Source organism: Macrotis lagotis, chromosome 7 (assembly GCF_037893015.1).
Source record: "Macrotis lagotis isolate mMagLag1 chromosome 7, bilby.v1.9.chrom.fasta, whole genome shotgun sequence".
Taxonomy (NCBI): domain Eukaryota; kingdom Metazoa; phylum Chordata; class Mammalia; order Peramelemorphia; family Peramelidae; genus Macrotis; species Macrotis lagotis.
In genome coordinates this window covers 96860708-96932796 of record NC_133664.1, presented here as the reverse complement: position 1 = coordinate 96932796, position 72089 = coordinate 96860708, and the positions used below count along the sequence as shown (strand labels likewise).

At 37.6% G+C, this 72089-nt stretch overlaps 1 protein-coding gene across 1 annotated transcript; it reads right to left on the bottom strand.

Moving 5' to 3' along the window:
• Nucleotides 1-14839: 14839 nt before the first annotated feature.
• Nucleotides 14840-51324, bottom strand: PDIA4 (protein disulfide isomerase family A member 4). The gene is made up of 10 exons (XM_074193458.1): nucleotides 51046-51324; nucleotides 33809-33986; nucleotides 28367-28572; nucleotides 26801-26939; nucleotides 25073-25278; nucleotides 24401-24559; nucleotides 22857-23008; nucleotides 18497-18653; nucleotides 17266-17499; nucleotides 14840-15632 (listed from the first exon to the last, which is right to left on the bottom strand). The coding sequence occupies exons 1-10, from the start codon at nucleotides 51128-51130 to the stop codon at nucleotides 15217-15219; spliced, it is 1932 nt and encodes a 643-aa protein (XP_074049559.1). The 5' UTR covers nucleotides 51131-51324; the 3' UTR covers nucleotides 14840-15216.
• Nucleotides 51325-72089: the final 20765 nt, after the last annotated feature.

Genomic DNA, 72089 nt, shown 5'->3' with positions numbered 1-72089 from the left:
TGTACATGAATCAATCACTGGATTCTCTGGGAGGCCAGAGTCCCCCATCTACGAGCAGGACTTCTAGACTAATGTGAGTCTTAGCTGAGCTTTGCAAACCTTAAACCACTAGAGAAATCTATCTTTTAGCCTTCCTACTATTGACCTTAATTTCCTTTTGGCTAAAACAAAACAACAAAATTAGTTTTATAAATGAAGTTTAATTCTCTAGGATCTTACCGAAATCTATGGGTGGATGGCATCCTTACAAATGCCAACCTTGACCCAACATTTTGGGGAATTTTTATGCAATTTAGACAAAGAGCAGTAAAACTTTGCTTGACCAACCAATGAGATTTCACATAAATGACATGGTTTTACAAATACACTTCTCTCAAATCTTATAATGTTTTCTGAAAATTCCTATCAACAAGAATTCCATTTATGCTGAAGAGTAAATGTTTGCAAACAATGATAGAATTTTCTCTTTGCTCATCCAGGATGTCCCTTATCTGAAAGTTTGTTGATCAAGGTACTAATATTGTGATAACCAGATAGTATTGACATAGGTGTAGTCAACATGGAGGAGACAGACCTTATATAGGAGACAGCACTTTATAACCCTTAATTAAAGGTTAAGAGACAAACTTCCGACAAGAAGTATATTGCTCAAGAAATATTAATTCTATCTTAAAGAATAACAGGTTAGACACCATGGATGGGCTATCTTTGGACTATTGCCTTCTTCCAAAAGGAAATAGAGCCTGGAGATTGTTTCTATATTCTCTCAAAGGGCTATTCCTGACTAACTAGTCTGGTCCCACCTGCCTTAAGCGGTGGGGCTTCTTCTAAGATGTGACCGAAGAATGTTTTAAGAGAAATTAAAGGATAGGAAATTTGGTATTAAAGTCCTAAATGAATTTAAATCAATCAATCTATCATCCATCCTTCCATCATCTATCTATCTATCTATCTATCTATCTATCTATCTATCTATCTATCTATCTATCTAAACATTACAATGGGATTGGAATTTATTCATTTATTCAACAAGCATTTATTTAAGATCTTCTGTCCCAGATCAGTACTATGCTAAACAGTAGGGACACAAGATCAAAAAACCTAAAATTATTCCCTGCTCTTAGGAGTTATGTTCTTTTTGGGAGGAAAATACCACAAAGATAGATAAACTCAAAATAAATATAAAGCAAATAATAAGTAAGGGAGTAAGGAACTAGCAAGTTAGGGGAGAGGGGAAATTGATAAAAGTAGAAAAAGACAGCTCAGTGGTGCCATACAGCACAGAGTACTGTGACTTGGAGTCAGAGAGAACTGAGTTCAAATATCATTTCAGACACTAGTTGGGGGAACCTTGAGGAAAGTCACTTAACCTGTTTGACTCGGTTTCCCCATCTTTAAGACAGTGATAACAAAAGTGGCTACCTTTCAGGGTTGTTGTCAGGATCAAATGAGATAATTGTAAAGCAATTAGCAAGTGGCTGACAAAGAGTAAGTTCTGAGTAAATGTTAGTTGCTATTATTATTATTATTATTATTATTATTATTATTACACAATCACAGATATTATAGCCAATGAGATAAGAATTATAAAGCACTTTCTTAGTATAGTGCCTGGTATATACTATATAAATGTTATGATCATTAATATTATTACTACTACTCCTCCTCCCAGGTGCAGAATAAAAGCAACAGTTTTGGACCCAATGTAACCCACCCCCCAGCTCTGGTTCTGCATTTAAAATTTTTCACAATTTTGGTGCCAGCCTGTCTCCTGTGACTTGCTTTCAACACATTCTCCACTTCAGGAAAACTAGCCTCTTTGCCCTTTCCCATCCAGAGCATCCTGTCTCCTATCTCCACTCCTCAATTGCACAAGTTGTTTCTTCCATCTGAAACGTCTTGCCTTCTTTTAGACTCTCTGGTTTCCTTCTAAGCTTCAAGTCCCACTTTCTAGATTTGTTAATAATTAAATGGTGATGATGATGATGATGAAGAGGATGATATCTAGCATTTATTTCACACATCCACACAGACACCGTGCTCACACTTTACAATTATTATTTCAGTAGAGTTAATAATATATGGCATAATGATAAGTGAAGGAGGAAGATAGAAAGACTCCTGGCTTTCAGGTCGGAGGGTGTGGGTTCAAAAGCCCCAAGCTGCTCCGTTCTCTCTATCACTTTTGAACAAATCTCATCACCTTCCTGGGTCTCACTCAAACAGTTTCTTAGCAGTAAATAAGGGGCTGGGACTATATAGACGTAAATGCTCTCACTTGTTCACCTCTGAACCTTCCAAGTTTTCATTCACAATCCAGCAGGATTCAATATAAGGTCAGCTGGTCCCTCTGTAGTTAGTCTTTCTTGTTCCCTGTCCTCACCTACTAGTAGGCTTGTCTTCAGTCAATTATCAGCTGGTTTTCTTTGGCGCTTTTCCTTTCTTCATTCTTCTTTCTGTTACTCTATCCGTAAATCTATTATAAAGGTTATTCTTGGATTAGGGAGTTCCTGCTGACACTGTTATGTTTCGAAAGATTCTCTTCTATGCTGTCATCCAGCACAACAGGATCACTCCCCATTCACTTCCATAGTGCCCACTGCCCCACCCCACTCCCGCTCATTCAAATCCACTTCATGTGATGTCACCGCATCATCTGCCCTGATGTGTCAAGGTCTTTAAGAATGACATCATCACATCATCATCATCCATAAAGTGGAGGAAACCAGCCAGGCACTCAACTATCTGGTCTTAATCTGGTGTTTCTCAGTTCCCATATTGATTCTGCGTAGCTTTAAAATTGGTTTCTAATAATAATACTTAACATTTTCCTCAAACCCCTCCGTGAAGTTCATGCCATAAATATTATTCCCATGGCTCAGACAGTGGCTTACCCGGTCACACAGCCAGTGCTAGATTCCTAGACCTCCTTTTAGTATTGTTTCTATTATTTTACTAATAGACATTCTTGGTGCTGATCTATTATCTTTCCTGAGATCTGAGTTCTCTTTCCCATAGTTCATCTTTCCCTCTTTCCACAAATCATTCTATTTCTGAATAGTTACAAGCTATCTTCTTCACAATCATCTTCTCTGGATCCTAAATTTTCAAATCCTCCTTCAGATAATGCCTAATCTAAATGGTCTGGACCCAAGATTCAGGTTAGCTCCTCTCATATCTTTGTGTAAATGTAAGGAAAAATTGTTCCTGAAAACGTTGAATTGAAATCTCCATTGTTACCCCCATCTCCCAATCCTTGGCTCTCTCTCCTCTACAGAACTGCGGCCTGTACCCCTCATTTAAAACAGAGTACTGCCATGCTGACTGTTCTTTTACTGGGTGGCACTTTGTTGACTGGAAATCACAACAAAACCTCTTTAGACATTTTATTCAAAATGCTCAGTAAATGATGGTAGCGGTTATGAATTTGCAAACTTCTCAATCTGGAATTCTCAATGTTTTTTGCCCCTTTTAGCAGTCTATGGAACTCCCTTCTCAGAATCATGTCTTCAAATGCCACCCCCCCAACACACACACACACACCACAATCATAAAGGAACCCAGCTACAGCAAACTACAGACATCAAAATATTTCTTAAATTCAACCCTCCCCTGTTTAAAAGCTCTTGTTCTGAACTAACCTTAGAAAGCTGATTAATGAGAAAAATGCAAATGATGCTTAACAGCAAGAAAAGACTAGTCGAGTGCAGTAGTGAGAAGGGAGGGAAAGAGAGAACAAGGAGATCGATCTGTAACTGACTGTGAACAATCAATTGAGATAACTCACTACCTTCGGACCAGCCGAAAGGCTGTGCTGTTCCTAGAACTATTTAAAGCTTATAAAATAGAGACATTTTTAACTTAGGGTGCTTTCTTGTTTTTGAATAAACTTATCAGTAAATTGTTCATAATATAGATGTATACAGTTTCACTTACTAAAAGCATTTCCATAGCTTAAAAACACAATAGATTCCTTTAGAATCGGAGTCAGAAGTATCGCAGAGCATGCTGGGAAATTACAATGCAAAACGAGTGACTGGTCCCTAGGACCTGGAGGGCTTGCGTGGAAGCACTCTGCCTTAACCAGCCTTGTCAAGGTCATCCAATCACCGCCGTTGTTTCCTTTTATCCTTTTATATCCCCTGGAGAGGGGAAAACTGTTGAAACTAGAGCATTTGCTACATGTTGCTATTTGTCCATCTCACAGGATTGACACTTAGTCCCCAACCCACAATGGACTCCGGAGTCCCCAGAAGCCAAGTGCAAGGAAGGGGGACCAAGGTCTCCCTCTGTGTGAGACCATCTTCCTAGCTAATTCTTATTGCTATGCAATCACAAATAACTTTAATTTGGAAGAAAAGGGGGATACCACCAAAAAAAAAAAAAGCAAAGAACCTCAAACGGTGTGAAATCACAGGAAAGTGATTGGTGAGCTCAGATTTTTTTAAAAGATAATTACAAAAAAGTAAGCAAGGATGAATATAAAAGAATGCCATGTAAATGATTATAGAAAACTTGGAAGAAGAAGAAGAATATCAGAATGGCTAATAACAGTTTAAGATGACATCTCAGGGAAATGCTAAGGAAATAAAAAACTTTAAAAATTATTAAATATTATTACAAATTATGTTAAGATTAAGAAAAATAAAAAGGAAGAGATAGGCTTGCAGTTGGGGGAGATTACAACAAATGACAATAAAAAACTGGAACAACTAAACTTTCATTTTCTATCAAGGACAATGATCTAACTGGAAAGGGTAAAATAAATATTGTTTAACTGGTAGTAAGTACTACTTTGTTTCTTTAAAAATCAAAGTCCATAAAAAGAAAAAAGGGTGGAAGGATAATTACAGAGCGGCTCTGGATGAGTTTCTGAGTCTAAACTGTAACTGAGAAAACTAAATGAATTTGTAGATATGGGTGCAATAATTGTTGGCAAAATTCCGAAGAAGGAGTAAAGGGTAAGAAATCTGAATATTGAATATTCCCTTTCAATAGAGAGGGAAATTATGGATTGTGGAAACCCCTGGATGTTAGTTCTCAGGCAAATTCTAGAATAGATTAGATAAGATTGTGGTATTTTGAGGGGACAGCAGTAATCCCTGGGGACAAATTAACCTCGAATAGGTCATGCCAAACAAGCTTCATGTCCCTTTGTTGATAGGTTTGTTATATATTTTGATTTAACAAATCAATAAATAAGCATCTCTCTTAGTATTTCTTTTTTTACTTGATATTTTATTTTATTTTCCATTACATGCTATGGTAGTTTTTTCATCATTCATCCGTTTGCACATTTATAAATTACACATTTTTCTACCACTCACCCTTCCCTTCCCCTCCCCATGACATCTAACAGTATCTTTGTGATTAACATATTTACATGTTAGTCATTTTATGTAACAGGAATTGGGACTAAGGGGAAAAAAAGGAAAACCTTGAGATAAGAATATAAACATGAGAAATTTTTAAAAAGTAATCATAGTACACACACACACACACACACACACACATATTCAGATTCTGTGCTATGTTTTGTTTTTTTCCTCTGGATGTGAATTGTCTATAACGGGTCTCCCATCTCCTAATATTTCTATGGACAAGAGGAAGATCTGGGTTAGATTAAAGTGCAATATTTGAAGTTGATTGAACACCATACCTAAAAAATGGTGTTATGTTAAACATATTGGTTTCAACCTGGAAGGAGGTCTTCAATAGACTGCCATAGGACCCTGTGCTGGCCCTGTCCTGTTTAACATTTTTTTTTTTATCAACAACTTGGGTGAAGATATGAGGATGACAAATATAAATTAAATGATTAAGTTCACTTTTTTGGGGGGCAGGGGTTGTAGGCCTAAAAGGTCCCTTCCAAGTCTTTATTTTTTTAGGTTTTTTTGCAAGGCAAACAGGGTTAAGTGGCTTGCCCAAGGCCACACAGCTAGGTAATTATTAAGTGTCTGAGACCGGATTTGAACCCCAGGTACTCCTGACTCCAGGGCCAGTGCTTTATCCATTATGCCACCTAGCCACACCTTGCCTTCCAAGTCTTAAGAGCAAATGGCAATGCTTATGAGCAATCCAAGTTTATATGTATGTGTGTATATATATATATATACATATATACATATATGTATATATATATATAGAAGGACCTCTATACACACACACACACACACACACACACACCAAATGCCTTCAGATTTACAGAAAACATATAATAACAGCAACAATATTAATAACTGTCTGATTTTGAAGACCATGCCAACCAGGTTGATGATGATATGACTTACACATCATACTAATTATAGTGAGGGATATGTTGTGCAAAGAAAGACATTCTTCTCACTTGCCTTTTCCAGAACCATCTCACACCATGGTCTGATCTAAGAAGAAACAGGATTTCTGGGAATGGTCTGAATATTGCAGAAGTCTCTTTGCCTTCGAATATGATTTCCTCTCCCATATAGCAAGGTACTGGCATTCAAACATTGGCCTGCAAAGTGCCAGTGTGTGGTTTCTGGCTACAGAATGGCATTCCAAGGTATATCCAAAAGGCATGGCATATTGAGGCAGCTTGTGGTGGAATGGGAGAGTTAGAACTTGGACTTGAACCTGGCTAGGTCACTGTGAGAGTGTAAGGCTCTGAAAAGGGATGTAAGACCCTGAAAATGAAAAGTGGGCAAGGCACTATTAAAATTATGGGACTAGACTGAGGAGGGGAGGAAGAGAGCAAAATATCTATTAGGGGTCTCCTATGTGCTAGGTTACCATGCTAAATATTTTCCATACATTATATACTTTACTAACTACTCTGTTTTTATTTCTAAAATTCCTACTAGCTCCAAAACAATTTTATTTCCACCCTTTCCAAAAACATTCCATTTCCACAATTCCAAAAACCTATTTTTTTGGGGGGGGGGGAAGAGAGAGTAACAATAACAATAAGGATATATCTCTAAAAAATAACTCTTTTACAATGATTCTAAAATGCCTGGAGATCTTATGAATCTAAAATGGCTCCTATTTTTATTATTTGTTGTATGGCAGCAGTAATGAGAAGTAACAGTAACTACTTTTCACTCTCCTCTTGGTTCACTAGCCTATTTCCATTCATGCTTGGAAACCTGAACCTCCCCCTTCCTTCCCTTCATGTCCATGTATTAAGCCCTGCCCAGCTGCCCCGCAGGCTCGGGACCAACTAAATGGTCACCATAGAAACCAGAGAATCCTATCAACTTGTCCCACCTCATTTTACCAGCAGGGGACGCTTCTTGCTTGTTTTCTCGTAGCCTGAATTATAGGGAGAGCTCTGTCAGTGGCCAGGAAGAGATGTGACCACCTAGAAGAGTTTTAAATAAAATAGTGAACCGGCAAAAAACTGTCTTTTGCCATCTCTTCCTTGCTCCTTCCATTCTCATCCCTTTCCAATCAAAACAAGGGCTCCTTCCCCACCCTCCTAAATTTTGATGGTATGTTCTTCAAGAACCAAGGACAAATCACAACAATTTCCCAGCTAAGACAGGTAGAGGGAAAATGGTGTATGTGCATGTGTGTATGTGTGTTCACATGGGTGAAAGTTATGATCATGCTCCTGTTCACCTTGTATTCACCTCAGTGGGTGACTTTTCATGAGGTTTTAAAAAACCATTCTTTTTATTTAGAGTTCACTAGAGAACCCATCGATGTGATTATCTTGAATTTCTTTTCATTCCCTGCTTGAGAAATCTGAGGAAAAAGGAAGGTAGGTGTCAAGGTATCAGGAGAAGGGGTGGAGAGTGAAGAGAAAGTCAGTTTTGTCCCCTTGGCCATGATCCTCAACTATGTCTCATTGTTATTAATTTCCCAACCTTAGGTTTTGTTTTGTTTTGGTTTTTTTTGCAAGGCAAATGGAGTTAAGTGGCTTGCGCAAGGCCACACAGCTAGGTAATTATTAAGTGTCTAAGACCAGATTTGAACCCAGGTACTCCTGACTCCAAGGCCAGTGCTTTATCCACTTTGCCACCTAGCTGCCCCAACCTTAGGTTTTCTTCACTACACTATGTGAATGACCCTACCCTCAACCATCTAGATGTTCCCAATGAGGCAGGGACCCCCCAAAAAAGGCACCTGTGGAGAAGGAGTGTTACTGAGGACCTCTATCAAGTATTTCAATCTGAACCTTGGGAAGGGGACATTTAAAAATATTCTCATTGAGTTTATTAAAGGCTGAATGGATGATAAAAGGAGTCTGAAGGCTGTCCAAGCTTCCATGGTTACATATATATGAGGGGGCATGCTCTTCGGAGATGGTAAAGTTCCTGGTCCTCTGCCAGCCTTCTCTATGTCAATATAAGCACCAGTATCCATTGTCTTCGGTAGCAACACCTTCTGAAGTGCTTATAGAAAGAAAAGCTCCGATTCTGGTATCATTACTTGTCAGAAAGGTTCTCCTTTCCAAGTGTTCTCAAAGATTTTAATAATATCAATTGGTCACGATGCATATGCCTGAATTCATTGTTTCCATCCCCATTTTCCTCCCACCTCATTCCCCTTTGTTGGTCTTTTGGGGATTCCAAATTCCCCCCCCCCCCCCGCCCTTCACCAGCTCCATCCATTGAGAAAGTGAGTACAGTGGTGGTGTGGGGGGGGGGGGACTCCTAAAGAAAGGCAATGTGGAACAATGGAAAGTGATTGCTGCTGTTAAATGGAACTAGGTTCAAATTCCACCTGTGCTACTTATTCTTCTATGGCTTTAGGTAAATCACTTGACTATTCTGGGTCTCAGTTTTGCCATCTTTAAATTTGCTGATTGGGTCAGATGACCTCTAAATTTCTTTCCAATTTGATATTTATGACCTAGTATCGAAGGGCTGAAAACAAAAGTAGTAATGGTAGAATTGTTGATTAAACACTTAAGCTGTGAGCACTTGCAGATATGTGGCTCATTAGGGTTGCCTCTGGGGCCATATTGAAAACGGAGAGTCTTGAAAGGTATAATAACCCCCAGGAGGTAACCCGAACTCTATATAATTGGGTTTGTTTTTAATTGCAGGTTCCTAAAAATAATATTGCCCTTCCTCTTACAGCTTGTTTCCTACCCCAGAATCAAGACTCTAATAAGTGAACACCTGGGGCCAGGTAGGAACAGAAGGAGCCATTTTTGACTCCACATAGCTGGCTCCAGAATGTCTTGGCAATACTGGTCAGGTTTAGCTATGTATAATTAGAAGGCTTAAGAACCACCATCCTCAGAACCAAGAACTGTCAGCAAGGAAAGCATGAATCAACAGATAGGTAAAGGACAGAGAAACCCCTTCTCAGGGATGTACTCTTACTCTAACATAGGATGGAAAGCTCCTCTGGGCAGCAGCCTCACCTAGAGATCTATGCTTGAGATGTATAAGATGAAAACAAATAGATTAACACCACATAGTCCTCTTTGATTACAAAGGATGAACTCATCATTATCACATCGCTGTACTGAGAGAGACAGCAAGAGGAGAATGAATATCTTTAAATCATGGAAATCTTGGATAGTATCTGGTCCAATTCTTATTTATTTTTTAGATTTTTGCAAGGCAAATGGGGTTAAGTGGCTTGCCCAAGGCCACACAGCTAGGTAATTATTAAGTGTCTGAGACCGGATTTGAACCCAGGTACTCCTGACTCCAGGGCCAGTGCTCTATCCACCTAGCCACCCCTCCAATTCTTATTTTTAAGGGTCACAGAACCTGATAGGATGTAACCAGGACATTTGGGAATCTCTTGATTCCCAGTTTGGGCTCTTTGCACTGAGAGAGGTGTAGGAACTCCTTTTTATTAATAATCACAGAAATCTCTGAGGACCAAGGGACCTCAGAGACTATACAGTCTGATCCCTACTTGAACTGAAATGTCCTCCAGAACAGAGGTCTCAAACATTTTTGTGGTCCACAATATCCTTTAGTGCTCCCCATCATCAGAAAGGTTCTCCTTTATTGTTCTGTTAGAGTCTGTTAGACCTGGGGCCAAGCCTTGTCTCGACTAGCTGTGTCACCCTAAGTCAGTCCTTCAACCTACATTGGTGGAGGGTTTCTTCACAGGGGGTTCTCCACATCAATGGTTTTTAACTTTTTTTTGACTATATTCCTATAGGTTAAAATTTTTTTATTGGCATCCCCAAGTCTGTTTCCCAATGTGCTCTACCAGTTCTACAGGTATTCTGGTTGTTTATCCTAAAGAAGCTCAGACTAAGGAAGGCAGGCTGGGGGTTTGAACAATATAATACAAATATTTTTAAAAATACAATAAAACATAGATAACATTACATTTGAAAACTAAGTTAATATGCAATCCTCATGGATCTTTCTTTATAGCATAGTGGCCCCACTTCTATTCTATAATGCATCTGACTCGTGGTCATCTAGCCTCTATCCAAGAGATGTAGGATTTCCTAAGATAACTTATTCCATTTTTAGACAGCTATTTGGTGTTTATTTTTAAAGTTTTTCCTTAAAACTAAGCTGCAAACCACTACCTGGCAAATACTTTGGTTAACCAATGACAAAAGGGTTTTAGAGATAGGAGACAGAACCCTTTCAGCAGGTATTTTTGAATTGGAAAAACCAGTTAAATGTATTTTTGTCAGAGGACAGAGTGAGCTCTCATCATGGGCCCTGCTGTCTTTGGTACACATTTTGGCTGACCAGCTGCCTCAACTGTCCATTTCTCTGCCCATATAAGAAAAGGACCATTTGCTGCCTCCTCCCTTATTCTACTACCACCCTTGTATGAAGGTTATAGGAATCTGACAGGTGGCCCTATGTTTTTTCTCCCTTCTAATGGTGCCTGTATAACCTAGGTTTACAAAGTTACCTAGTCACCTGTGTATGTGAGGGAGCCAGATTTATTTTTACACTAAGAATGTAGCACCAATGTAGAATGATAAGTACCATGGCCAGCCCCCCACCCCCCAAAATGGGAGAAAAGCAGCTACTTAGGCTGACAAGCTATGGGAGGATGCCAAATGACTTTCACCACCTGGTCTTGCCTCATTTGGAGAACGGAGGGCACAAGAAAGAAATGACTTCTCAGTTCCCTAACAATATGGGGGTACCTTGTCACCTCCCCCACTTTTTAAAACAAATATTTAATTTATTAACCTGCAGATTGTTGTTAGTTGTGAAGTCACACAGTTTTTAGAAGACACCCTCAAGGGTGGCTAGGTGGCACAGTGGATAGAGCACTGGCCTTGGAGTCAGGAGTACCTGAGTTCAAATCTGGCCTCAGACACTTAATAATTACCTAGCTGTGTGGCCTTGGGCAAGCCACTTAACCCCATTTGCCTTGCAAAAAAAACCAAAAAAAAAAAAAAAGACCCTCAAGAAGCTCCCAATCTGTGTGTGTGGGGGGAGTGGAAAGGGCACAGGAGACAAACCCAGATGGCTGTAAAAGATTTTGGACTAAGTGAATTGGAGGTAATGCAAAATTAAATGCTACATAGCACCTGAGAATGCACTTTCCCACCTTCTCTCTTTCTTTAACTGAGAACCCTATTGGGTTGCCCGAATTTCCCCATTTCTGATTCTCCAAGTCCTCTGTTCAGGCTATTAGCCAACTCCCTGAAGTTGATGATGAAGAAACGGTAAAGAATGACAAGGTAACTAGACTGGTGACTCTTGCAGCTGCTGTACTGACCTCAGTATTCTCTACAATTCAAAGTCAGCTACTCTGGTGTTCCTTCCAAAGATTCTGTTTGAGTTCTTACCCTAGACCTCAGCTTCCATGGCTTCCTTTGAGGCTCAGCTCCAAGCCCATCTGCAGGAAGCCCATTGTCCCCAATCCACCCTCTTCCTTCCATTCATCCTGTAGCTGCATATAGTTGTTCCCTCTCCTAACCCCACTTATATATGACCTAGTATCACAACCCTAGTGGTCCTGGCAATTCTGAGAACCCACCCCCCACAAATACATTTGATATTAGTGATCTAGGCAATTCTCTAAAAATATAGGGTCCAGGGGCAGCTAGGTGGCGCAGTGGCACTGGCCCTGGAGTCAGGAGGCCCTAAGTTCAAATCCAGCTTCAGATGCTTAATAGTCAGCTGTGTGGCCTTGGCACTTAACCCCATTTGCCTTGCAAAAAAAAAAACTAAAAATATAGGGTCCAGATGCCTTGAAAGATGTTAGGGATGGGGTTAGAGGAAAGGCAGCCTGGCTCCAGAAATACATAAGGTCTTTGCTAGAGTCAGGTTGAGATTGTTATATACCTACAACCACCACCCATAAACAGGGAACCCTATTTTAAGAGGCTCTTCAAACAGAACAACCTACATTGACCAGTTCTGCTGGAGAGGCATGGCAGCCTCTTCACCCACCTCTGGGTCCAGCTCTGACCCCATCAGTGGGCTAGGTTCAGTGAACTACTAAAATCTGGAGTAATCCCAGAGAAAGTGATCTGGGTCTGGTCAAACCCAGTTTAGTAGCCCTGGAAAACTGATCGTGCCCCAGGAGAGGGGACCCTTACTTACTGCTGTTAAGGTGGACACTAGAACCCCAGGGATAGAACCACCCTTAAGGTGATAAAATGCACTCCCTAATATAAATTAAAACTCAAACCCTGGAACTTGCGCAGAGTTGAACCAGGATGTGTAAATATGTATTAGTTAAGGGAAGATGGGCTGGAGACTTCTAAATGGCTTACAGAATGGATTTTGTAATACTTCCTCAGACCCTGAGAAAATCTACAAATAAGCTCCAGTTGGCTCTGAGTTTTTAGGAAACTCAAATCAACAGCAAGTATGAATTGAAATCACATAAAGTGGTCTATGGGACTGAAAAAAATGATTGCAGCCAAACAATTAAAACTGTCTTCTGTTCAATGTGGATTCATGATAGCACTTTACTATTGTTATATGAAAACAAAGATTAAGCATTTTTTGCAACTATGAAAGGTCAAAAGGCCTAGGAAAGATGGTATGAAGTTACTGATGTTGGGCCTTCCTAAGCAAAACCAAGTGGAGAGTAAAAAGGACTAGGGCTGGAGTCATTAAGAACTTCATTTTGACCTGGTCTCTCTACTTATGGCTAATCTAGAAAATGATTGGCTATACTCTTGGTACAGTAAATAGCAAAGTCTGGCCTTGAGTCTGTTAGACCCGGGGCCAAGCTTTGTCTCGACTAGCTGTGTCACCCTGTCAGTCCTTCAACCTACATTGGTGGAGGGTTTCTTCACAGGGGGTTCTCCACATCAATGGTTTTTAACTTTTTTTTGACTATATTCCTATAGGTTAAAATTTTTTTATTGGCATCCCCAAGTCTGTTTCCCAATGTGCTCTTACCAGTTCTACAGGTATTCTGGTTGTTTATCCTAAAGAAGCTCAGACTAAGGAAGGCAGGCTGGGGGTTTGAACAGCAATGGAGAGGGAATGGGGGGAGGCATGCTTGGGTTGGGAAGACCATACTGGTTATCAGAGAAGGTGCAATTGGGACAACCTTTCCCATCCTTGGGAAACCACTAGCTCATAACTAGAAATCACTGAAGAGTTTGACCACAGGAATTCATCAACAAAATCTGTTAAGAAATAAGAGTGCATCTTCACCCACAGAGGGAGTATCCATAGGAGTGAAATCAGGAATCTTTTGACTTTCTAAGTTTAAAGGCTTTTTCAAAGCCATCCTGAGAGATTGGTGGGGTTCTCTTTCCTCTCCCCCCCAATCCCAAACTTACCCAGTCACACAACTCATTTCAAACTCAGGATCACTGATTGCTTGCTCTCCTTTACTGGGTCCACAGAATGATAGTAGTCCCCTTTACAAATGCTACTCCTGCCTGAAGAATTTGGGCTCCCTCTCATCTTCCAAGTTCAGTTAGAACCAGGGTGCCTGATTGTCTTCTACAAAGTCCAGTGAATGATACCCAGGGCCTACGAAAGCAGGTAAACCCCCCCCCTTCATATTTGTTATTGAATCATTGATGATGGCTCTGGAAGGGTGTTGTTTTAAAAAAAACAAACTATCATAAATCAAATAGTTATGTTTGGAAGCATTTCTGACATGTTAATTCAAGTAATGAATCAAGCAATATGCAGCTTGCTTTTTGATGCCAGGCTTCAAATAGAGACATTCTGCTTCCACTGGCTTAGTAAGCAATAAGATCAGTCTCAGACAAGGCTGCAGTTTGTTTCAGGGTCCCCTTTTGATGCCCTTTCCTTAGATAGAGTAGGCCCTCAGATGGCTGATATTCACATGAGGTGTCCAATAACTTTCTTTCCACTTTCTCTTTCCTTCCAAATTTGTTATTTACACTCGAGGGAAGGGCCCTTTGCTTCCTAGAGGACTCAGAATGTGAGAAACCTTCATTTCTGATTTGACAGGAAAGAGCATTAGAATCTCCTGGACTCAAGTTGGAAAGAACTGTCCTTCAAAACCTGGAGTTTTCTTAGCAGAAATCTACCATGAAGATTATTATGCCACCCCTACCCTCCTGCATTGAAATGTGAACTGGCAGGGACCTTAGGAAAACTCCCTTACTTAGGCTGAATGTCTTACTGAGAAGTCTCCCAGGTCTCCTAATTTAGTGTTTTTCCATTTCACCAGGGATTTTATCTGTTTTTCCAAACATAGCCAACAACTTTTAACACCTACATCTACTCATGATCCTTATTGTCTCAGGCAGAAAAGGAACTGGCAAATACTATCATCCTTGGGTGGGCTAGGAAGTCAGTTGTGTGATGACTCTGATCTGCAGCACATGCTCTTAACAGCCAATTTTTACATGATCAGTTTTTGAAATAAAAGAAAAATAAGAAATATAACAACTAAGTTCACTATAAAATATACACTTTCAGACGATGATTAAAAATAAAAAGTCAAAATATCAAAGTGATTTGGCAAAGATTTTTTTTCTTTTTTAAAATTTAAATTAAAAAAAAAAACCACATCCACACATAGAAACTTAACTGCTTGAGGGTTGGTGAAATATTAAAAGGAGTAGAAGGTTAAAAAAAAGAAAATAATCAAGCCCAAATAATGACAAAAATAGATGTATTTTCCTTAAATATCTGAACCATACTATTATGAGGCATTTATGTCAGTTCCATGTCTGTAACACAATGTGAAATAAAAAAAAAATCAGATACTGCAACTGCTTTAACACCCAAACCCCTTTTTGCCCATAAGGCTCATTTGGTTCCCCATTTAGCAACCTTTCATTGGAAAACTACAGTGTATCCATGGCCTTTCCTTTCCTCTTCTTGGCCTTTAAAGTTCTTCTTTGGTTCTGCTCAGTTTGGTGCTGTGATCTTCTATAAATGCACTCAAGTGCTCCAAATCTCTCTCCCCTTTTTCAAATTTAATGGGATTATTTTTGTCAGTGCGAGGAGCAAAGTAGATGGTAGGGAAACCTTCTACCTTGTAGTGGTCATTGGTCACATCATTGGCAGTGGCATCCATCTTTGCTATGACCAGGTTTTTCTGATGCTTGTACTTCTTCCCCAATTCAGTGTAAATAGGTTCTAGCTGCTTACAGTGTCCACACCACGGGGCGTAGAACTCAATGAGGACATCTGCTTTGGGGTCCATCACTATAGAGTCAAATGTCTTACCCACTACAACTGTTACAGGCCCTTTGTTGTTTTTGGGCACAGGCTGAGATTTGATGACTGCCTTTAGTTTTCCTACAGGGAAAAAGAGAGAAATGATCAGTATTCTGTAAATCCCACTGATTGCAGTGAAATGGAGGAGTTCCCAAATGGAGAAGCTTCTCAACTTGGCAAGCATGACTAAGTTTATTTATAGCTGACCAAGGCAATGCAGTATAGTATGTCTGCTTCTGATGTCTCTTCTAACCCTGAGTTCCCATAAGCCCACCTGAAACTACTATGCCAAGACTGTTAGGAGTCTGTCCTTGATAATCCATTCAAGAAGTTAAGGGAACAAGTCTAAAGACCCAACCCCTCCCCTTTAAAACATAAATATTCCTTAGAAAGGTATCTCATTAACTCCTTAAAGGATATCAAATTCATTCCAACATCTGAATTAGAGGACAGTAGGTCCACAGATTGACCAGGACTGGTAACTCTACTATTAGAAGGTAGGGTTAAATGAAGACAATGAAGAATATGTAAACTGTCTGCCTTAATACAGCTGTCTGGATAGACCTATTTGGTGAGAAGAATGTTTCTTGACCTGCTTCATTTACACAGTTCTACTGGGGACCAGGGTTCCATATTGAGTGAGTTTTCATGGCATATATAAACAACTAAATGTGTTTTATTTTAAAAATTTTGGATGGCTTCAAGGAACTCCAGTCTTTTAAAAAACACATCACACTGAATCTTCTTAGAGGCTTACTGCTATTTTCTGCTTCTTTTAATTTGTCACTGACAATCATTAGCTGACAGTAGAAAATAGAATTCCTGCCCTTATTCAATCTTGTCCCCATAGACAAAAGTAAATCACATACTGTTCTAACAAGCTTAAACAACAGTAAAAAAGACTAAGTGATGGAACTAAAGGGCTTTTCGATGCCTAATGTGCATGAAAGGAAATTGTATAAAAATATAACTTTCATATATAATCCTTTTCTTAATCTAATATTTGTATATTCATGCTTATTGGTGTGTTAGGTTCAGAGTAACAAAAAATAAAAATTACTTTAAAAAACAAAGCACAAAGATAGTTTTTTTGGTTTTGTTCCTAGTGTTGGCTTTTATTACATCTATTTGATGTGCTCAGAGGCCTTTTTGCTTATTTGTTTTTGGACTTTTTATTGGATTCTATGCATGAATAATTATAACTATAAAATGGATAATCAATCTTACATTTTAAAGTAAGATTAAGAAAAGACTAATGCATATGCATTACCAAAGGGAAAAATATAATGGAGACTCAATCAGTCCTTGATTATGGTAATCCTTGAGGGGAAGCTCAGGCTGCTGCCACATAATTCAATAAACATTTATTAAACCCTACTATATTATGTGTCATACATTTGCTGTGGGTTACACAGCAGCTTTTGTTCTAATTGCTGCTGCTTTCTTTGGCTTTAGTTTTGTTTTCCATGCTCAGGGGAACCTGAGGTCATGCTCATTTCTTCCCCTGCAAGAAAATGAAGGTGCTGCCTCAAGTCTCTGACCTCAGGAAGAAAAAAGGGAGTAAGATGGGACAGTAGTATACAATAACTAATCAGTATCAAAGACCTCCCAGATTTTACTTCACATAGAATAGATAAAAGAATTAAGGGGGGTCTGGTTTCTAAAAACTCCAATGACCTCTAAGATTTCACCCATGCCATCCCTGAGAATTCACCTTTTTTGAAGGCCAATACAAAGTCTCTTAGAGTATCGGAATCAAACTCCTCTGGTTCCATGGCGTATTTCTTGCCACCCTCAGCTAGGATAGCTACATTGATCTCTTCACCACTGTCGCTAAGTCCCAAGTCCTTCACTTCAGAAGAGTAGTCATCCTCATCAGCAATGGCAAAGGTATATTCAGGGAAATCCTTAGCAACTTCCAAGACCTTGTTCCTCCAGTACTGAGTGGCTAAAACCAATCAGAAAACATGGCAATTAATTTAGTTCAAGCTTTAAGAGATGCTTAAGATTTTGCTTAGAATATGCATATGCCAATGAAACAACAACTTTTGAATTTTCTATACAATGTTGCTAGAAAAAAGTTTAACTATACTTTTAAAAGTAAAAAGAGACCCCTCTCCCAAAAAAAGCCTTAAAAATATGGAGGAAAAAAAAATCAGAAGGGGACATGAAAGACAATTGTTTAATTTAATATATGTCTAAAAAAATTGTATATAACAAAATTCATTGTTTCCTATATAACTTGCTGATTCTTTGTGGATTATAATTATTTTGATTCACAGGTGATTTTTAAGTTAATAATTTTAAAAATCTACACTTTTCAAAGGAGATTAAGTAAATTCACATTTTTTTTTTAGGTTTTTGCAAGGCAAATGGGGTTAAGTGGCTTGCCCAAGGCCACACAGGTAGGTAATTATTAAGTGTCCGAGGCCACATTTGAACTCAGGTACTCCTGACTCCAGGGCCATTGCTCTATCTACTGTGTCACCTAGCCACCCTGTAAATTCACATCTTGATTAAGTCTAATGAGAACCATGCATGTATTAAAACTGACTTGAGCACTGAGCTCAAGTGGATCTGGCTTCTAGTCTAGGCTTTCTGCCACTAGCTCTGGCTGAATGTCCCTGTGCTTGGGGCAAGTCACTTCCAAGACTTTCCTCATCTGCAAAAAAGTCCTATGGTGTTTTTCAGTAATATGATTTTGATCCTAGTCTATGAAGGATGATTTCTGGGGTGAATAAAACAAATAATTAAGCAAGATAGAAAAGGCATAAGGAAGAGAGATTCTGAAGGTGTGGAATGTCACAACAAAAAACATATCTGCTGAAAAAATTATGAGCCAGAGCTCTAGTCACTCCCACAAAGGTCATCAACCTTCAAATACCTTGGAAGAAAGTTTTAAAGTAATTAAATGGGTGATGTGAGGGACAAATATCCTTACTTACCAACTCTGTAGTCAAAACTGAAGTCCACAGTATAATAGACAACCACCAGAGGACGTTTAGCATATCTCTTGGCATCATTGGAAGCTGTTCTATGACCAACTAATGGTACTGCATGCTTCACCACATGATCCTTGATGGCAGTTCCTTCAGTGGATTCCTGTTTCAACCAAATAAGACATGATATGAAGTGCAATATAACAGAAAAAGGGAATTGTTTGAAAGGAACATTCAGATTTCATCATTCTAACAGAATTCTCAGTCAACAAAGGACAGAGAAAGGGGTGATTGTAATAAAAAACTGCTTGCTCTAAACGACTTTACTACTAGGAAAAACTACCCAAGGTAACAAGCATAGGGACCACACTTACAATATAACTATTACCAAGTTAATGAACAGTTGGATTCCACACAGATTCTTCAAAGGAAAGTGATCTTTAAGTCTCTTTAAGCTCTAAAATTAAACTCAACTCAATGGGAATGGGTTAAAATTCCTGAGATGCCTAGATCCAAGCCATTATTTCTATTAATGACATCATCAGGCATTCAGTCATTATTAATTTGCATCTAAAATAAGAGATCAATAGAGGAAGTACTAAAATCTAAAGGAAGTTGAGGACCTTGAGTTCAGTCAAAGTCTTCATGTAAGACAAACACTAGGAATTATACCAAGGAAGAAAAACAGCGGACAAAAAAAAAAATGGCACAGAAGTCTTAAATTATTCTGAAAAGTAGCTGGGTATGCTTATATTAGAATTACAAAAAGTCTTTTTTTTTTTTTTAGTTTAATGGTATGGACCCAATCAGTAGACAGCAGTTTATGGGTCAGTTACTGCCACAGTAAGAACCATAGAAGGGCAGTTTGGTGGTGCAGTGAATAGAGCACTGGCCCTGGAGTCAGGAGGATCTGAGTTCAAATGTGACCGCAGACACTTAATAATTACTTAGTTGCACGACATTGGACAAGTCACTTAATCCTATTGCCTTGCAAAAACCAAAACAAACGAACAAAAAAAAATAGCATAAAGTATAGAACTATCAAGAAATACTCTCAAGAATAGAAATTAAGGTGCAACTAGGTGGTACAGTGGATAGAGCACTGGCCCTGGAGTCAGGAGGACCTGAGTTCAAATTAGGTCTCAGACACTTAATAATTGCCTAGTTGTATGACCTTGGGCAAGCCACTTAACCCCATTACCTTTTTTTTTAGTTTTTTTCTTTTTTGCAAGGCAGATGGCATTAAGTGGCTTGCCCAAGGCCACACAGCTAGGCAATTATTAAGTGTCTGAGACCAGATTTGAACCCAGGTCCTCCTGACTCCAGGGCTGGTGCTTTATCCACTGCGCCACCTAGCCGCCCCCAACCCCATTACCTTTAAAAAAAAAGGGTGAATACTACTTAACAGAATGCCACAATGCCAGAAGCAACTTAAAACAATTAAAGATCTGAGGCAAAGCAAATTGGATGATTACAGCAATATTACAAATTGCAACTGATCACATCAATTATCTAGCTGGAACATATAGTAGAAAATTTGAATGCCATGTTGTCCAATAAAAGGCAACAAAAAATAAATATGCCAAAAAAGAATCCTGCAAAAAGTGTAATGAGAAATCCATGATTCCTTTAATCAGCAAATCTGAAAACAAAAGTCAAGTCAATACAAAAAGTCAAAGCAGCAAGAAAGAACAAAATCAACTTTCTAACATCTTAATAGAGAAGCTTGACAAGTAAAGAAATCAGGGGCAAGAGAGAATCCCCTGAAGTAGGGTGTGGAACATTTCTGGTCATCCAAGTTGGGTCAAACAAGAAACAACGTTCAAACACAATATAAATACAAGGTGACTAAAAGCCTTGCTGGTATTGGCTTAAGTGCTTCACAGTGAACTGTGAATTATTAGTAAGGTATTTTACCAGGTATACATGTAGCCCTTTTTTTTAGGGGTTTTTTTTGGGGGGGCAAGGGTTAAGTGGTTTGCCCAAGGCCACACAGCTAGGTAATTATTAAGTATCTGAGACCGAATTTGAACCCAGGTACTCCTGTCTCCAGGGTCGGTGCTTTATCCACAGCGCCATCTAGCCATCCCCATGTAGCTCTTCTTAAGAGAAGGCACTGCATCTCTATTACCAAAGAGTGAAAAAACGCACAACTCTTATTTGTAGGCTAATTGGATGTGTGAGCACAAAGTACTTTGGATAATGAAAAAAATAATCATACAGGGCCAGATATGGATCAGGACAAATGGAAATAGCCCTGGATACAGTGGAGACCTTGGTCTTTTTACAGTTAGGTCTTTCCCAATTTGGAATAAGCAGACATCACTTCATGAAGCAATTGTCAAGGCTGATATGAAGTATGTGCTGATTAAAGGGAATATTTGTGGAAAAGGGAAATTTTTTTGCTAGAATTCAGCACCAGGTCACTATTGCCAAAAACTACAGAAGACTTGTCCTGAAAAAGTCTGGTCTTAGTGATAAATTATGATTATCTACAAATTCTACAAATTAAAAACTTAGTACCTTCCAAATACTTAGTAAGGCAAACATATACAGATAAACATGCTGTAAAAATACTCACATATGCACACACACACATATATTGTATTGGAATTGGACCATTATGACAGAAATATAGTTCACAATGACCTATTAATTCATAAAAACTTAAGCACAATGTTTTTAATAGATATCACTACTCCAAATCCTCCAAATCTCTTAAGATCTATTTGGATTTCCTTGAAAATTGTAGAAATAAAAAAGAAAAGAACAGACAATTACAAGGAGTTTTAATGTTTGCCAAGGATTTTTTCAATGGCGATCTAGGCAACTCAGTAGATAAGAATACCAAGCCTGGAGTCAGGAACACTTGAATTCAAATCTGGCCTCAGACATTTATTGTGTGATCCTGGGCAAGTCACTTAACCTGTTTGCCTCAGTTTCCTTATCTGTAAAATGAGCTGGAGAAGGAAATGGTAAAGTATCTTTGCCAAGAAAATTTCAATAGAGTCATTGAATCCAACTGAATCCAACTGAAAAAGTCTTAACAAAAGGGTTTTTTAAATAACTTATTTCATTTGAACCTGTAAAGTAAGTAAACAATAAAAACAGACAGGCAAAGTTTGCAGTTTATCAGCTCAAGAAATTGTGATCTTATTTACTTCCAACAAAGTAGATCATATCCTATCCACACCTGCCCTTCCCACTAAACTCTTGCCCATGTCCTCCCCCAAAGTTTGACAGAAGGAATCATGATTGCTCAGTTAGTACCAGGGGAGGATTCATCCTAAGTCCAACTCTCTATCTTCAAGACCACAATGCTATTCTAGATTTATTTTAAGTTTCCCAACTTTTGTTTCAATCAAAAAGAAATAGATCAATAGTGAGAAAAAGTTCAATTAGAAGATAATTCACTTACATTAATTTGCTAGATGATTAAACAGAAAGGTCTCTTGGCATACAAAATGCAAAAACTCTCTTTGGCCTTTGTACCATTGTACCTCCACTGAAGTCCTACTCTGATGCCTAGTTATAGCATGGAGATGATCTTGGGTTTTTAAAGGCTACACCAGCAGAATAGAAGTTCTGGCAGGTCCTTCAGTGGACTGGGAATCTGCCAAGTGAAAACCAGCCTCTCTCAAAAAGAAGAGACTCACCCCACCAAACCTGACCCAGTGAAAGGACCCTCCAAACATTACTTATCAGGAGATGACAGGATTGTGAGTGACACAAGTGAAGAGATTGTCCACACTGATGCATACAGAGAACTACCAAGAGGGCTGTGAAGGAAGTGCTTTGTAAAGTACAGCATCACAGAAAAATGAATTATCATTATCAAAGTCCAGACTGATAGCTAAATTCTAACTTGGGGGGGGGGACTTTCTGAAAGTTAAGAAACACTAAGAAATATCCCAGAAGTATGGGTAGCAAAAGTCAATACTTCTCCTATGAGTGTCAAGGGCAGGCAAAAATAATTATTAACTTTGGCTGACTTAGTTCTAGTCTTGCCAACTGCCCTGGAGTAGCAGGGTTCTGTCATTCCTCCAGAAATAGCCACTGACACTCGGACACAATTCAAATCTAATGCCAAGTCTTCCAGTAAACAATAAAAACAAATTGACAGGCAAAGTTTGCAATTTATCAGCTCAAGAAGATCTCATACCAAGGACACCTTTTGAATTTTGGCCTTTACTCCTGGAACACAGATTGGAACATACAGTTCTGATGACATGCCAGGGAAAGACATCTCACTTTTTAAACAGAAAAAAAAGCCAGATCATTACAGTGAACTGCCCAACAATCAGTGTCTTACTTAACAATAAATGAATTTTCAGTTCTATTCAGATGCCTGGGAAATATCACTCACCTTAATGTCTAAAACATTGATTTTTTGTTCATATTTAGAATGAAATTTTTCTGGCTGCATCACAACCAACTTTCCAGAAGAGACTTTTAGGAATTTTGCAACTTCATTGTTGAAAGTATGGTGAAATTTGTAATCTTCTCTCATGTTGTTCGCTGGGAAATGAAAGAAGGGATAAGTAAGAATCTCTAGAATTTGTGACTGAAGTCAGTCAAAATATTTAGATCCTAAATGCTGGTACTTGTAAAACACAAAAGCATCTTTCCAAGAGAAACTTAAAGTTGAAAGTATTAGTTATTACCAACAATCAATGATAAAGAGTTAAAGCAAATTAAATGATAAAGCAAGTCAATGAAAAAAATGGGGATTTAATTTACACTTAACTTGTGCATCCTAAGTAAAATGAAGTAACTATCTGTATTTGCTATCTATTGTTAAGCTTCTAATTCTGGTTCTCTTGATGGGGAGCCTTTTTTAATAGGTCAGTTTTGACTTCTTAAATTTGGTAGCAAATATTTCTATTAATTTGGTTCTCCCCTAAAAAGGCTTTACTAAAAGTTAAATTACAGTATACTGGTCAAGGGGAGGTTAAAAATCCTGCCTTAAGTACTTCTTAACTTTGGGACTCTGGGCTACTCATTCTCAGCCTCAGTTTCTGCATCTTTCAATTAGGGATATTAGAAGCACCTACCCCAAACAGGGTTATCATGAGGATAAAATGAGAAAGGTAGGAAATGCAATGTCCCCTATCTCTAGATCCCTCCACAATGATTTTAATACTACTTGCTGCATGCAATCGGAGGTGCAGCACTACCTCAAAGACCTCATCCCGGGTTGCTTCTTAACACAGCTCTCCTTCACTCACACTTATTGATGTTGCTCTCCCATACTTGAACGGAATTTTGTGTCCTTACAACAAAATAGAGCAGTGGATATTTAGAGGGGAGAACTGCTAGATGTATCTTTGTGTATCAGTTCAGTCTATTTTCTCATCACCTGAAACATAGTCAAGGCATAGAAATTTAAGAGAAGGAATACTAGGAAGCTCTAATCACAGGTCCAGGAAAAGTAGGTTTGAAGAAGGCATTGCAGGCAGGTTATCAGTCATGGAACAAGCAGAGTTCTGGGCACATACAAGTTAAAGAAAAAGAAGTACTGAGGAAGGCACAATTGAGGTATTTTAAATCAAATACAAAAATACTGATGGTGATTTGATTTAAATGGGCCACATAATCAAAATATGGTATATGATCTAGATACCATTTCTTATTCATGAGTTTAAATATTTTATCTCTAGGGATCATTTCATCAAGAAAGAAGAGGGATGAATTAGATCATTTTTCCAGTGCATCTATCTATACTTCTTATTTCATAAGGCTTTTGTAGGGAAAGCATTTGTTAAAACTCAAAGCACTATATAACTGAGTTCTGGGGTTGAGGGAATATTTTTAATTTGGACACAACAAAACAAATGCCCTCCCTATGGCAGCAAACCCCAGCGCACTGGACAGGTCATTCACTTTCTCACTCATGGAAATGCAACTTACCAGTTTCCTGATAGAGCTGGTAAGCTTGGTCATCAGCTCCTTTGAAGATCCCAATAATAATGACATCATTTCCATCCTTTAAGAATTCCTGGACTTGTTTTACAGACTGAATTTCTTTGGATGGAGGTTCAGATTGTTCGATCATGTAGTCCACAATCCCTAAAATCAAAGAACAGGTCTAAGAAATAGAACAACTGTTGCTTTCCAGACTCACAGCTCCGGCCTCTGTTCTGGATTATTCTTGCTTCAACTCTTAGAAGCAGATTTTAACTAATGCTTTCTTCCTGATGCAGCTAAGGTGTCTCAGTGGGTAGAACACTGGCCTTGTAGTCAGAAGGATGGGATCTGAATATAATCTTTGACATTTACTATCTATATGACCCTGGGCAAGTCACTATAACCTGATTGCCTCACATCCAGAGTCATCTCCAGTCTTCCTGATTCATATCTGGCCACTGGATCCAGATGACTCCAGAGGAGAAAGGGAGGCTGCTGACTTAGCATAGACCCTCTCATTCAAATCCAATTTATGTGCTTATCATGGCATCACCTCCCTGATGTCTTCTTTGAGGCCAAAGAACAAACATAACATCAACATCACATCATCTTCCTGATAACTCCCAAATAATGATGCTATTCCTCCCAGCATAGTGTTAGCGAAAAAGTCAATACCGTATTTTTCTCGTGGGCCATTGTAATCAAAAGCTTTTCCCTTGCGAAAGATCTTCAGAGTTGGGTATCCAGTGACATCGAACCTCTTGGCCAGGTCGGTTTCTTCTATGGCATCTACTTTCGCCAAGGGAATGGGTGGAGAACGCTTACTGAGTTCTTTTGCAGCTTTTTCATATTCTGGAGCAAGTTTCTTGCAGTGTCCACACCTGTCAAAGTAAAAGCATATTTTACAGGTGAACAACTCCAACAAGGATGAACAAAATTTCAGAAGGAACCTCAGAGGCATCCTAATCATGAAAGGAATCCTCACCAAAATCTTTAAGTCTGGCTAACTCAATACATGGGAAAATTAATTCTCCATTCACAGAACAAAACACAAGACAAAATCAGAAATAGACAGCACCTCTACTGTCTACTATTTCTCCTGACTGCCACCCCTAACTGGTCCATTTAAATATTCAGCACTGATAGGGTTAAGTGACTTGCCCAAAGTCACACAGTTAGGCAATTATTAAGTGTCTGAGGTCAGATTTAAACTCGGGTCCTCCTGATTCCAGGGTCAGTGCTCTATCCACTCTTTCAACACTGATGAAGTTCTGGCAATTTTTCCAAAGAGAAAACTTGGCTCTTTTACCTGGCAATTAAGAGCAATGCATCAAGATCTAACCATACAATGAAATAATGGATACTGATTTTTTTTTCTTAATCAGTTAAAAAAATTACAAAGGCAATTTTCTGCTCTAATACATATTGGCTTAGTGATCATGGAGAAGTCACTGAACCCAGTCTATGTTTTGGGATAACTTGAGTTTTTAGACTATGCATTATTCTTTACAGCTGCCTAGCTGCAACAGAGGAAACTTCTTCATTAGGATCTTTCTATTCCAATGAAATCACAGATCTGGTCCAAAAAAAAACCCAAAACATTTTATTGTGCATCAGAGGAAGATGTCTTATATACTAATATTTAGGTTGGTTAGATATAATCATGTTGCTTTAGATATAAGAAAATTAATGTATGATGAAAACACCACTAATTGATTAAAGATATTCTGAATTAGTAGAAACACTTACAGAACATGTTTTAAAAGAAAGTTTCATTAGTTTCTATTACATATATTATGTATTACTTGTTGCCTAGTTGAGGTCATTAGAAGACTTACTACTCAAATCAATCAGGGAGCAAATGTTTGCATGCAAATAAGTATTATTTTCAAAGTATTTAAAACATTCTCTGTTATCTGATTTATAATATTAATTTGTACTATCAATAAGAATTTTTAAAGTAGAGAGCCAAATATAGTAAAAAAAAAAATTACATTTAAACTCCAAACTGCAAATTATTCTAGGTGATGCCTGCCATTCTTAGAACAACTTTACAGTAACCCTCCTTTTTATGATTTTTACAAATATCTATACTGCTTTATTTACTAATTTTCCACTCCCATCATTACTATGCACCTTTCTTTTCCCAATGAATCTGTGAAATACACTTCCTTTCAAAATCTCATCACCGCCTCAGATACTTAATAATTACCTAGCTGTGTGGCCTTGGGCAAGCCACTTAACCCCGTTTGACCTGCAAAAAAACAAAAAACAACAACAACAAAAAAAACCTAAAATAATCTCATCACCACTGTATTAATTCAGGGTTAGGAAAGGAAGGTGCTTAATAATTATTAAACAGCAAACCAGTCCCAATTTACCAAGGTGATATATTCATCTTACCAAGGAGCATAGAACTCCACCAAAATGATGTCTGCATCATTCACCACTTCATCAAAATTATCTTTAGTAAGCACCAGTGTCACTTCAGGTGGAGGGGTCCAATTGGGTTGGGAAACCTCTTTGACTTTAGCAACAATGTCTGAAAGAAACCAGATGAGAATGATCAAAGTTCTCAGTTACTTTCTTTGACACCAGAAAATGAATGAAGACTCTCTTTGAGGAGAATTTGCAGGTTCTATGTCATGGGTGTCTAGAACCATCTGAAAAGGTCCAGGAGGCAAATATAAGGCTAGACAGAAAAGAAATTCCTGACATAGAAAACTACTATGATAAGGGGCCAAAGGGAAGTAAGACAATCCCTTGTCAGTGCGCTTCTTTAATTTTCTGGCTTTGTACTGCTTCTACCACTACCTTTTCCTGCCCTCAGCCTTGAATTTGATTACTAACCTCCACATATATAATACTTTAGGCAATCAAAACTTTCTGTAGTCAAGAGGGTGATATCCCTTGGGTGCTGTTACCTGCCTCCCAATGTCCCCCAAATGTTCCTTAAATCACCTGCTTACATGACCCCAGGAGGAACTTAACCATATTCCCCTGGTGGGGGCAGAGAGATCATACAGTCATACTTTTTAAATACTTTTTATTCACATTTCTCATATTAGCTTGAAATGATGATTTTACACCAAAAACCTGGAAATCTGGTTGTGACTCTAACACACTCTCTTCTTTATGCCATTGGCATAAAGAAATCCTGCTATAAGGACATTCAAATAGCTGTTTTCGAGAAATAAATTTTCTTATTCTCTGAATAGGAGCAGATCAGTGGCCTAAAGAATGTACTGGACTCAGATTCAGTTTATTCACCAATAGCAGTTTGCAAACTTAAAGCATGGTAAACACTAGCCATTATTACTGCACACACTGGGGGACACAACCTCATGTCTTCTCCTTCACGTGAGGAGAGAAGATGCCACAATTTTGGTCCTCCTCAGTTCTTAAGCTGAAGGGTTCCATTCACTACTTCTAAGGTTTCAATTTTCATGCCACCAAAGGTGAAAAAAGTGTGAATCAAAAGACCTGAATTCCAGTGGCAACAATGATTCTTATGCATTAAGTTGGTGGCCCCAGCCATCAAATGAGGACAATAAGTACATCTATATTAAGTACTTCAGTAGCAAGGAAAAGGCATCATTTCTTTGATAGCAGAGATTGTCACACTCCTTTTAGGAAAAATTTCCAAGTCAAGCTGAATTGGATTAAAATATAAGTGGGAAATGTTTAACAAAGTAAACAATAAAAGCTTTGTTAATTTGTGGTTTTTCTAAGTCAATATGCAGCAGTAAGGACCTGTTTGGGGCTGTTTCCAATGCTCTCAAGCACTACATAAATGAATTATTAATAAAGAGAAATAAGATAACCTATAGCTCTAGATCAACCGATTCTTAAAAGGAAAGAGGAAGCCTGCAGTTTTAGATCCTGAAAATGGCCTATCCCATACACTCAACCAAACATTTCATCACCTATCTATGAGCAAGGTCTAAGCAAAACAAAGGAACAGCTTACCATCTTCTGTTCTTGGGCCATCATAATCCACTACTTGCCCCTTCTTCAAGATTTTGATGGTGGGATAACCTCCCACATCATAGCGACTGGCTAAAGTAGATGCTGCTGTTGCATCAATTTTGGCAACAGGGATAGGAGGATCATTTTCTTGAAGGGTCTTAGCTATTTTTTCATACACGGGAGCAAACTGCTTACAGTGTCCACACCTGGGGATAAGATTTGGGGGAAAGGAAAAAAAATAGCTTAAATTTAAAGTTATTATCAAATAAAAACACACAAAAAATAAGATCTTTAGTACTACAACTTCAATTAAGTCAGGAATACCAACTCATGTTTCAATTCAGGACAGTAAAGAATATTTAACAAGCCCTTCCCATGGAGATACCACTGTGTTAGGGATTTTGAGACAAAAAGTTTAGAGAAAATAAAAATTCTGTTCTCGCAGAGTAGCAGGAGTTCTTAACCTTTTTTAAATGTCATGGGCCCCTTGAGCAGTTTGTTGATATCTATGGACACCATCTCAGAGTAATGTTTTTAAATGCCTAAAAATAAGTTAAGTGAATTCAAAAGGAAATCAATTATACTCAAATATAGTGATTAAAATGTCTTTTTAAAAAAGGGAGTTCATGAATTATAGATTAACTGTTAACTTCATCTCTATAGAATCTATTCAAGGAATCACTGCTTGCCAGATTCTACTAAAGCATTCTTCTCTTCCAAAAGGACCAAAAACATTTTAAAGGATTAAATATATTGAATGTATCATAATAAAATCTAATTCATCTAAAAATATATCATTAAGCAGAGGGTTAGTAAGCAAAAGAGATCACAAAATAACAGTGTGGCTTCATCAATAATAAACCTCATTTCCTTTTGTGATAGGGTTAGACTATTTTGACAAATTAGAAGAAAGCTATATTAGTTTATCTAGATTTTGGCAATGAATTTGACAGTTTCTTACATTAAGTCTTTTTTTTTATATATTTTTGCAAGGCAAATGGGGTTAAAGTGGCTTGCCCAAGGCCACACAGCTAGGTAATTATTAAGTGTCTGAGACCAGATTTGAACCCATGTACTCCTGACTCCAAGGCTGGTGCTTTATCCACTACGCCACCTAGCCGCCCTACATTAAGTCTTGTGGAAAAGATGAGTTATGGGTTATTCAGATGCCAAGATTCTGAAATGATATCTACCTATTATTGGGTTCTCTTAAATTTTGTAAATGACCTTAATTTTTGAGTTTATTTTGTAGACTATATCTGTACTGACTACTGCTGATTTCCTAGAATTTTCTGAATAAAGCATTAGATCTCAGCAAATAGGAGTTTTATTGATTCTTTGTTTATCTTTTATTAGGCCTTAAATTTGTTTCTCATCTGATATTACTAGCATTTCTAGAAAATGGGGAAAAGAGTGGGCATCCTTGTTTTCCCCCTTTTTACTGCATATGCTCAATTTTCAGTTTTATATAGTGCAAAGGATAAACATTAATATTTTTGACATGAAAAACATTAGTCCTCTAGATCACTGGTATCAGACTCAAATAGAAATGGAGATTACCAAATGAGGGTCACATATTGACTTGGAAAACCACACGTTAACATTATGTTATCTGTGTTTTATTTTATTTTTATTTATTGGGTTAAATATTTCTAAATTCTATTTTAACCTGGTTCAGCCTGCAGTATTGGATCCCTGCTCCCAGTGAACACCTTAAAGATCTGTGCTTTTGGGTCCCGTTACTAATATTTTTATCAGTGACACAGATAAAGGAAAAATTGGCAAGTTTATCAAATATCTAGATGACATAAAGCTGGGAAAGGGATAGTTAAACACAGGATGACCAGATGTTATTCAAAAAGATCTAAACAAGTTAGAATCTTTAACCTAATCTAAAAAGATGAAATCCCAAAGGGATATATGTAAAATCTTACTCAGGTTTTGAAAAGAAATCAACTTCATGAATATAAAAAAGGGGAGTAGTATGCAAATGGGTATTTCATATATGACAACTTAAAAGTCAGGTGTTTTGAATGATTAGTTTCTTGGGGAAAGGTCTAAGAGTTTTGGTGGCCTGGGGGATCAATGAGCTGGAGTGAAATAACAGCTAAGAAGCTTAATAACACAATCTTGGACTGTATTAAGCAAAGGATCATATCTATGAGAGAGAGCTGTTCTACTGTATGCTATCCTGATCAGACCTATAGAGCAGGAAATTTCCAAATGAAATTGGGAAAAAATTAACCCAATAAACAAAAATGTAATAGAACACAGATAGTGTAATATGTGCCCTCATTTGGTGGCCACCATTTCTATTTGAGTTTAATACCAATGACCTAAAGGACAGTAGTCAGGTCTGAATGTCACACTTTTAGAACTGGCTGAAGAATATTCAGGGAAGGGTAACTAGTCAGATCTATTAAAGGGAACTGGGGGGGATTTAGCCTTTAAAAAAAAATCTGAAATGGGGTTGGAGGACATGGTAAATGACTTCCAAGTATGTCTAGGATCAATGAGTAAAAGCTGCAGAGGTACAAATTTAGGTCTAAGGATCAGAATTTGCCCCCTCATTTAAGATCTTCCAGTTCAGCTATGAGTCAGACTAGAAGCACTCTAATATCCTTTCCAGTTTTGTCATGCCTTGATTTCCACTTTAGAGGAGAAATAATTTTATCTGTAGGGAAAATTATCAGGGAATTTTTAGATTGAATTACACAAAACAAACAGACTATGCATGACAAAAAGCAATGTTTCAAAAATAAAAAAGGATCTAGATGGAAATTACATGTAATAAAAAATTTGATATCAAGTATCTATAGCAAATAGATCCAAAAGCAATACTTACTTCCCAATGTAAAAATAGCCATGAATATAGTTCCAAGGAAACAACATAAGTTGTTGATAACCACCTAAAAAAAGTTCTATTAATCTTCTAACATATACCCTTTGATTCAATGAACTAACCAATGGAAATAAATATTTTGATGCTACTATGAAGGAAAAGGGCCCTATTTGTATAAAAAACTTCATGACTAGAAATTGGGAAGTGGTAGAATAAACTATGGTATAGAAATGCTTTTGTGTTATAACAAATTGTGAAGAGTTCAGATACTAATGCTTAAAATTTTCTCACATGCCTCATTTTTAGACTTTTTAATTTTCTCAATCTCATTCTTTTAATTTCCAGTGCTCTGGTTCACAACTTTCTTCCTTCATACATAAATAGTGATAATGATTTAAGGTAGTCTCCAGTGTCTCCCTTCTTCAATCCATCTTTTACTAGCAGCCACAACAAACTTCTTACATTCACAAATCAGAACTTCTCTGTTGAACAGACTTTAAGCCCAGTGAAGAAAATGTATATCTCCCAAAGGGCAACAAAAATGTGCATACGCCTTGATCCAGCAATATCACTACTGGGTCTATACCTGAAGAGATGATGAAAAAGGGTAAAAACATCACTTGTACAAAAACATTCATAGAAGTCCTATTTGTGGTGGCAAAGAATTGGAAATCAAGTAAATGTCCTTTAATTGGGGAATGGCTTAGCAAACTGTGGTTTATGTATGTCATGGAACACCATTGTTCTATTAGAAACCAGGAGGGATGGGAATTCACGGAAGCCTGGAGAGATTTGCATGAACTGATGCAGAGCAAGATGAGCAGAACCAGAAAAACACTGTACATCCTAACAGCAACATGGGGGTGATGTTCAACCTTGATGGACTTGCTCATTCCATCAGTGCAACAATCAGGGACAATTTCGGACTGTAATGGAGAAAACCATCTGTAACCAGAGAAAGAACTGTGGAGTTTGAACAAAGCCCAACTTAGAAAGAAAAAAACTTTATGTTTCTTCCTTAAGGATATGATTTCTCTCTCATCACATTCAATGTGGATCAACGTATAGCATGGAAACAATGTAAAGACTGGCAAATTGCTTTCTGTGGGGGATTGGGGAGGGAAGGAAGATTAGGGGAAAAATTGTAAAACTCAAAATAAATAAAATCTTAAAAAAAACCCAATAAATCAAGCTCTGATTTATAGCATTTGCTTGTTTCTGAGGTATAAATGCTCAAAAAAAAAATAGAATTGAACAATTAGCTCATAAAAGGCCAGTATGAGCTATCTCCAGAAAAACCTTGGTTATTGCTATAGTTATATCTTTCAAGGTACCTGTATGTTTCATAGAAAACTTTGTTGGAAGGTATTAATTCAAAGGTCATGCTTTTTTCTTATGATTTAAATGCCTTTTCATAATAAAAAGATCATAAGCCCCCCCCCCCCCCAAGTATACCCTCATTTAGCCTGGGACTCAAAGCCCTCCACAATCTGGTTTCATTTTGTATGTCCAGGTTTATTTCTATTTTATACTGTCCCCCCAAGTAACAAGTAATTTACTTATACCTTCCCACTAAATACTCACTCTCCCCAACTTAAGAGGGGGAAAAAAAAGTCACTCTTATAATAATAAATATATACTCAAGTAAAACAAACTCTCACATTGCCCATGTCCAAAAATGTCCATCTTATTCTGCATCTTAAATCTATAACTTCTCAGTCAGGAGGTTCATCATCAGTTTTCCTTTCCAGGCTTATTTTACATGTCTTTCTTATTTAAATATATAATGCTCCAGCCAAATTGGATTCCCTGATCCAGTTCTATCCTTAGGTGTCCTAGAATGGGCTTTCCAACTTCTTTTCCAATTAAATACATTCCAAGTTCTGACTTATATAACCCTTCTTCCATGAAGTATTCTCGGATCCTACTTCCCCAAACTAGAGGCATTTTATTTCCTTTTGATATATCAGTCATGCCCTTGATAGGTGATGCCTACACAGCTGCTATGTTTAAATTTCTATTAAGAGTTATTAGTCTATGTCAAAAAAATACTTTAAACTCCTTGAGGTCAGTTTTCACCTCTATATACACAGCACCTGGCTCCATGAAATGCACAGAACAAAGACAGTTTTTTAAAAATGTTGGTTCAATAGAAATGTTCTCACTCTGTCCCAAAGAGCCCAGGAGACCTTAGGTAGTCAGTAGGGAATAGATACTAATATTGGAAGCAACATGAAAAGCATATGTGAAAAAGAATTGACAACGGGTAAGAATGCATGGCTGACAGAAGAAGCCAAAAGAATACTCCTTCCATTTATAGGAATGTTTCCCAAAAGGAGAACAAAAGAATGAAATACATAATTTCAGAAAAATTCTCAAGCCAGTAAGTATGGACAATGGACAAAAGAAACTTACTGTTATAGCCAGCTAATTAAACATACTGATTAAAATGAAATGATCTATAGCCTTCCACAGACAAATACTACAACCTAAAACTCTCAAGAAATTGTATTCATGAGTTGTTATAGTTGAAAAATTACCCTCCAAACCTGGGTAGGTGGATCGTTGCACACCACTCCTATATGCCAAAGTATACTAACCATGGAGCATAAAATTCCAGCAACACAGTGTCTTTGTCAACCACAAAGGTATCAAAGTTGTCATCATTCAGAACCAGGACCCCATTATCTTCTTTCACTTCAGAATCATCTTCTTCATCTTCATCATAATCTTCTTCCTCCTCCTCTTCATCAATAGCATCACCTTTAACAAAAGAATCTAGAAAACAAAATCCATCTCACATTAGTTACACAAATTCCCTAATGGATTATAAATTTAAGGATTAGTAATTATAAAGACTCAACAGCCACTAGTCTAACAAATTCTAAGGAGAAACAAGAGAACCAAGGGGAAAAAAATAATCATTTTTATTAAATCTCCTGTGTCTCAATTTCAGGAGAATATTTAAAAAAGGCAACATCAAGTATTTAATCTGTTTTTTTTTAAATTCAAGCATTTAAAAAAGAACATAGATTTTTGTTTGTTGCAAAAAATAGGTTTACAAATCTTAAAGGAAAAATTCTGAATTCATATATACTTTTCAACTAAAAGAAGCATGCCTAAATTTGTTACCTCTATCGTGATCTTCATGGTCATGATCTTTAATCTGAAAGACTGATTAACGTCAGTGGACATTACATATCCACATGCTTTCACCTGATTTTCCATCAGCAAATAGCATTTTCTTGTGACAGAAACAGTATAAATGTGAAAGAGTGAAAGGTAGGAATCAGAAAGCCCTGGTTTTTACCTAATTCTGGACTTAGCACATCCAGACAGACCCTTGGTAAAGTCATTTATATCCTGCCTCACATACAATTAAGAGACTCAAATGAATACAGACTGAAATTTACAAAGCCCTCTACAGATAAAATTACCCTAATATTTTGTTCTTTGGTTAATCATTTTTTTAATGACTGTTTGGCTCTCCTCTGCTTACCACATTTCATTTTCCAGCATGTTAACATACCATGCCCACAAGCCTGATGCCAGTTCAAGCAGTCCTCTGTGGACACTACTTTATGGGTCATCCATCTCAACTGTCACTATCCAGTAAAATAAGTCAGTAGGGAATAGATACTAAGATTGGAGGCAACAAGAAAAGCATATGTGAAAAAGAATTGACAATGGGTAAGAATGCATGGCTGACAGAAGAAGTCAAAAGAATGAAATATATAATTTCAGAAAAGGTCAAATGAGTGCTGTTTTGTTCAACTATACTTATTTGTTACAGGGGATGGCTTCTGATAGCCATGCCAAAAAAGGCAAAAGAAAAGGGACATCAATAAAACATTTTAAAAATACACAGAGCAAAATGTATGGTTGGTAGGGAGGGTAGAAAGACCAGCAGGGTAATAATAATGGTATTATCACATTAAAGTTAAGGTATATTAAAAAAAAACAAGCTATATACAACAGAGTCACAGTGTCATATGCAACACTCCTTTTTTGTTCTTAGATATGGAAAAGTTTGTGTGTTGAATTCACAATAATAAAAAAAAGGAAATGGACCAAAAAGCATGCCCTTTACTTAATTGTAGCATTTTAGAGCTTCGAAGAAAGCTAGGTGGATAGAGTCCTGGGCCTGCAGTCAGGAAGACTCATCTTCAAGAGTTCAAATCTGGCCTCCTGTGACCCTGGGTAAATCACTTAATCTCATTTGCCTCAGTTATTCATCTGTAAAATGAGCCAGAGATGGAAATGGCAAACCATTCCAGTATCTGTGCCAAGAAAACCCCAAATGGAGTGAAACAACAACAGAGTCAAGAAGGTATTAAGAATAGAAGAGAAAAAAAGCTTACTTTCTTTTAAAAACAGAATCATACCCAAGGCTAGGTTAAACACCAGATAAATAATCCACCATCTACTAAAAATCCCGCCCCAAAAGCTACAGAAAGATTCAAAGTTTACACACAAAAACTGAGAATGATTTAAGAATAAGGGACAACTCTGAGACAAATACTTATGGGCTAACACAGGGTTGTCCAACCTTACTTTTAAAAGTTTTTATTGGAACAATAGACAATTTAGTTTGATTTGCCATTTTAGTGAGAGCTCTGTGGTAACTCAGCTTCATTTACTACAGCATTTAGTAACCCCATAGTCAGGCTGCATAAAATCGCTCTACAGGTGGCATCCACATTTTGGATAGCTCAGGGCTAACCTGTAAAAGGCAGGTTCCTACAAAGTCTCAGAATATTTATCACAAAGAAGGTACTGGTACTAAGAGGCAGCTAAGTTTGTTCCCTTTAGTAGGCTGTAAGGAGAGAAATCTCTGAAACTGCGCCACCAGTGGAAATGAGAATAAGGAGAACAATGAGTTCTGTAACAGCAATGAAAATCAACTGTTGGTTACTTTGGCCAAAACAATTATTCTAGAGAATTCCAAAGGGCTCATGATGAAAAAATGCCATCTACCTTCTGAGAGAGAACTGATAAATACTGTATGCCAACTGAAGTATAATTTTCTCTTTATTTTTCTTGCTTTTTAAAAAATATGACTACAGAAATGCTTTGCATAATTTCAGATGTATAGTTGATCTATGCTTGCTTTTTTCAGTGGACTACTTAAGCAGGAAATTGCCAGGTTAATTATAAAGAAGCCAGAGTAACTAGAAGAATTAAAGAGAAGACAGAAAAGGTTCTTTCCCTATTTATTTATGTCAAAAGTTATATCACTGCTAATTTTTGTTAAAAGAGTGGAAGGTAAAATTTAGTTTCAACAATCTCTTTAATTCCTATGCCATAATTGTCACAAGGAACAGTTTTCAATCTATGAAGTGTTATTTAAAATAAATTCACTGAGTATTTGCCCTTAAGAGTGGCAAAACACACACACACACACACACACACACACACACACACACACACAAAACAGAACAAATAAAAGGGTAAGAAAGTAAAACATTAGGTATTATTCTTAAGTGGATCCACCCTCCAAACCACCATGCATTACAAAGACAAATGAAACCAGGTTGAATTTAAATATAAATTAAACCTTATGTTATTTAGTTCTTTAGTTTTTAACAGGGATGCCCTAAAAAAGTATTCTATGTATATTAGAAGACAGCAACATATTCTCAAATCTAGTATCTTATTGCTATATATACTGGAGTTTAATACAAATTCAACTGATAGAACCTTTGGAGCACAGTGGGTAAAACAACACTTAACAGGGGCAGCTAAGGTGGTGCAGTGGATAGAACACTGGCCCTGGAGCCAGGAGTACCTGAGTTCAAATCCTGCCTCAAACACTTAATTAGCTAGCTGTGTGGCCTTGGGCAAGCCACTTAACCCCATTGCCTTACAAAAGAAAAAAAAACCCGACTTAACAGCAACACAATAATATATTGCCTAGAGAGTTGGAGTCCACTGGACAGAAAGACTTGGCTTAAAGTCTCACTTCTAACATACATTGGTTTTATGATGCTGGGGCAAGTCATGTCAACCTCTCAGACAACTCTTAAAGAGAGTACAGAGGCAACAATCTGCATTGGTGGAGGATCAATGAATTCACAAACAAAAAATGAAAATAACAAACACTAAAATCTGTAAAGTACACAGAGAAAAAAACAAGAAACCAACAGAACATGTAAATAGGGGCAGCTAGGTGGCATAGTGGATAAAGCACCAGCCTTGGAGTCAGGAGTACCTGGGTTCAAATCTGGCCTCAGACACTTAATAATTACCTAGCTGTGTGGCCTTGGGCGAGCCACTTAACCCCGCTTGCCTTGCAAAAAAACCTAAAAAAACAAACAAAAGAAACAAAGTAACCTCAGACATATAAAATACCTGGGAGTCTATTTGCCAAGGCAGACTCTGAAACTTTTTGAAAACAATTATAAAACACTTCTCACACAAATTAAATCAGATTTAAATTCTGAACATCAACTGCTCATGGATAGGTTGAGTTAATATAATAAAAATGACAATTCTACCAAAACTAAACTACCTGTTTAGTGTCCTACCAATCAAAATTCCAAAAAAATTACTTTAATGAGTTAGAAACCAGGAGGGAAGGGAATTCAGGGAAGCCTGGAGGGATTTGCATGAGCAAGATGACCAGAACCAGAAAAACACTGTACACCCTAAAAGCAACATGGGGGTGAGGGATCAACCTTGATGGACTGGCTCATTCCAAGAGTGCAACAATCAGGGACAATATGGAGCTGTCTGCAATGGAGAATACCATCTGTATCCAGATAAAGAGCTGTGGAGTTTGAACAAAGACCAAGGACTATTAACGTTAATTTAGGGAAAAAACCTGTTATCTTGTTGTCTGATCTTGCTATCTCTTATACTTCATGTTTCTTCCTTAAGGATATGATTTCTCTCTCATCACATTCAATTTGGATCAATGTATACCATGGAAACAATGTAAAGACTGGCAAATTACTTTCTGTGGGAGGTGGGTGGAGGAAAGTAAGATTAGGGGAGAAATTGTAAAATTCAAAATAAATAAAATCTTTAAAAAAATGTAAGAAGTTTAGCATTTTAGCAAAATACATTATGAATTTTGGTTTACATCTATTAGTCTAAACCTAATTTCTGCCATATTGTTAACATTTTTTTTCAAGGCAATGGGGTTAAGTGGCTTGCCCGAGGCCACACGGCTAGGTAATTATTAAGTGTCTGAGACTGGATTTGAACCCAGGTACTCCTGACTCCAGGGCCTGTGCTTATATCCACTGCGCCACCTAGCCGCCCCTTGCCATATTGTTTAAATCTGTTGGGGCAGCTAGGTGGAGCAGTGGAGGGGCAGCTAGGTGGCGCAGTGGATAAAGCACTGGCAGAAGTACCTGGGTTCAAAATCCAGTCTCAGACACTTAATAATTACCTAGCCGTGTGGCCTCGGGCAAGCCACTTAACCCCATTTGCCTTGCAAAAACCTAAAGAAGGTTTTATAATTGCATCTATAAAGATATTATAAATGCTTTGGTAGGTTCACTTCTTGATTTTTCATGCTTTTTTATGGTTCTCATTATTATTATTGAGTCCTTGATTTTGTTACTGCAACTTTAGCATTATTCTGGACTCCCTCTTCTATCTCACCCCACATATCCAACTAGTCACTGCCATTTCAACCTTCACTACATCCCTTGAATCTGAAATTTCTTTACTCACACAGCTATAACCTTAAATCATACCTTTTTAATCTCTTCAGTAGATTATTACAACACTCTCCCCTAAAGGATTTGCTGCCTTGAGCCTTTTCTTCCTCCAGTCAAGTCTACATGCTGCTGCCAAAGAAATGTTCTTTAAGTGCATATGTAATCACATCACTACTCTATTCAACTCTCCTGGCCTCCAAATGCTTCGAGCATACAACAGAAACTCTTGTGTATTTTTTAAAGCCTTAAAACAGCCAGGCCCCAGCTTGTCTTTCCAGCCAAAATAGGCATTCCTGTCCATCCTGCACGCTGAAAGGCAATCAAAGTGGATTTATTTCTATCCACTAAGCAGTACAATCTATCTCCTGCTTCTGCAGGAGCTGCCCCACATTGCTGGAACACCTTCCCCTTTCTTTTCTGAGTTCCTGAGTCCCTTTCTTCCTTGATGCCTCCAACTGCTAGTGCCCTCCTGCTCAAAACACTTTGTAGTTATTTGTATTTACGCACATTACAATACTATTTGTATGTTTATATATGAATGGAGCCTCCTTCAAAATAAGTTTTGTTTTGTGTATACTTATATCTCCCTCCCCCCATCTAGCACAGGGCTCTGTATAGGTATCTAATACTTTTTGATTAATATAAAAATGTGATTGATTTTTAAGAATTTATTTTGTAGTGAGGATCAAATGAGAATATTGTAAAAAAAATGAACAAACTATAATAGATAACATTTTTTGTCTTTTCAATGAGAAGAGATTTGAAATAAAATAAAAATTTTAAACTTAACACTAAAGAAATAGGAGCTATTATTCTTTGTTTGTTTTAATAACAAATTCCAAAAAGAAAACAAAACTATAATCATTTGCCATTTTAATCTGGTTGTCCATCTAATATATCTATTAACATAATGCTTGTTTTCTTGTAAGGATTACAATAGATGATGATCTCTAATATGCTGTGATTTAGGAAGCTAGGTAACACAATGAATACAGGACTGAACTTAAAAGTTAGGAATGGGGCGCCTAGGTGGTGCAGTGGACAAAGTACGTTCACATCTCGCCTCAGACATTTATTAATTACCTAGCTGTGTGGCCTTGGGCAAGCCACTTAACCCCATTGCCTAGCAAAAAAAAAAAACAAAACAAAAAAAAAAAAACCTAAGAGGAAGAACTGAGTTCACTGTGAGCCTCAGACACTTATTTGTTGTAAAATCCAGGATGTCATATTTTTTCCCACCTCAGTTTTCTCGTCTGTAAAATGGGACTAAAAACACCTAACCCCAGGGTTGTATTGAGTATCAAATGAGATAATATATGTAAAAAATATCCTTGGAAACTTAAAGCACCATATAAATATTTGCTACTATTATACATTTAAGAATAAATTCACACTAAAACTAATGCTGCTAAAATAAGAAGGGAAACAATTAAATGGGGGAAAAATCTTTGCAGCACATTTCTCTCTTAAATGTTACATTTTCTACATATAAAGAATTAATTCAAATATATAAGAATAATTCTCTAATTGATGAACAGGAAATTTAAAAACGCTCCAAGTCACAAATAATGAAGAAATGCATATTAAAGCAACTCTTGAGTTTCTACTTTGCAAACAACAGATTGGCAAAGCTGAAAAAAAAATGAAAATGACAAATGTTGGAGGAGTTTCAGGAAAACATGCACATGGATGAATTGATGGAGCTGGGAACTATTCTAACAATTATCCATTCTGGAATGCAATTCAGAACTATGTCTAAAAAAAAAAATCACTAAACTGAAGGGCACCATTTGATCCCATGACACTAACTCCTAGATCTCTAGTCTGAAGAGGTCAAAGAGAGAAAAGAATCCACATAAGCACAACAATATTTATAAGAAGCTTTTTTTTGTAATGCCAAAGAACCAGAAACCAAGGGAATGCCCACAAACAGCAGTAGTATGATTGAACAAATTATGCTACATAAATGTTCTGGGGAAGATCTGTAACAATGGATACTGAGTAAATAAACAGAATCAGAACACATCCAATACTAAAACATTTTAAAGATTTTGGAAAAGAATCAAGAAAATTTGAAAGAAACTAAATTCTGATCAATACAATGATCAAATAAGATTCTCTTACTAATGATAAAGCATATTGCTCAACCTCATCCTACAAAAGAAAGGCAAAGGATACAAGATGCAGAATGAAACATGAATTTTTGGACAAGAACAACTTGGAAATTTGTTGTGGTTGACTATGAACATGTGTTACAAGATAGAAATCCTGATCTCAAAGCAAAAATAGATTTAATTAAAAGAGACAAAGAAGAAATTATATGACAATGAAAAAAATTGATTCTAGACATATATAAATACACCAAGTGGTAGAGCATCCAAATTCTTAAAGAAGTTAACTGAGTTAAAGGAAGAAATAGCAAAACTATACTAGTTGGGGGGACAACAACCTTCCCCTCTTTAAAAAAAAGGAGAAAAGTTAAGGAGGTGAAAAGCACTTTAGAAAATTTAGATATGATAAACTTTTTGGAAAAAACTGAATGGGAATAGAAAGGTATACACTTTTTTTCTCAGTGATGCTTGGTATCTACACAAAAACTGACTATTCAATACAGAAAGGCAGAATTACTAAATGCATTCTTTTCAAATCATGATGTAATAAAAATTACATGTAACAAAGGGAAACTAATCTAATCATTAAGAATGAGTGGGTCAAACAAATCAGAGAAATCATAATTTCAAAGTAAATAATGAGACAAAATTCATGGGATGTTGCCAAAGCAGTGCTTAGAGGAAATTTTATATTTCTAAAATGCTTATATGAATAAAATAGAGAAAATACAGATCAAAGAATTGGACATGCAATTTAAAAAGCTAGAAAAAGAACAAATGTAAAATACCCAATTAAATATCAAATTAGAAATTCCGAAAATCGAAAGATTAATAAAATTGAAAAAATTGCTAAACTAATAAAACTAAAAGCTTTTATTAAAAAAACCAATAAAATAGAGAAAAGACTAGTTAATTTGATTTTTTAAAAAAGAAAGAAAACCAAATCACCAGTATCAAAAACAAAAAGGGGGAATTTACCACCACTGAAGACAAAATTAAAACATTAGTAGTTATTTTGCCCAATTATATGTCAATAAACTCGACAAAGTGAAATGGATGAATATTTACAAAAATATAAATTGCCCAGATTAACAGAAGAGGAAATAAAAATACTTGAATATTAGAATTGAGAAAAAGAAACTGAACAAATCATCAATGAACTCTATCAATGAAGATGGATTTACAAAGAAATTCTACCAAATATTTAAAGAACAGTTAATTCCAATACGATTAATATATAAACTATTTGGAAAAAGGAGTCTTCCTAAATTCCTTTTATGATGCAAATACCTAAATCATGAAGAGCCAAGAAAGAAAATTATGGACCAATTTCCCTAAATAATATCGGTGCAAAAAAAATTTTAAATAAAATATTAGCAAAGAAATTACAACATAATAAACCATGACCCAGGTGGGATTTATGCCAGGAATTCAGGGCTAGTTCACTATTAGGAAAACTACTGGCATAATTGGCTATATATATCAATAATGAAACAAAAATCATATGGTATATCTCAACAGGTAAAGAAAAAGTTTTCGACAAAATATTAAAAACACTAGAGAGCATAGGAATAAATGGAGGTTTCTTTAAAATGATAAGCAGTATCTAAAATCATCAGCAAGTATTATCTTTAATGGGATAAGGTAGAAGACCAGTAAGGTCAAAGGAGAAACAAGGATATCATCATTCTTATTCAAAATTATACTTCAACTTTTAGATTTACAATAAAAGAAGAAAAAGAAATTGAAGGAATTAGAATAGGCAATGAAGAAGCAAAACTATCACTCTTTGCAGATAATATGATGGTATACTTAGTGAATCCTAGAGAAATCACAAAAAACTACTTGAAATAATTAACAAATTTAGCCAAGTCTCAGAATTTATTATATAAGGTGATATAAATCATCACCGTTTCTATGTATTACCAACAAAGCCCAGCAGCAAGAGATAGAAAGAGAAATTCCATTTAAAATAACTCCACACAATATAAAATATTTAGGATTCTATTTGCCAAAACAAACCCAGAAACATAAGAACACAATTAAAAAATACTTTTCATACAAATGAAATCAGATAGAAATAACGGGGAAAAATATGAATTGCTCATGGGTAGGCTGAGCTAATATAATAAAAATGACAACTCTACCTAAATTAATTTGCTTTTTCAATACCATATCAATGAAACAGCCAAAAACTGTTTTATAGAACTAGAAAAATTAATAGTAAAATTCATCCGGAAAAACAAAAGGTTAATAATATCAAAGTAATTTTAAAAAATGCAAAGGAATATGACATAGCCATACCAGATCTAAAACTATATTATAAAGTAGCAATCATCAAAATTATTTGATACTAAGAAATAAATGTGGAAGATCAGTGGAATAGATTAGGTCCATAAGACAAAGTAGTAAATGACTATAGTTACTGTGTGATAAACCCAAAGTCTCCAGTTCCTGTGATAAGAATTCACTATTTAATAAAAACCTGCTAGAAAAACTGGAAAATGGTGAGGCAGAAACTCGATATATTGGCATAGACCAACATCTCACACCCTAAACCAAGATAAGGTCAAAATGGGTACATGCTTTACACATAAAAAAATGATATCATAATAGTTTACTTGTAAGATCTATGGAAAAGAGAAGAATTTATGACTAAACAAGAGAACATTCTGAAATTTAAAAATGGATCATTTTGATTAAATTAAATTAAAAAGATTTTGCAAACTAAATCAATGCAATCAAGATTAGAAGGAAAGCAGAAAGATGGGAAACAATTTTTAGATTAGAAGGAAAGCAGAAAGATGGGAAACAATTTTTATATTAAGCATTTCTTTTAAGTCTCATTTTTCAAATATATAAATAACTGAGTCAAATTTATAAGAATACAAGTCATTCCCCAATTGATAAAGATTATGAACAGGCAGTTTTCAGATATTTCGAGTACATATAAAAATGCTCTGAATCTCTACCAATTGGAGAAATTAAAACTAAAACAAGTCTGAGGTACCACCTCACAACTAGCAGATTGGCTAAAATGACTGAAAAGGAAAATAATAAATGAAAAAGATATGGAAAAATTGGGGAATTGTAAACTTTCTGTATCCCAAAGAGATCATAAAAAAAGGTAAAAGAACTACATGTACAAAAATATTTGTAATAGTTCTTTATGTGGTAGCAAGAACTGGAAATTGAGAGGATACCCATCAACTGGAAAATAACTGAACAAGTTATGGTACATGAATGAAATGGAATACTATTATTTTATACAAATTGACAAGAGGGTAGATTACAGAAAAACCTGGAAAGAATTATGTGAACTGATGCTGAGTGAAGTGAGAAGATACAGAACATTGTACAAAGTAACAGAAACACTGCTATTGTCAGTTATTATTTGCTTAGCTCTTCTCAGCAATATAACAATCCAAGACAATTCCAAAAGACTCATGATGGAAAATGCTATCCACATCCAAAGAAAGAACTATGGAGTCTTGATGGAGACCAAAGCATACTATTTTCAATTTTTTGTTTATTTTCAGGCTTTTCATTTTTGTTCTGTTTCTTCCACAACATAACTATTATGGAAATGTTTACATGCACATGTATAACCTATATCAGGTTGCCTGCTGTCCTGTGGAGGAATGAGGGAAAAGAGAAAATATAAGAAACTCAAAATTTTATAAAAGATGGATGTTGAAAACTATCTTTTACTTGTAACTGGAAAAAATATAATACTATTTCCAAAGGAGAGAAGGGGGGTGGGGAGAGAGAGACACACACACACACACAGAGCATATTCATACCACTGGATCTCATGTCACTTCAAGATCTTGAGAATGGAGCTTACCCATTATGTTCTTCCCAAATCACTTGACTCTTATTTCCCTGAGCCAAGACTTCCCCTCTCTTAACCCCTATCTCTTTACAAAGCATAGCTGTTGTTGGGATTTTTTGAATAGATTTTTTTCCAATGATATGTAAAAACAATTTTTAATAATTTTTTTTAATTTTGAGTTCCAAATTCTCTCCTCCCACCCCCCTACTCCCAGTCCCTGACAGCAAGCAATTTGTTCTAGGTTATAAATGTGGAATCATGCAAGATGTATTTCCATATTAGTTTATGTTGTAAAAGAAAATACAAACCAAAAAAACTATGAAATAAAATGAGAAATAGGGTACTTCACTCTGCATTCAGACTCCATTAGCTCTTTCTTTGGAGGTGGAAAGCATTTTTTATCATGAGTGATTTGGCTATTCTTAACTCCCTACCCAGATTACTTACCCATCAACCACCTGAAAACTGTGTTCAAAGATTCTTGATGTTCCTATATCAGGCTTACTTTCCCATTTCTTCCCTCCTTGCTTCCAAACCACAGAATATCAACAGATTAAGATACACAATGGTATACAGTGGTTTGTATTTTTCAGTTTGATGCATCTACAGAAATTTCTTGGAGTCAGCAGGATAGGACTTTGAATCCAGTCTCAGACACTTACTAGCTGCATGACCTTGGGCAAGTCCCTTAACCCTGAATGCCCCTCATCCAGGGCATCTCCAGTCATCCTGATTCATATCTGGCCATTGGACCCAGATGATTTCAGAGGAGAAAGTGAGGCTAGTGACTTAGCATAGCCCTTCCCCCTTCACTCAAATCCAATTTATGTGATATCACAGCATCACCTCCCTGATGTCATAATTTTCTTTGAGAATAAAGGGTAAACATCACCAGCGTTTAATTCAAAACAAGCAAAATATCTGATTTGTTAATTCCCTAGTAAGCAACTTCTCAAAGTCATATTTACGCCTAGTTTCCCAACCCCAACTTCCCCACTCCTGGCAGACAATCTCACAAACTACTCTAATGATAAAAGTTACCTGTGTTTTAGAGTGTTTGGTAGCAATCAATAACATTTATTCCGCACTTACTATATTTCAGGTACTATGCTACATGCTGGGAATATTTAAAAAAAGCCAAAAAACTGTCTCTACCCTCAAGAAACTAGCAAAATGAATACTGGATTTGGGAGTTAGGAGATCAAGATTCAAAACCTGGTGTCAACACTGTTGCTTGTATAACTAGTCACATCTTTAATTTCCTCATTGTTTGGTTTTTGATTTTTGCAAGGCAATGGGGTTAAGTGACTTGCTCAAGGTCACACAACCAAGGCTGGATTTGAACTCATGTCCTCCTAACTCCAGGGCCAATGCTCTATCCATTGCACAACCTAGCCATCTCTTTTGTCTGGTTTTTTTGTCTGTTTTTTTTATTAATTTTCTCATTGTGAAATAAGAGATAATACTGACACCACTAGATTGTTATAAGAAAGCTTTGCAAACATCAAAGCACTTTATGAATAAAGCACTATATGAAATAATACTGTGAATTATTGCCTTATTTCTTTGTTTTTCTTTCCTTCCTATAATCCTTCTCTCTTTTTAAAATTTCTGCTTGATTTTTAATAAAAAAAAATTATTTATTGAAGGCAATGGGGCTAAAGTGACTTGCCCAAGGTCACACAGCTAGACAATTATTAAATGTCTGAGGTCACATTTGAACTCAGGTCCTCTTGACTCTAGGATGGGTGCTTTATCCACTGTGTCACCTAGCTGCCCCCAATCCTTCTCTCAGGGGCAGATTTGTAAAGCAGTGGTTAGAGGTAAGCTAGAGTCAGGAGGGCCAGAGTTAAAATCTGGCTTCACTTAAAAAGTCACTTAATATCTGCTTGCCTCAGTTTTCTCTTCTGTAAAATGTGAATAATAGGGCAGTTAGATGGTGCACAGGCCCCAGAGACAGGAGGACCTGAGTTCAAAAACAGCCTCAGACATTTGATAATTATCTAGCTATGTGACCTTGGACAATGTACTTAACTCCACTGCCTTGAAAAAAAAGGGGGGGGTGGGGATAATAATAGCATCTACTTCACAAGGTTGTGAGGAACAAATGAGGTCATATTAGTAAAGTACTTACATACTATCATTATTATGCTAACACTAACCACAAACACACACATACAGCTGTCTACGCATATGTGTGTGTGTATGTGTATATATATTATATATATACATATATATTATATATATACATATATATTATATATATACATATATATATATTTAAAGATGTGTCTAAATTTATTGCCTTTTCCTTCCAAACACATGAAAGTCCTTTCCATCTTCAAAGGAAAAAAAACCCTGGAATATTTTCTAAAAGAAATAGCTCAAATCCAAGTCCTCCTCCTTCTCCAGTCCTTGGAGGTTTGTTCTTCCACTGAAGACAGCACCTTCCATATCTCAAAAATCTAACAAGAATGACACAAAGATGTATTGTTGGTTTGCCCATCAAGGTACTCAGAGCTCTGAACCACAGTTTCCCAAGCATGTCTTAATTCCATGTCATGATATGCTGCTAGGACTAAAAGCTTTGCAGAAGAAGCCCTTTTTATCTGTTGTAGTTAGAGCAAGATCCACAATATCTCTGAATATTCCCTCACAATGGCTAATAATGACACCTCACAAAAAAGAGGATCTCTAAAGGTGGTCTGTGAAGTGACAGGGAAGAGACAACTGGGGAGACTGTCAAGGACCCCTTGCAAAGTGGTCTTCAGACCATAGCAGGCCAATGCTTTAGAAGGAGGCAATTGGTTCCATTGGGGGTCAGGCAGTGGGCATTTCTATAATCAGGTCAACTCCAGGATAGGGAAAAGTCCTTTTTTTTTTAATTTCCAACCCCTGAGGTCACAGGTAGAGAGAATATCAATCATATATGAAACTAGAAGTTTATAGTCCAGAATATTATTAGGAAAAGTTTCTATGAGGGTTCCAACAAGGGGGAAGCACATAGAAGGAGATGATGTATCTAGGGAATAGGCAGTTTATAAGACAAAAAAGATAAGCAATAAGAGATAGTAAACTCCCTAAGGTTACAAAGTTTCTAATACTTTTAAGGGAGGACATAGGGGTCAAGAAGCAACTTGTTGACTTTTACAGTCTTCCAAGTCAAACAGAATTTTCTCTCAACTTTGATCCCTCATCTATCATCCCAATCAACAATTCTAGGTCTTTTCAGAGTGTCAACCTGACTAACCTACATGTTTAAACATACAGTGCTTTCTGATACAAAAAAGCACTTTCTTAACAACCACCGAGACAGGTGGTATATCATCCCCATTTGACAAGTGAAGAAACTCAAGTTCAAAAAAACTGAAGGACTGCTGTCCTTTAGTATAAAGATGTGGACATTAGACCTTCTATTCCAGTCTTTCCTAGGACAGGTGCAGGATTCTTCCACCTATACCCCTCTTTCAGGTTTAAGAAAGGATCTTTTTGGGAGCAGACAATTATTCTAGAATCAATTCTCAAAAAATGATACTAAATTAATTACAGCAATGCCTGAAAGTTTGAATTCAAACACACAAAAGGAAAAACTGCTGGCTGGTAAAGCTGAGTATTCTCCAGTTCATTCGCAGGCCAGATGCAAATCAGGGATTATTCATCACCACGAAAAACTCATCATGTACAAGATCACCTATTTTAAGGTCAGGGAGTTATGCTTTTCTTTTAGTAACCTCAGGGTCCAGCAGCTCCTTTCAAATAAACAGTAGGAACCTCATAAGTGTTTGTTGTATATGCTTAGACAGTCATGCTTTTAGGCTACTAAAGGTACTTATTTCAAGAAAAAGAGGGGGAGGCATTTAAAGCACTTTTTTTTTATTTTTGCAAGGCAGTGGGGTCAAGTGATTTGCCCAAGGTCACACATTAAGTGTCTGAGGCCAAATTTGAACTCAGATGCTCCTGACTCCAGGGCCTGTACTCTATCCCTAACTGCCATAACTCTTGCCACTTTTTTTTTAGGTTTTTGCAAGGCAATGGGGTTAAGTGACTTACCCAAGGCCACACAGCTAGATCACTATTAAGAGTCTGAGGCTGGATTTGAACTTGGGTCCTCCAGACTCCAGGGCTGCTGCTCTATTCACTGCGCCACCTAGCTGGCCCCTCTTGTCATTTTTAAGAACAAATGTAATACCAAACAAAACCGAGTATTTATCCAATAAGAAGTTTTTCTTTGCTGTTTTGGAGAATGAAAAAAGAGAGTACCAACCAACAGTTATGTATTGTCACGTAAGTATGTAATATGTAACTGCCTACAGAGCCTAAGGCAGAAATTTGGTGATTAAACTGTGGGAGCATTTAGATAGCTAGACCTCAAGAGACAAGCTTTTTTTTTTAGGTTTTTTTTTTTTGCAAGGCAAACGGGGTTAAGTGGCTTGCCCAAGGCCACACAGCTAGGTAATTATTAAGTGTCTGAGGTCGGATTTGAACCCAGGGACTCCTGACTCCAGGGCCGGTGCTTTATCCACTGTGCCACCTAGCCACCCTGACAAGTTTTAAAAAATAAAGATTTTGGGGGAAAATAAACATTTTGTTCTACCTTGGTTGGGGGAAAAAAAAAACATGAAAAAAATTATTGAAATTTCCTGAGTTCAGAGATCTAAAAACAAATGGCACTATTGTCTGAAATGGGGTGATTCAGGGTAACTAACCTTGGAACTAGGATTCTTACTCTGGGGGTCTATGAACTTAAATTTTTTTGGATAAGTTCTAGTGTAACAGGCTTTCTTTGACATTCTCCATACTTTATTGTATGTATTTAAAAACCTTATTGTGAAACGGGGACCAGTGGTTTTGCTTGTCAGGCATATCCCTGACACAAAAAAAGTTAAGAACTCTTGTTCTAGAGTGAATACTGATCTTGAGACCTACCCAAAAGTTAACTCCATTAATTTCCTCTATTAAAATTTAGATCACATGGATTAGCTTAAATTAGCCTTATGCTGAGTTAGCTGTTTCCCAGAGATACTTTCTGTTGTATGACCCTGATTTCTGCAAAGCCAGAAAAGAATAGTTTCTGGTGTTTGGAGCACCTATTTTAATTTACTTTTTTTTTTCATTCGACAATTTATCTCGATTATTTCACTGAGTCCATATTTAAACCATATGCAACGGGGCAGCTATGGTGGCGAAGTCGATAGAGTACCGGCCCTGGAGTCAGGAGTCCCTGGGTTCAAATCCGGCCTCAGACATTTAATAATGACCTAGCTGTGTGGCCTTGGGCAAGCCACTTAACCCCATAGCTTTGCAAAAACCTAAAACAAAAAACAAAAACAAAACCCATCGGCACTGTTTGTCTATCAGGTAGCCAGCCAGAAAGCAGACAGCAGACCCATTGGATTCTAAGATCGTCCTAGGGTTAAGCTAACTTTTCTGTCCCCCAAAATGCAAATTCAAAATCTGCAAACATGATTCCTATCTCTTAGGCTTAAAACAGCGCTGTGTGATTTCAAGCTTAAAAAGTCCACTTTAAGATCACTTTCCACTTAGACAATGACTACCGTGAGTCTGTGATCAAGATAAATCTGTGTCTGAAAGAGTTCGGAACACAATTCCATTACAGGGCTAACAGCGAGTAGAATGCATAGATTTTTATTTGTACCGCTGCAAGGTCCGTAAACTAGGAGTCTGGATGGAAGAGGTTTTGCACAGAGTACTGATAAAGACTTTTGAGTGTGATGAACAATTCTTATGTGCTTTTTACATTTTATACAGTGCTTTTATTGGAGAAAGGACTTCTACTCTAGTTACCTCCCTTCCTTTCAAAAAAAACAAAGACTATGTCCCATTCTCACCTGGACCCGCGTCTCGGTTAACCCCCAGCTCTAACAGACGTCTTTCCTCAAGTTTACAGTTCCCGCTTCACCTGCTTCTCCAGATCATCCTGAAAACCCTGATTTTGCGTGTTTGTGTAAACGCGGCGATGTCCTCCCCACTCGTACAAAAGCCGTCTCAGTCAGCTTCTCGGGGGGCTCCGGAGGGGCCTGGGAGGTGAGGAGGGGAGGGGGCCGAGGGGAATCTCTATCCCTGGAGCGGGGGGGGGCAGCGGCTGTCGGGGGCGGCCCCCCCGGACGCACTGGGCGGAAAGGCGCGGGGGCCGGAGGCCCCGGGGCGGGCGCGGCCCCTAACGCCGGCCCCGCCGGCCCGGCCCCCCGCCGCGCACTCACCTTCGGCCGCTTCGGCGCTCGCCAGCACCAGCAGCTGGGCCAGCCCCAGGAGCAGGAGCAGCAGGCGGGCTGTGCGGAGCCTCATCGCGGCGGCGGCGGCTGCTCCGGCGGCTGCGGCTCGGGCGCGCCCCCGCCTATCTCCGGCCCCAGCCGGAGCGAGATCGCGTGGAGGAGAAAGAAAAAGCCTGCGGGCAGCGCCGCTCGGGGATTGGCCGGGGGGGGCGGGAGCCTGGCCGGCTGAGCCAATCCCGGCCGGGCGTCCGTTGGGACGGCGCGCGGCGGAGAGGCTTTAAAAGCCCCCGCCCGCCTCCTCCCCTCCCCCGGCTCCGGCCGCGCGGAGGAGCCAACCCCGCGGCTCCACGAGTGCGCCGGCCCAGCACGCGCGCCGCCGCTCTCCGGAGCCGCCTTCGGCCCTTCCCTCCCCCCTCTCCCCGCCCCCCGGCCCGCCTCCTCCTCCTCCTGCTTTGCATACGCCCCGCCCCTTCCCCGCCTCCGGGAGGAACCGGCGCTTTTAAAAGGCCGCAGCTTGCTCTGAGGTGCTCCTCTCTGATTGGCTGCCCGGCGGCTACCAATCAGCGCCTGCCACTCGGTTCTCTGCGAGAGTCCGCGAGGCGGGGCGGGGACGGAACAAAGCGGGAGCCGGGGCGCTGGGGCGGGGGGCGGCGGCCGCGACTTCCGCTTGCCCCGGGCCGTCCGCCTCGCGCTGGGCGACTCCTCGGGTGGCCATTGGCCAGCCCGGGGGGCGGGGCGGGGGCGGGGCCTCCGCGGCGCGGGGCTCCCCTCCCGCCTATGCACGAGGAACGCGTGTCCCTGCCGCAGGCCGCTGCCTGGTTCCGGGCCCGGCGGGGAGCGGGACGGGTCACCCGCCCGAGGGACCCGGGAGCGCCTTCCGGGAGGAAGGGGCCTTTAACGTACTACTGTAGTGGGGGGCGGAGAAGGTTCCAGACGCGGCCAAGCCCACGTGGTTTTATTTGAGAAAGGACTAGTGCAAGCCTGTTCAAAAAACAAAGAAAACCTTCCGTTCCCACTGGGTTCATCACGCCCACCTCCACAGACTTCTTTCCTCAAGTTCATGGCTGTTTCCCCGGCTCATCTTCTCTAAAACCCTGATTTTGCTTTTGTTTTTGTTTTTTTTTAAACACAGCGATCCCTTTCCTATTCAACCAAAAGTGATCTAAAGTCACCAGTTCGAGGAACCCCCTCCCCCCACGACCCCCGGGCACCTAACTAATGGTCTAAAGCCCTGGATGGCCTGAAAGACTTCAGAAGCCTTATCCAGAGCTCCCTGGAGCTGTTAGGCCAGTCCCTGGGCGGGCACTGGTGGGGCAGGTTTTGTTTAGGAATGTTGGGGGGATAGGGGCTTTGCATCTCCTTTTGGGGTCCCCTGCAAATAGGAGCTTTCTACGTGATAGAGGAAGTCAAGTGACAAATAAACATCCTGAAGTTTTTCTTAGCTGAAGCCACCTGAGAGGGAGAATTCTTAGTTTTAAGGAGTAACACACCCAGGCTAAAAACAGTGCCATTTTGTGAGAAAGAAAATTAAAAGCATTAGCTTCTAGAACTATCTGGATTCTGACCTGAGGTTTTAGCCTATTTTGGAGAATCTTTCAATTATGATTTTGAGTGCAAGTGGTGGGAAGTGATTCACTTTCTAAATGTAGGTTATTTTTTCTTAACTCTGAAGAAATTTAAATTTTACTTATCTTAATATTTCATAAGGAAAGATCAGTTTAAAGGGTGGAAGATTCCCAGATTCCATAGAATGTAGAACTGGTAGGGATTTTGGAGAAAAATTATTTAGTCCCATTACATCACTTAAGCAATGAGGAAACTGGTGCTCAAAAGGTTAAGTGATATGCCCTGCGTTTCTATTGAATTTTTGACACCTGATCCTCTTGATGTTGGGGAATTGGGCAGTGATGCCAGAGTTGGAAGGGAAGAAAAGGGCCTTTAACATACCTACTGCAGTGGGCAGGGGCCGGGGGCAGAGAAGATTCCGAGATCCCGTAGAAACTTACAATTAGTCCTGGAGTTGTAAAAAATTCAGATCTTGGGGCAGCTAGGTGTCACAGTGGCGGGAGCACCAGCCCTGGAGTCAGGAGGACCTGAGTTCAAATCCAGCCTCAGACGCTTAATAATTGCCTAGCTGTGTGGCCTTGGGCAAGCCACTCAACCCCATTGCCTTGCAAAAACCTAAAAAAAAAAATCTTTATTCACAGAACTGTATAGTTCATCACTGGCCGGCAAAGCGCAAGCAGCTCATAGAAACAATATAGATCTAGGAAAGAATTTAGTTACAAGCCCAGGAATAACAGGAAAGAACTTAAAGGAAAGAAGGAAATGGCAGGGAGTCTGGAAGAGAGAAGAAATGCTCACAGCAACATATATCCAGTCATGTGGAGCTGGGACCATAGTGCTTCTGCCTGGAAAAGGATATAGGCTTTTCAGTGAAGAAGAGACCTCCACTCTGGAGGACCTTGTTTAAATGCATTTCCATGATGGATGGGACAAGGGAGGTACTTATGGAATGGTTTAGCACCTGGCTCCTGGTACTCTCCAATATGTATGCCACAGGGGTAGCCTCCCTTAGGAATGGCTAAGAGTACTCATTGCTTATGAGTGGCATAGTATATATTAGTTTTTCCTGTCTAAAAGGCATGCATGACCTTCAAGTCCAATTAGATATTTCCTCGTTATTCACTCTGACTCCAGTGCTAACCTCTGAACAACCAAAACATGTCTTCAGCAAGGCCCATAATATTATAAAATATAGCAAATGATTGAAAAAGTAAGCACACATAGAGAAGACCAGTGGCCTTAAGCATTTTTGAACCAGAATATCAAGTCTCCGGAGGAAACTTATAGACAGCTAAAAAAAAAAAAACACAAAATAAACAGATGTTTATTGAACACCAATAATGGATAAAGAATTATACTGGATTCTGAGGAAAAATTACTAAAATGAATCAAGTGCAATCTCTCTAGCCAGGGAGAAAAGATATGCTAAAATAACAGACACTAAATTCAGTAGTTAAAAGGATGAAGACAGGTCAGAGGACTGGCTCAGGGAAGTGTATCAAGGAGGAAGTAGGATTTAGATGGGGTGGGAGATGTTATTTTAGGGAGAACAGGGACAAGGCATACTCCTAACGCTGTAAGAAACTAGTATGGCTAAAAAGGGGTTATGGAAACTTGAGGATTTTTTTTTTGCAAGACAATGGGGTTGAGTGGCTTGCCCAAGGCCACACAGCTGGGTAATTATTAAGTGTCTGAGGTCAAATTTGAACTCAGGTATTCCTGACTCCAGGGCTGGTGCTCTATCCACTGCATCACCTATCTGCCCCTAGGATTTTTCTTTTTAATCTGGAAGATAGCTTGAGATGAAGTTCAGGAGTTTTATTTGATAGATACTGGAACTGAAATGATGAAATCAACCTTTCAGGAAGCTAAAACTGCTGATAGTGTTCATGGTAGATTACAGGGGGAAAAAAACTATAAGCATTGAAACTATATGCTTAAACAAGGATGGTAATACAGTGGGAATTTAAAGGAACTGGAAGATTTGTGAGACATTGCCAAGGAAGAATGATAACATTTGTTGAGTGGCTATGAGAAATGAAAGACTGTCAGATATATTGTGGGAGGAATGCTCTATTGGAACCCTGGGGGGGAGGGGCTTTGGCTATTCAGGACCTGAGTTCAAATCTGGCCTCAGACACTTGGCATTTACTAGCTGGATGATTGGGCAAGTCACTTAACCCTGATTGCCTTGCATCCAGGGCCATCTCTAGTCATCCTGATTCATATACAGCCACTGGACCCAGATGACTCTGGAGGAGAAAGTGAGGCTGGTGATTTAGCACAGCAGCCCCTCACTCAAATCTAATTCACTTACTTGACACCTCTTAGATGTCATGGTTATCTTCAAGAATGAAGGACAAACATCATCAAAACTGCTGTAGAGGAAGTCTTAGTTTGCTTTAATAAAAGGGATGTGTTAAATTCCTGGTACAAATAGCTGACTACAGAAGATTGAGAAAGTAAATGGGCTAAATTCTGAAAAAATAGGAACTGTTTGGTGATATAGGAACTTTTGGGAAAAAAATAACAGTATGAACATAGAACTGCAAAATCAATATCATTTTTGAAAAGTTTTGTTGGAAGGCTGAGCATTGTCACACACATACTATAGACCAGGGGTTAACTTTATGTCATGCACCCTTTTCACAATGCTAAAACCTTTCCAGAATGTTTGTAAAGGATATCATTTGTATATTATTGCAAAGGAAACCAATGATATTGAAATAGTTAATTTAAAAAAGTGTCAACTCTAGTTTAAGAACTCCTGCCTTAAACTTTAGATAAGCAGATTTCAAAACGTTCAAAGAAATGATAGACATAGTATGAGTCTATGACTAGAAATGATGATTCAAAAAAGGATAGAGTCTCCATAAAATCCAATGTAGCCAGTCTTTCAGTGAAGTGTTATCTTTAATGGTTGATTCCAAGCTTTAAGGCAACCTAACCCCAGGAAGAAGTCTATTTCAGATTTAAAAGGACTTGGCACCATCTCAGGAGCTCTTATTTCCTAGACCCAAGGGTTCAACTTCAGAGAAGGTGCTGATTTGCAGGTAGATAGAAGACTCTAGAAATTCCTTATTAAGTGAGGTTCTGGGTTAGCACCTTGACAGTTTGAAGAAGGGCAAAATCTCATACAATAGATCAGGAAAGGGGGGATAATGAGAAAACAAAATGCTGGAGGAGTTAAAGAGTTAGGGACTAAGCCCATCAGAGACAAATGGAACGATAGGAGACTTTATGCAGAAGCTTTGCTTATAGATTTCTAGGTGAGCTGAGTTAATTGCCTGTGACAGTGGACTTAAACTAAAGTTAGTCTTGAAGGGATTGTAGTATGCCAACAAAAACTCTACTCCCTAAAATATCATGATCTTCCCCACTTGAACCTCTTATGAGTCCTGTTAAAACTTGTCTCAAGTTAGTAAAGCACCTACCATGTATAAAGCACTAGGCTGAATGCTAGGGGGATACAAAGAAAGGTAAAAGTGCCTGCTTTCAAGGAGTTCATAGTCTAATTGGAAGGACAACATGAAAACAACTATGTATAAATAAGCTATCTCCTGGATAAACTGGAGAGATGAGATGATGATGTTTGTTCTTCATTCCCGAAGAAGATCATGACATCAGGAAGGTGATGCATTGATAAGCAAATTGAATTTGAGTGAGAGCATGCTCAATTTCACTTTCTCCTCCAGAACCATCTGGACCCAGTGGCCAGATATGAAATAGGATGACTGGAGATGGCTCTGGATTTTGAGACAATCCCAAAGCCACACAGCTAGTGAGTGTCAAGTGTCTGAGGCCAGATCCAAATGGAGTTGACTCCAAGGCCAGCGCTCTATTCACTATACCACCTAGCTGCCCCAACCTGGAGATAATCAGCAAAGGGAAGGCTTTAGAATTAATGAATGCCTCATAGCCTTTAACAAAGCCTCCACTTATCCCTTATCCTAGAACTTGTTGGTCCATGTGAAATTTGTTATACAGCTTGTCAACCTTAATTATTTTGGCCTAAAAATGAAATAAGAAAAAAATTAGATTATACATGAAGTTATAGTCTCTAAAATTTACCTAGAAACCTATAGGTGGAAGACATCATTAGGGATGTCTATCAAGAACATAATGAGAGAAGAGGAATTATAGAAAACACTCAAAGAATCATAAACATTTGAAGGCCAATCTATCAGGTTATGCATTAATGCATACAGATGTCATTGATTATTTTATGATCTTCTTATACATCCATAGGATCTATTCTATAAACAGCAGGACTAGCTGCTTTTCTGACTTGATATTTTATATTATCAGGCATGTTATAGACATAGAAAACATTGGAAGTTCTCACTTTCCAAAATGTTGTAATTTTAAGAATTTATTTATATTTCTTGCAGAGATAATCAGATCAGTTTCCTGTTTCCTCAGGATGGTCTTTCTCTAATTATTGACACAACTGGGAAAGCCAATTTATAGAAGCAATTAGAGGAGGACCAGACCAATTCACACAAACTCTGCCTTCAGATTTATAGCTGGAGAGACACAGACCTTGAGAATAGGAGAGGCTAACATTTATATTTATCAACCTTAATAAGGGGCTGAGAAACCAATTTTTGATCAGAAATATAAGATTTTAGAAACTTTACTTTCACAGGCTTAACCAGGAGGAAGGAGTCATTACAAAGGCTGCCACTCTTGGTTGACTTCTTCCAGCCTTAAGAAAAGTCCATCCTGTACCAGTGATCAAGCCCTCCATTGAATAGGATATTAACTTACACATTACTACTATATGATGCAAGAGGGAAGGCAATATTGCTTCTTATAGATGGAGAAAATACTAACCTCCCTCCAAAGTGCTTGAAAAGCCCTAAAAACACCAAATACCATACTTTGGATTTATCTCCGTCATGTCTTAAGCTATTAATTATGTATTTTAAAAACAGTTGAACAGTGTTGGTAGTGAACAGTTATTCCTAGCCTGAGAGCCACTTTTCATGCTGAATTTTTGAGATTCAGTTATAGAGGACTTCTTGGAGGCTACTGAATGGGTTCTTAATCTGTGTGCTAATCTGTATCATATTGGTGGTTTCCCCACAAAATATAACTATATGGATTTTCAGAATCAAAAGTACTGGTGAAGAAATCTATCCTGAACTCTTTCTATCTGATATGACATTACACTAATATTTCAGGAATTCCTGGGAAAAGTATCTCCTTGAAGCCTAAGCTAGCCAAACCCCTCATCTCATTTCTATTCTTCTATAGATCAGGGTGATATTTCATTTGACTAGAATTACCTCATCACCCTCATATTTCAACTACATTTTTCAGGTGGAAAGTCTAGAATTGTTATCAATCAGCCTTAGGTTAGCACTGTATTTTTTAAATGCTTGTTAAATTGAACTGTAACTAATAGATTAATGACTGTGATGTTTCTAAACCAAGTTAAAAAATCTAAGGAGAGTTCTACAAAAATATAATCCTTTAATTATATAAAAAGCATAAATATTAAATTCAACTTTATTCATTTTATTTAATTCAGTTAGAATAAGACATGAAGTAATACAAAGGGTTGTATAAATAAAGTATTACAAATGCTTACTTTGTGCCAGGCATATTTAATATTAAAAAATTATTGCCTGATGAAATTAAATCTATAGCCATATGAAAAAAATGCATTGTTACTACTAATTAGAGAAATGCAAATTAAAGCAACTGTGGTACCACCTCATACCTATCAGATGATTGATATGATAGAAAAGGAAAATGATAAAAATTGGAGATGTGTGGGAAAGTTCCTGGTGAAATCCTCTCAGGGTTAAGAAATGTTTTTGCCAAGAAAACCTTGCAATCCAAAGATGGCTCAGAGGCCCCTGCTTTATGATAAGACTATTTTTGCAAATTGAGAAGACATTTTGACTATAGACATTACTACATTTTAATTGAAATAATTATGAAGGTCCTAAATTACTTCACCATATGGTGGGGAAAAAATATTATGAAAATATTTCATCTTTTCTTTTGTTTGTTGCTGGGGTAAATTTCAGTGAATACATTGTACCCCCAAAAGTCCAGCCAATAGGCTAAAGGGGAGGAGGGTTAGGGAGAAGAGGAACACTATATATTATTACTTGACTGTGCTTTGAATGCATCTCTAGAACTCTCACCACTAGGTGAGATTGTGAAGCTGTTCTTTTTCAAGAAAAACAAAAAAACTTTCTTTTGCTTAGACTCAGTCTCTGAGAATTTCCTTTAGGGATAAATTTATTCCACAGTTTTGGTGCATTGGCCAGGAAACAATCCCTTCCTTAATACTCTCCTGGACACAGATATGAGCAGGTGCCATGCTGGACTATTTTCAGCAGCTTGTAATTTAGGGCCCAGGCAGATCCATTGAGGAGTGAGGGAAGACTCCCAAAGAGAGACTTAGTTTGAGCAAAAATGGAAAACCAGAAGACCTCTGGGGGCAGCACTATAAAGAGAGAGAAGACAGCCGCTGCAGAAGCTGAAAGACCATAGAGGGTCATGTAAATTTGTGTACACAGCCCCAACAGGCAAGACCTGTGAACCCTAAGAAAGCATACGTGTAGGGGCTGCTAGGTGGGGTAGTGGATAAAGCACCGGCCCTGGAGTCAGGAGTACCTGGGTTCAAATCCTAGCTGTGTGGCCTTGGGCAAGCCACTTAACTCCATTTACCTTGCAAAAACCTAAAAAAAAAAAAAAAAGCATAGGTGTGATTCAAGTCCATAAAGCTGACCAGATAATATCAGTGAGCACCTGTGAGACCCAAGCTCTGCTTCACCTAAGCAGTTTAAGTCTGCAAGAATAGAGGCAGAGGAGCTCCTGAGCAGGGAGTCCAGAGGGTCCAGAAAAAGGTCCATGCAGAACAAAGAAAATCTCAAACGATTTGAGATGGGGAGGGCAAGCTTGAAACTAAGCGGCATGGAAAAATTGCTCCCCCTAAATGCAGGCTATGAGAACTCTAGAGTTTAGACTTAATATTTGGGAAGAAAAACCAAAGTAAAAAGAAAAAGTGCAGAAAATGATTGAATGCTGCTGACTTTTTCTCTTCCCCAGTTTCTTTTGTGCTAGTCTATGCTACCAGATGCCTTTCCCCCTCCCCCCCCCACTTCTTTTCTCCGCTGCTTGTTGCCTGCCTGCCTCTTTAGCTTTTTATCTCTCACCTTTGAACAGGAGCCAAAAGGGAATTTATTATGAAAAAGGATTAAATAGTTGGGGAGAGAGAGAGAGAGGGAGAGGGAGAGGGAGAGGGAGAGGGAGAGAGAGAGGGAGAGAGAGAGGGAGAGAATTGTTTCATGAAGACTTAGTAAAAAAAAAGTGTTAATAAGGAAATTATGGGGCAGCTTGGTGGCAAAGTGGATAGAGCAATGACCCTGGAGTCAGCAGGACCTGACTTAAAATTTGAGCTCAAAAACTTAATAATTTACCTAGCTATGTGACCTTGGCAAAGTCACTTAACCCCATTGCCTTGCAAAAACTAAAAAACAAACCAAAAAGGGAAGTTATTTGGAGTTAGAAGAAACAGAAAAGAGACAGTGGGTATCACCAGATGGGAAATTATGTTAAATAAATAAATAATAAAAAAATTCTATTTGATATTGAGAAAACAAGGAAGTAAATTCTAGGAAGGCAAGAAAGTCATTCTAAAGTTTATAATTTGATTATATAGCAATATCAGAAAAACAGAAACTGATGCAAGTGCTGGAAATAGCTAATCATTTAATAGAATGAATCCAAGGTTATGATAACATTATAGCTTCAGGAGTTTATTAGTGGAAATATAATTCTGATAATATTATTTTATTTCCAAAATGTTACATAAAATAATGAGATAATTGAGGATTTAAGATTGGAAGATTCCCCTCCACCCCAGAAAAGATTTAGGACTGTCCCCTTATGGTTTACTCTATCTGAGGGGTGGGGCAGGGGATATTCTAATTTGACTGTGGGATTTTTGAGTGGCTGTTGCCTTCTTGAAAGTTATACTAGGTAAAATCAAGAAGTGTTAAATATTAAAAACTTTGAATGGAAAGGTGTATTACATTGTAGTCTATATAGCCGTAAAAATAAAGTTTTAAATAAGTTACGGGAATCTAGTTCAGAACAGCAAAAGAGCTAATGGAAAAATAGTGGGAAAGTATATTAAGGGAAAATGTAAGTAGTTCAGTCTGAGTAATGGGTTCTGAAAGAACTGGGAAGAGAATAAAAAGGGTTGCAAGGGAAAATGAAAGGATATAAAGAGACAGTTGGGGGTTTTTGAATCTTTGTTAAGTGTGGAAGTTGGTTAAAGCATGTAGAAAGAAGGTATGAGCAGGTTTGACTTTTTTAAGTAAAAAGATGGAGTTTGGGAGCTTTAAGAAGTAATTTAAAAATCAATGTAAGAAGAGAAGGAGTATAAGGAACTATAAGTCTAAATGATATATGTGTGTTTAAATGAGGTGGGGGTAATTTGAAAATTACATTAGACTTCCACTTTTCCAATATCTAACAGTGAATTGATTGGAAACCATGTAACTGAAATGAAAATACATGTAACTGAATTAAGGGGTTTGTAGGAATGTGTAATTTTGATTATGATGATGTAGAATTCCTAAATGTTGTAAATTAAGAAATGTTGATCAGTAAAGATAAAAGCTCTAAGTACTGAGAAGTTGGAATTTCACTGATAAAGATAAGAAGAATTTGCAAACATTTTAGGTTTTGAAAAGAAAATAATTTAAGGTTATTTGGGATATGAGTTTTAGAATTTATAAGATTAAGAGAAGTATAAAGAAAATCTTGTAATCATAAAAAAGGATTTTTAGAAACATCTGATCTTAAGAATTTTTCTGTGTTGCAAAGTTCTAGGGAGTAATTTCAATTCATAAACTTGAAATGTGTTATGTATAATTAGTAAATTTTATATAAGAATAGATTCACTTAACCCCATTGAGAATTTAAAATTGTGTTGTAATAACAAACATTTGTAGAGATTTGTTATGAAAAAACTAGACAATACCTTGCTAAAAGCCTAACACCTCTCAAGGTCTTTTTGGCCCAAAGAGTTTATGAAAAGCTTTGTTTTTCTACCTCATGTTTATGAAAGGGAATATTTATATGTAAGATCAAGGTAGCTTACTTAATATTTGTTATTTTAGAAGAAGAAAATGTATCTATTTGAGATCTCATTCTGTATAAATGAAACACTGGCATAGGTAAAGTTTACATTGGGGTTCTAAAATTATCATGTATAAGACTAAATTCATGGAGAATCCTATTTTCTTTTTGAAAATAGTAGTGTATTTGGAATAAAGCTAAATAAGCTTATGACACAGAGATATAAAAGAGATTTGTGTGTAACAGATGTTCAGTTATAAGATTAACTTTAAAAGAAGCTATTGTTCTGTTTTGCTTTAAGAGAATGGGATGTCAGCATGGAAACCTTATGTTTCAGGTAGGTTAAGAGTTAAATATTGAATTTTTTTTTTAGGTTTTTGCAAGGCAAATGGGGTTAAGTGGCTTGCTCAAGGCCACACAGCTAGATAATTAAGTGTCTGCCACTGAATTTGAACCCAGGTACTCCTGACTCCAGGGCCAGTGCTTTATCCACTATGCCACCTAGCCACCCCCAGTTGATTTTTAAATGTTACTCTTGAGTCTGGGTCTGTGTTTCAGACTTTCTACATGGCTGGGGATCAGATTGGGAAGGCTTAGAAGTCTTCTATTTTATTTAAAAATCCTTGTTCCCTCTAAGGGGATTTTACTCAAGTCTTGCTGGGCAAGTCATTCTTGTCTGTAAGCCCACATGCTCTACCTTCTGAATAGTGTGCTCCAAGGTCTCTCCTTTAAAGTAGTAAATCTTGTGTGATCCTGCCTGGGTCTCATTGGGATTCCAATTCTTTCTCACTTCCAGTGAGATTTTCCTTTGATCTAGAAGTTCTAGATTTTGTGAATGTGATGTTCCTGGGAGTTCTTTTTGGAATTTCTTTCAGAAGGTAACTAGTGAATTTCTACTATTTCTACTTTGCCCTCTTGTTTTAAGAGATTTTTGGCAGTTTTCTTTTATGATTTCTTCAAATAGCATTTCTGGGTTCTCTGGGTGTCATAGCTTTCAGGTAGTCCAACAGTTCTTACACTTTTTTCTCCTTGATCTGTTTTCCAGCTTACTTGTTTTTGCTATGAGATGCCTTACATTTTTTTTCAGTCTTTTGACTTTGTTTTATTATTTCTTGTCTCATGGAGTCATTGGCTTCTATTTGTTTCATTCAGCTTTTCAGGGAGTTTGCTGCTGGCGGGGCAGGTTTGGTGCCTCTGGGGCCTTTTCCAGCTTCTTTTTATATTGCTCTCATTGCTTTCCCATTTTCCCCTTTGAGCATGCTTATTTAATTTATAAAAATGTTTTAAAACATAAAACTCTCCTTATTCCTTCTAGGAATTCTAGATAGGGCCCCTCTGAGCTGGATTTGGAGCCTTTCTATGCTCTGGTACAGGCCCTCCCTGCACTAGAATGTTCTGGGATTTGGTAGTTCCTGGTCAGATCCTATAACCAGTGTCTGCAAATCTAATATAACTTGCTAACTAATAGTTAACATTTATAAGGTGCCAACTAGGTACCAGGCAACTTGTATATACCTAAAATTTACAATCATAATCTCACTGGATCTTCACAGCAATCATTGGAGGGAAGTACTATTATGATTCACATTTTACAGACAGGAAAGTGAAGCAGAGGTGAAGTGACTTGTCCAGGGTCACCCAGCTAGTAAGTGTCTGAGATAGGATATGAACTCAGGTCTTCCTGACTCCATGCCCAGTGTGCTGGGCACTATGGTATTCCCTAGTCACCCCCCGCTGCCAAGAGGCCTTTGACATACTATTTAAAAAAAATTTTTTTGCAAGGCAACGGGATTAAGTGACTTGCCTAAGGCCACACAGCAAGATAATTATTAAGTGTCTGAGGCTGGATTTGAAATCAGGTTCACCTGACCCCAGGGCCAGTGCTCTATTCACTGTGCCATGTAACTACCCTGACATACCATCTTTATCCAGAAATAAAGCAGATATGATTTCAGACAAAGGGATATTATTTCAGAAATCAGAGGTTAGTGCTACCAGAAGGACAGACCTTCTAGTTGTGTTATGGAACATACTTGTGAAGATGTTTTTGTATGTCAGGGGATGCTCCAGATGCTGGGGGAACTTGAATGGTTTTTTTTTATTAAGTTTAGAAAATAACTCTATTTAGTGTATTCTAATGACAGGGACCCAGGGATGCTGAGTAGATATATGTGTAAAGAAGGAGACTGACTGATTGTGACCCCCCCCAGTCCAGATTATAATTAGTATTTAGTCCTTGTGAAGCAGATTCACTTGGAGGTCTAATTAGATGGAATTACTATTTTAGATCATGGAACTTTTTTTTTAAAGATTTTATTTATTTTGAGTTTTACAATTTTTCCCTAATCTTACTTCCCTTCCCCACCCCCCACAGAAGGCAATTTGTCAGTCTTTACATTGTTTCCATGGTACACATTGATCCAAATTGAATGTGATGAGAGAGAAATCATATCCTTAAGGAAGAAACATAAAGTATAAGAGATAGCAGGATCAGACAATAAGATATCAGGTTTTTTTTTTTTTTTTCTAAATTTAAGGTAATAGTCCTTGGTCTTTGTTCAAACTCCACAGTTGTTTCTCTGGATCCAGATGGTATTGTCCATTGCAGACAGCCCCACATTGTCCCTGATTTTTGCACTGATAGAATGAGCGAGTCCATCAAGGTGATCATGGAACTTTTATTTGTGTTGTGTCTGATATCAGGTATGATCAGTGAAGAAAGTGCTGTTGGGTCAATGTTCTTTTGAAGCCCAATGGAGGTTTGGAGACTACACAGGTGATAGTGCACCAGGATAAAAAGGGGTGGGTTTTCAGCCTGAGGTTGAACCCTTTCTGACCTTTCTGACTTGACTTCCCCAAATGTGACACTTGAATAATGTCTCATAGTATAAATCTAAAACTTGGTTTAAGGCATTGACTATGACTACCCACATGACCTCTTCCTGGAAACTGACACTTGAAATAATATCTATAAAAGAATTTTTCTTTGATATTCTGGATCTTTATAGTAAATTGCTGTAAGCAAATCTGATAAAGAAATTTTAGGTCAATTGGAGTTTAATAGCTAGATAGGCTAATATGATTTTGACCTCTGCTGTTAGCTATATGTATTGACAAGACTTAAGGTCCCTTGATTTTTCCATGTTTGAAAGAAATATTTATGTAAGAAGAATAAAAAAGTTTTTGTAATCTTCAGATACAATTCTGTGCAATAGCAGTTTCAAGTTCTACTTTAGGGAAGGGAATAAGTCAAGTGAGTATATCAGGAGAAAAATCACCTATAATATATTTAGAAACATTTTGGAAGAAAGAAGAATTTATTTTAGTCAAGGATGCCTGAGTTATTATTTTAATAAGGAGCAAGAGGTTGAGAGTTTATGTCACTTGCTGGACATAATTTGTACTAAGATAATCATCTAATGTATATGTTATAAGCTCAAATTAATCTGACAATTTTCAGCATATTCACTTGTGCAGTGAAATAATTATGTAAGTTTTATTTTTGTTAGTAAGTCAAAATTTAAATTGTAATAACTCTAGAATTTTATTGTCTAATGATGGAAATGTGAGTCTAAGTCTGATAAGATGTTGTATTAAGAACTTCCTTTACCAGAAGAGAAGCCAAACTGAAGAGAACTTTTTGGAATGGACCCTGATGATACTGGATATTGAATATCACCAGGGAAGAGAGAAAGAACGAACTAGTTCATCTTCCTCCATATTGTGTCTATGTATATGTATGGGTTGTTTGGTCAAGGGGTTCCAAGAAGAAGATGGGTCCCAATTGGACAGGAAGAGAGAATAAAATTTAAGGGGGGGGGGGGGGGTGCAAAGGAAAATGTGTATATATATATATATATATATATACATATATATATACACATCAATATATACATATATATATGTATATATTGAAATGAGAGGGACTATGTGGGAAAGTTCCTGGTGAAGTCCTCTCAGGGTTAAGAAATGTTTTTGACAAGAAAATCTTGCATTTCAAAGGTAGCTCAGAGGCTCCTGCTTTATGGTAAGACTAGTTTTGCAAATTGGGAGGACATTCTGACCATAGACATTGCTTCATTTTAGTTAAGATAATTATGAAGGTCCTAAATTACCTCACCATCTGGTGGGAAAAATACTATGAAAATATTTCATCTTTTCTTTGTGTCTGTTGCTGGGGTAAATTTCAGGGAATAGATTGTACCCCCAGAAGCCCAGCCAATAGACTGAAGGGGAGGAGACTTAGGGAGAAGGGGTGAACACTATATATTATTGTTTGACTGTAGTTTGGATGCCCCTCTCAAACTCTCACCACTAGGTGAGATTGTAAGTCTATCCTTTTCTGGAGAAAAGCAAATAAACTTTCTTTTGATCAAACGCAGTCTCTGAGAGTTTCCTTTAGGATAAATTTATCCCACTCAGAGAGAATGTGGGAAAACTGGTACACTAATGCACTGTTAGTGAAGCTGTGAATTGACCCAACCATTCTGGAGAACAGTTTGCACTATGCCCACAAAGTTATAAAACTGCATGTCTTTTGATCCAGCAATAACATTACTAGGTCTGTATCCCAAAGAGATCATGAAAAAGGAAAAGAGACCCAAATATATAAGAATATTCATAGCAGCTCTTTTTGTAATGGCAAAGAATTGGAGATTGAGCAGATGTCCATCAACTGGGGAATGTCTGAATAAGTGGTGGTATATGAATATAATTGAATATTATTGGTCCCTCAGAAATGATGAGCAGAAGATTTCAGAAAAACCTGGAAAGACTTGCATGAACTGATGCTGAGTGAAGTGAGCAGAAGCAGGAGAACACTGGACACATTAACCGCATCTATGATAGACTCAACTCTTCTCAGCAAGACAGTAGACAATTCCTTTTTTAAAAATATAAATATTTTATTTTACAATTATATACAATAGTAATTTCTAACAATCATTTTTTGCAAGGTTTCGAATTTTACAATTTTTCCTCCATCCTACCTTCCCTCCACCCCGACAGAAGGCAGTCTGATAGTCTTCACATTTGTTTCCATGATATACATACATCAAAATTGAATGTGTTGAGAGAAAAAATATATCCATAAGGAAGAAATAAATTATTAGAAGTAGCAAAATTATGTAATACATAAGACAACCTTTTTAAAATTTGAAGATAATAATCTTTGGCCTTTGTTTAAACTCCACAGTTCTTTCTTTCTTTCTTTTTTTTTTTGCAAGGCAATGGGGTTAAGTGGCTTGCCCAAGGCCACATAGCTAGGTAATTATTAAGTGTCTGAGACTGGATTTGAACCCAGATACTCCTGACTCCAGGGCCAGTGCTCTATCCACTGTACCACCTAGCCACCCCCTCCACAGTTCATTTTCTGGATACTGATGGTATTCTCCATCATAGATCCCTAAAATTGTCCCTGTTTATTGCATTGATGGAGTGAGCAAGTCTATCAAGGTTGATCATCACCCCATGTTGTTGTTAGGGTTTATAATGTTCTGGTTCTACTCATCTTGCTCAGCCTCAATTCGTGCAAGTTTTTCTAGGCTTCTCTGAAATCCTGTCCCTCCTGATTTCTAATAGAACAATAGTGTTCATAATGAACATATACCACAATTTATTTAGCCATTCCCCAACTGAAGGACATTCCCTTGATTTCCAATTCTTTGCCACCATAAACAGAGCTGCTATGAATATTTTTGAAGAAGTGATTATTACCCTTTTTTATGATCTCTGCAGGATGTAGGCCCAGTAGTGGTATTGCTGGATCAAAGGGGATGCACATTTTTATTGCCCTTTGTGCATAATTCCAACTCACTCTCCAGAAAGATTGGTTCAGTTCACAGCTCCACCAACAATGCATTAGTGTTTCAGATTTCCCACATTCCTTCCAATATTGTTCATTGTCCTTGCTAGTTGTATTGGCCAATCTGAGAGGTATGAGGTTGTACCTTAGAGATGCTTTAATTTGCATTTCTCTAATCAATGATTTAGAGCAATTTTTCATATGACTATAGATAGCTTTGGTTTCCTCATCTGAAAATTGCCACTACATATCCTTTGACCATTTGTCAACTGGAGAATGGCTTGTTTTTTTATGAATTTGACTCAGTTCTCTATATATTCTAGAAATGAATTCTTTGTCAGAAACACTAGTTGTAAAAAGTGTTTCCCAATTTACCTTTCTTTTGATCTTGGTTAGAGTGGTTTTGTTTGTGCAAAAGCTTTTTAATTTAATGTATTCAAAAATTATCAAATTTTTTTATAATGTTCTCTATCTCTTTCTCTATCTCCATCTCTATAAACTTCTTCCCTTTCCATAGATCCGACAGGTAAACTATTCCTTGTTCCCCTAATTTGATTATAATATCATCTTTTATGTATAAATCCTGTACCCATTTTGATCTTATCTTGGTATAGGGTTTGAGATGTTGGTCTAATCGTATTTTTTGCCATACTATCTTCCAGTTTTCCCAACAATTTTTATTGAAGAGTGGATTATTATCCCAGATGCTGGACTCTGGGTTTAATCAAGCAGCAGATTATTATAATCATTTCCTACAGCAGACAATATTAAAAAACATGTAATGGAAAAATGCCATCCATATCCAGAGAAAGAATTATGGAATCTGAATGCAGATCAAAGCATACTATTTTTTATCTTTTTAAATTTGCTTTTTGCTTTTTCCTTTTTATAGTCCCCCCCTTTATTCTGATTCTTCTTTCACAGTGTGACTAATATAGAAATATGTATAACACAATTGTACAAGTATAACTTATATCAGATTACTTACTATCCTAGGATAGGGGGAGTAAGGGTAGGAAAGAGAAAACTTTAAAAAAATGAAGCTGAAAACTATCTTTAACTATAATTGAAAAATAAATTAAAATTAAAATAAAATTACTGCCTTTTATTTCTCCTCCCTTTTTTGCAGAGGCAGAGGACTATATAATGTCTGACTGAATACATTAGGTTTGCTAAACTTTCCCCCCTCTCTTCTTTGGGAAGTGGAGAAGGGAAAAAATATAATAGAAAATGTGGTGATGTAAAAACAATATAGTAATAAAATGTACTTAAAGGAATCCTACCTTTATCCAGCTTCAAATCTGGAACTGTCTCAGGACTTTTTCAAATCTTCTAGTCCTATGTCTTGAAACATGTGTTAATTTGTAAGAATCATAGTATTGAGAAAGACTTGAGAAGCCTCTTTAACTTTCTATCACTTTTCCTGACAAGTTATTCAGCTCTCCTCAAAAACCTGTATTGAGAGGGTGCCCATTCCAACTTTGGATAACTCCTTGTTAAGACTTTTTCCTTACATCAAACTAAAAGCACCCTTCTACTCATTGGTCAGTGTCAAATAGATTAATCCTTCTTCCTTATGGAAGTTCTTCAGTTAGTTGAAGATAGCTATCCCCTCCCCTTAATCTGATCTTTTCCATGCAAATATTCTCTTCAACTGACTCTTACATGCTGCACTATTGAGACCCTTTATGGTTCTGTTGTCCATCAAGCTTATTGATTTCCTTCCTAAAGTGTGTCGTCTAGAATTGAAAACTATACTTGAACTATGATCTGTAAATGAGAGGGCTATCACCTCTATAGTACTGAAAACTATTTCTCTCTCAATGTAACCTAAAACTACAGGCACATTTTTGCTACCCTAGCACAGTTAGTTCACATTGAGTTCACAGTCCACTAAAACCTAAGCCAACTTCACCAAAGGAAACTTTTGTTTGTCAAAGATCTTTGTGATACTTTCTAAATGTCTGGTTGTTTTTTTATAATTTTTTTTCCATTACATGTTTTTTTAGAAATTTGTCACTTTTTTGTGACACTATATTTCACTGAATTCTATTATTATAAAGAATTATTATAAAGAATTGCTATTATTGCATTTCTCAGCCATGTCTATTCTTAGGAGCCTCCAGCTCCTACATACTCTCATCACAGGCCTCTGGCCTAACTCATAATGGAGATAACTAACCATAATAGTCCTGCATCTTCAATATGTTATCTACCTGATGTAGTTAACTCCCTTGCTCAGAATGGATCCCACCTGGTGGATGGACCCTTCATTTTATAACCTAGGCTCACAAGGAACCAATCCTCTTTTGAGATACTTACAGTGATTAATGATGGGGAAAATCTTTACATCAAATATCTTTAATGTCCAAGATATATAGAGAATTGATATAAATATATAAAATAAGAGCCACGCCTCAGCAGGTAAGTGAATAAAAGATAGGAATAATTTTTCAGAAGATAAAATACAAACTAATGGTAACAATTTGCAAAAATGTCCCAAATAATGGCAAGGAATACAAATTGCCAATTGATTTTACCTTATACCAATCAAACTAGAAAAGGTAATGAAAGGTGTTGTGAGAAGACAATATCATGGATATACTAAAAGTTGGTTTAACAGCTCTGGAAACTGATTTGAAATATTTGAGAAAAAGTTATTCATAACCTTTGACCCGTAATCCTGCTGAGGAGAGATCATATGCTTTGCTTAATTCATAGGATTGTGTCAGAGGTGTCAAGAAGCTTATCCAATTTCCCCATTTTTATTGATGAGGAAAATGAGGCCCAGAGAATGTCAGAGAATAAACACTGGAAGCTGGATTTGTACTAAGATTATTTGACTCCAGAACCAGTATTCATTCTGCTATATCATACTAATATATCACTTCCTTGTTTTTCTTTGTTTTAAGAGAAGGCTATGATGGGAGAGAAGCAGGAATCAGGAAGTGATTGGTGAAAAAAAGTATGAATAAATCCTTTAGAAATCTTACACATGAAGAATATGTTTTGAATAAAGCGATACTGGCTTATTCTCTGGTGCTTATTAGCTGTCAAGGCATTTTCAGAAACCTTAAAATGATCCAGGGATTGACTTTTTTAATTCTTCTCACCTCTGTTTCTTGGAGTATGGTGGGAAATTTCTCTTCCAATTACAATTTCTTTAATTTACAAATTCTTTAATCAGTATTCCATAGCAAGTGTTACATATAGCAGTAGTTTTCCAGTGCACCAATATCTCTATTATATTCAAACATTAAATTAGAAGGATAACCTCCAAAATACTAATATCAAGAAAAATAAATTAATTTAAATATATATAATACCTTAAGGGTTACTAACCACTCTCCTTATAACAGTAATGTAAATGAGATGACCTGCTTGGAGTAGCTTTTGTCAGTAACTGGGAGTGTGGGGCATAAGCCTCTTTTTCATTCTGAGGTTGCCTATAGGTTTTAATAGGTTAAAGAAGGAAAAGCCAGAACTTCTGGGCTGATAATATACCTAGTACACTTTAAATTCTCTAAAGAGGATTCATTAGAGGGCATGTCTGGTGCCAGCAGCCACAGTGATTCCAACTCTAACAGCGTAAAGTAGCTTTAGTGAAAAAGTTAATTGTTGGATCTTGAGATCAAACTGGCAGTCCTCCTTGGGGTAAGCCATCATCACCTTCTCCAAGTTCTTAGTGGAGACTTCTTTGACATATTTACTTTAAAAAATTAGAGTGTTCAAAGAAGACTCAAATCTCCTGGATATCCCAGTCAGGAATAATGGAATAGGACCCCAGTTGTATTTTGTTGATTTTTGGAACTGGAGACATGATTAAGAGGGACAGCTGGGGGCAACTATTGTTATGCCAGGGGTGAAATTCTTAATCTGATGTAAAACAGATCAGAGTGAAAGCATTTGCTAAGAATGTTTTCATTAATGAAATACAAAAGTTGGAGTTTTGAGGATGATCAAAAATCATCTTGTAGTTTTGACCACAAATGATGCCAACTAGCGATCCAGCAACACTATTCCCATGCTGGACAGCTTCCAGGAAAACTTTGGGTTTTGAGGGAAGTATGGTTGAAGATCTGAGAGAAAAGATTGCACTAACAATTAATGCATCAAGAGACAAGTTTGGATTAACTGTGTTGTTGCAATTTGATGTGGTGCTTCATATGCCGTGAGTTACTGATTTCTTGCTAGACATTGCAACAGAGTTTTGCCTGGTGTTGCTAGAGCACCAAGGTGCCATGCTGATACAGGAGTGGAAAGGTCAAGAGATTCCACGACTTTCAGACCATCACCAGAAGCCCAGTTTCCTATCAAATTAGGCCATGGGGTGAAATGATTCTGGGAAAGGTAGTGAGAAGGATGTCTTTGCATTCACTATAATAAATATAATGTACAAGTCATGCCACCACTAGTGTGGTTGGTGTGGTCTTCTTTGAATCAAAGGAAAATTATTATACTGTTAGTGGTAGAATTATTTCTTAGCATGAAAGAAGGCAGAGATAAAGAGAATCACAGGAGACTAAACGGACAATTTTATTATATGAAATTA

Coding starts and splice junctions, on each gene's coding strand:
- PDIA4 (XM_074193458.1), bottom strand. CDS start 51,130: ATGAGGCTCCGCACAGCCCGCCTGCTGCTCCTGCTCCTGGGGCTGGCC. Junction 28,573..33,808: donor CTGGAATTTTATGCTCCATG/GTTAGTATACTT, acceptor TCTTATCCCCAG/GTGTGGACACTGTAAGCAGT. Junction 18,654..22,856: donor TCAATGTTTTAGACATTAAG/GTGAGTGATATT, acceptor TGGTTGAAACAG/GAATCCACTGAAGGAACTGC.